At 32.1% G+C, this 62105-nt stretch overlaps 1 long non-coding RNA gene and 1 pseudogene across 1 annotated transcript in view; one reads left to right on the top strand and one right to left on the bottom strand.

Annotated features, from left to right (window-relative positions):
• Positions 1 to 22328: 22328 nt before the first annotated feature.
• LOC145269931 (U2 spliceosomal RNA) lies at positions 22329 to 22462 on the top strand (annotated as a pseudogene).
• Positions 22463 to 43115: 20653 nt separating this feature from the next.
• The window catches only part of LOC145269360 (uncharacterized), a 96752-nt gene continuing 77762 nt past the window's right edge, over positions 43116 to 62105 (bottom strand). Inside the window, exon 3 of the long non-coding RNA XR_013865006.1 lies at positions 43116 to 48474. This is a non-coding gene — a long non-coding RNA (uncharacterized LOC145269360). The remainder of the gene's footprint in view (positions 48475 to 62105) is intronic.

The raw sequence follows: 62105 nt of genomic DNA, 5'->3' as shown, positions 1-62105 counted from the left end.
TTCAGGGGTAAATACCATGCAAATGGTAAATTTGCCCCAAGTTTGACTATCAGATTCGTTGTCAGCGACCTCAATTACCTATTAAAAACAAATTAGAGTGGTCGGTGTTCTGTAGTAGCGTATCTGGATATTTACCAAATTTGCCACCGTTTTTTCTCCTTTTTTGTTCATGTATTTTGGGCCGTTATTAGAGTGTGTAATAACATGTTAGGTAATTGCGACGTTTTCAATATGAAAGGATCTCGAAAAAAATGTAAAACCAAAACGAAACAATAAACCCCTATTAGAGAGATTTCGGCAAATGTGTAGGTAGTTTAGCAGTGTAAATTATTTGATAAACAACAATTTATAAAAACTATTTATTTTTATATAAAACACATTTTTAGACCCTAAGGCTGAAATAAAACCCGAAAAATTTTATTATTTTTTTCAACATTTTTTATTAGACTAAATGCACGACAATCGAGGCCGCCATATTGTTCTTTTTTTAAATTTTGCCTTAAAAAGAGGCCAATAATCTTTTAAACCTTAGAAAGGCAAATTTTTAACAGCAATATGGCGGCATTGATTGTCGTATATTTAGTCTAATAAAAAATTATGAAAAAATAATAAAAATGCATTTTTATATTTCCCCCACTAAATATTTTAGGTTTGTTTTACTGTACACACAGATTCCAAAGAGTTGTCAAAAACAAATATATAACAAACAAATGCTCTCAAAAGCAAGATAAGTTACTTTTCTACCTAACTGGATATTTTTTAGCGTTTTTATTTAATGTAAAATGTTTATTCGGCTCGAAAAAACATAGTGTTCACCGATGTATTTGAAAAAGACAAATAGCGGCGGATTGTATGGAACACAGTAAGTTTGGGAAAATGAGTTCAAACAAAAAAATTATACAAAATACTGTTAAAAACCCATCGAATATACATCCGCCTATGTCACGGTAACATATATTGAGTGAGTTTCTAACAGTTGGTACTTTTACAGTTTACCGCCGAAAATGGAGACGCCATTTTATTTCGAGCACCTGTCGATTAGAATCAAAGGAAGATATCAGTATTTTAAAATTATTAGGAAATAAATACCCCAAAAAATTAAACTAGATATTAATTACTTCCGGAAACAACTATGGAAAAAAGTAAATAAAGAAAGTGAAAGAGAACATATATCCGTAATTGTTTAATTGGAAATGTTTCGATTTAATTAATGAAAACGGGAAAGATTTTCATGAAACGTGTGTGTGTGTGTGTGTATATATATATATATATATATATATATATATATATATATATATATATATATATATATAGTACCGTATTTTGTGTAGTTTTTTTTTAGTTTGAACTCATTTTCCCAAACTTACCGTGTTCAACTAAGAGTTCGCCGGCATTTGTCTTTTTTTTTTTTTCAAATATATTGATAACACGGTATGATTTTCGAACCAATTAAACGTTTTAAAGTGAGTGAAATCACTAAAACAAAATTCTAGATAGGTAGAAGACTAACTAATCTTGCGTTTGATAACATTTATTTCCTATATTTTTTATTTTTAACCATTTTTTCCAAACTATGTGTATAGTAATACAAACACTGTATAAAAAATGTATCAAAATATAATTTTAATCTATCTATCTCTCTCTCTCTCTCTCTCTCTCTCTCTCTCTATATATATATATATATATATATATATATATATATATATATATATATATATATATATAAACGTAAGTGTGTCTGTATATATTTCCCTGCACAATAACACTGTCAATTTTTAGTCTACAGGCTCGAAGTTTGATATACAGGGTACTGAGATTTGGGAAAATCGATGTGATCGGTTTTTGGCCAGAAATTTGGCGATTAAGGGGTCAAAGTTCAACGATTTGACCTTTTAGAACTCTACCAAACTCCTCCGACAATTTTGGGTCTACGCACTTGAAATTTTAAGTGGTCATAATAGGAGTCAAAGTTTTTAAAAAATTGACCTCTGCGGTCTCTTTCAAATTACTCAGACAATTTCTGGTCTAAATATTTGAAATTTTACATAAAGGGTATTCAGAGATAGGGCAAGCTTTTTAATCAGTTTGGGTCGAAAATTTTTAGTTACCAATATATAAATGTATGTATGTATGTATGTGTGTTTGCATGTCTGCCTTAAACTTTTAATAGAGGCGGCAGATTTTACCAAGATCAGAATCGTTTTAAAATTCGATCTTTCATACGACCAATATCGAAAAATTGGCTAAAAACATTAATATTTTCCCCTTTAACTAGGCACTTTTCTACGGGGGGGGGGGGCACTTTTTTTGCCGATATTTTTTAAAGTTGTCCTCTCCTTTAGATTGTCTAGCCTTAATTTAAAAAAATGTCACTTCCAGTTTGGCGGAGGTCGTAACAGCATAAACGTTAGGTTTTACCCTGTTCTTTTCCTCCTTTGCGGTATGGGTTTGAGCCTGCCTTCCTACTACCACTTTTTTTTTTTTTGCTCAACATATACATCCAAACACCCGGGCAACGCCGGGCTGAAATGCTAGTATATCTATAAAAGTTAACGTGTCTGTGTATCTGTCTGTCTGTGTGTGTACATTTCCCTACGCAATAACTCTGTCAATTTAAAGTCTACAGACTCGAAATTTGATATACAGGGTATTAAGATTTGGTAAAAAACTATGTGATCGGTTTTCGGCCAGAAATTTGGCTGTTAAGGGGTCAAAGTTTAACGAGTTGACTTCTGACAAGTCTACCAAACTCCTCCGACAATTTTGGGTCTAAACACTTGAAATTTTAGATATAGGTTTCTTGGACATGGCTCTAACTTAATGATATGATTTGAGGCCAAAACAATAAATTTTAAGGTGTCATAAATGGGAGGTCAAAGTTTTAAAAGATTTGACCTCTGCCGTCTCTACCAAATTATTCAGACAATTTCTGGTCTAAACATTTGAAATTTTACATAAAGGGTATTCCGAGCTAGGGCGAGCTTTTTCATCGGTTTTGGTCGAAAATTTTTAGTTACCAACATATAAATGTATGTATGTATGTTTGCATGTCTGCCCAACACTTTCGACAGTGGCGACGGATTTTCTCAAGATCAGTATCGTTTTGAAGTTCGACCTTTTAAACGACAAATGTCGAAAAATTGGCTAAAAACCTCAAAACTTAAACTGAGCACTTTTCTACGGGGGGAGGGGTCGCTTTTTTCGCTGATATTTTTGAAAGTCATCCTCTCCTTTTGATTGTCTAACCTTAATTTTAAAAAAATGTCACTTCCGGTTTGGCGGTGGTCGTAAGAGTATAGATGTCAGGTTTTACCCTGTTCTTTTCCTCCTTTGTGGTACGGGTTTGAGCCTGCCTTCCTACTACCATTTTTTTTTTTTTTTGCTCAAAATGCACATCCAAACACCCGGGCAACGCCGGGCTGAAATGCTAGTATATCTATAAAAGTTAACGTGTCTGTGTGTTATGTCAGGTTTCTATTAATAATAACAGGACAAGGATATGTGATCGTTCAGACCAACATGGCCGACTGACCAAGTCTCGTTTATTCACGTTTACGTCCGAGAGTTTACATTATAAACATTGAACAAAGGGGGACAACTCCCACCGATCCAAGGGACATAACATCTCCCTTTTTTATTTTATTTAATAATGTTTAATGTTCTTTTACTATATGGTCTCTCTCTCTCTCTCACACACACACACACACACACACACACACACACACACACACACACACACACTTGATATATCTATTAAAAGAAAAGAGTTCATTTATTTACTTTTATATATATATATATTTGTATATACATATATTATAGGTCTAGTTTAATAGGTGGTCTTGACTGACACCCAGATCTGGTTGTTGTATACTCTTGAGAGGTGAGAGTGGGGCATGCTGTTTTGACTGTTTCTTTCCTAGGTAGATGACTGTCTTCATGGGTCTCCGATGTGTGAGCCTCGACCATTTCTGGTGGTTTGGGTACAATGTGTCGTCGATTGCGTCGGATTATTGTCCCTTCTTCTTTGGTCCGTAGAATGTAGGAACGTGGTGTATTTGCCATTCCAACAACGATGCCTTCTTGGTTTGGGGGGTTGGAGCTTCTGACCCATACCAGTGTGCCATTTTCGAGTGGTTGTAGCTCTTTAGCTTTTTTTGATAGGCGGTGTGTGAGTTGCTGTTGAGCCTTCTGATTCCTTTCCCTCTGTCTAAAATTCTCAAGATCGGGCCAACTGGGTTTTAGTAGATCCAGGTGAGTCGGGACGTTTGTCCTCAGACGTCGGCCCATTAACAGGTCGCTGGGGCTAAACCCATAGTCCATTGGTGTCGCTCTGTGTGCAAGCAAAGAAAGATATGGGTCTTTTGCCTTCTTTTACATTCTCTTCATTGTTTTCACACAGGCTTCTGCAGCTCTGTTGCTTTGGGAATAGCGGGGACTGTTTGTAACGTGCTGGAAACCTCAGTCATTTGCAAACTTGGCAAAGTCCTTCGAAGTGTACTGGCTTCCTGGGTCTGTTCTTAGGATGACAGGTACCCCATGTCTGGCAAAAATAGCTTTAAAACTCTGTATCATTGCGCTGGAAGTCATTGATGTAAGCATGGCGATTTCTGCATATCGAGAGATGTAGTCGACAAGTATGACATAGCTGCTGCTTTTCAACTCAAACAGATCAGAGGCTACAGTGTGCCATGGTCTTGTTGGAAGCTCAGTTGTCATGAGGGGTTCAGGCGGTTGGTGTCTTAGCTCGGCGCATCTTGGACAGTTTTCTACAGTTCTTTTGATTTGTTTAGATAGTCCTGGCCACCATACGGACTGACAAGCTCTTTGTCTGCACCTGGTAATTCCCTGATGACCAGAGTGGATTTTGGCAATAATAGTCGGTCTCAGTAGCGATGGGATTATGATCCGTGTGCCATACATCAGTAATCCATACTCACACGTGATGCTGCCACGGTAGGCCCAATAGGGTTTAATTGATGCTGGGACATGATCCTTTGATGGCCAGCCATTTCTTACATATTGTAATATGCAGTTGCTGATTTCATCAGTTTTAGTGGCTTCCTCCAGCTCTTTCAGACGTTTTTCTGTGGCAGGTAAAGATTCCATCATGGTGTGGACGAACGCTGTTGCTAACTCTTCGAGGTCCTTGTCTTGTTTGGTGGGTCCGTTGTCAGATACCGCTTTTGACAGAGCATCAGCTGTGTATAGTTCCTTACCAGGGACATAGCGAATTATGTATGCATACCTCATTAAACGTATTCGAAACCTCTGTATCCTTGCTTATGACCCCCAGTTTCTCCATTCCCTGGAGCTCAGCCCGTGTTTTCTCCATCAAGGGTAGTGGTACGCGTCGTGGTGTGGGTACTGAGTATGGACTCGCATCCGGATGTAAGAGTATGGTACATTCTTCTCCAAATGTGCCTAGGCCTGTGAATAAGTCTGGCATTTCTATTTTTGGGTCGAATGGGCGTTTCTGGCTGCTGATGGTATGTAAGTTTGACTGGACAGTTACGAGCTTAAGTGCTTCGATGGCTGGCCTTCCTAACAGTGGCTCCTCGAGATTGGGGATAATAAATATCCTCTATTCTGCTGAAAGATCTTCATGCGAGACAGTTGCAGTGACCACTCCAGTCACTTTGAGTGGAATACGTCTTGGACCATGAAGAATTTTGTGGGTATCTGAGAGGTCTGGTAGGTCTCTCCGTAACTTATATATGTGCTCTTGAATCGCGGTCACATCCGCCCCAGAGTCCAGCTTGAATTTCAGTGGCACTCCATTGATGGCGATATTGGTTCGCCAAGGCTTACTTATGCTGATCTCTGATATCGTCAGAACACTAAGGTACGCATTCTGATCGCTTTCACAGTCATCTGAGCTAGGTTTAATTTCATGCAGCCTTCGTGTGCGGCAGCACTGAGCATAGTGGCCAACTGTGTATCTCTGTGTGTGTGTGTGTGTGTGTGTGCGCGCGTGTGTGCGTGTGTACATTTCCCTACGCAATAATTCTGTCAATTTTAAGTCTACAGATTCGAAATTTGATATACAGAGTACTGAGATTTGGGAAAATATTTGCGATCGGTTATCGACCAGAAATTTGGCTGTTAAGGGGTCAAAGTTGTACGATTTGACCTCTGACAAGTCTACCAAACTCCTCCGACAATTTTGGGTCTAAACACTTGAAATTTTAGATATAGGTTCCTTGGACATGGATCTTACTTAATAACTTGATTTGAGCCCAAAACAATAAATGTTAAGGGGTCATAATATGGATCAAAGTTAAAACAATTGATCACTTTTTTTTTTCTCAACATACACCTCCAAACACCCGGGCAACGCCGGACTGAAATGCTCGTGTATTAATATAATTTCTTTTCAATGAGTGATTCACTCAGATTCATAACTGAAAATAAAATATGATATAAAAAACGAAACATTTATAGATTGTTTTTAGAATTATTATTTTCTTAAGGTAGTGTTGTAGCAAAATATAATTTTAAAATATGATACATTAATAGAAGTTTAATTTCTTTTTTTTTTTTTTTTTTTTTTTGTACAGAAAGGTTGTATTAAAATGTAGCAAAATATAATTTTAGTTTGTACGTACTTTTAGAAAAGGAAGAGTTATCGACCCCTGGCCTAGAAATGACATCCGATGGCGGTTATTCGCCTCATATTACTGAGATACGGAAGTGCTTAATTACACGCTCGATTGAAAAAAGAAAAAAAGTGTATGAGAAATATACCAAAAAAGTGAAAGAAAACCTCGGGAGCAACCATTAAATTAAACCCCGTTTACGCAAGCCCCACGTTCCCCGTGAAGTGGCCATGATTTTTATACCAAAACATATGCAACAATAAGGGTTTGTATTACTGTACACATAGATTCGAAAAAGTTGTTAAAAAAGAAATTTATAACAAATAAATGTTATCAAAGGCAAGATAAATTACTTTTCTACCAAACTGGATATAATTTTCGTGTTTTTATTCAATTTAACATGTTTATTCAGCTCGAAAAGCATAGTGTTTATCGATGTATTGGAAAATTCAAAATGGCGGCCGACTCTCTCTTTAACATAGTAAGTTCGGAAAAAGGTGTAATAAATAATAAACTAGACAAAATACTGTTAGAAATTCGCTCAATATATGTTACCGTGACATAACTTGACATATATTCGGTGGTTTTTAAATAGTATTTTGTCTAGTTTATTATTTATAACACCTTTTTCCGAACTTACCGTGTTAAAGAGAGAGTCGGCCGCCATTTTGAATTTTCCAATACATCGGTAAACACTGTATGCTTTTCGAGCTGAATAAACATGTTAAATTAAATAAAAACACGAAAATTATATCCAGTTTGGTAGAAAAGTAATTTATCTTGCCTTTGATAACATTTATTTGTTATATATATATATAGCTTGAGGTAGTTGCCTGTCTAGCCGCACTGATGAGCTGTGAAACAGCGAAACAGTACTGTATGTGGATGACTATATATATATATATATATATATATATATATATATATATATAATTATTTTTTTACTATAATAATTAAATACCTACAGACACTAGTGTTTCATCCTTTCGGGATTCTTCAGTGCAGGGTCACGATTACTACCAGTCGAACGATTCGAACCCCGCGACACGAGACATCTCTGGCTCGATTAGCGGAGGCCGTATCCATTCGGCTACCATTAATCGTGTGAAATAGCGTTGAATTTTTTTAAAACATTTTAATTTAAATGTTCATTACGTCAGACAGACAGTGATCAAATCGTTATACGATGATCTACGCATAAGAGCTAAATTGACCGACTTTTAATTCAACAGAAAGTGCTCAACGATAAGAAACGTATTTCTTAAAGGGGCTGTCATAATTATTTTTTTACTATAATAATTAAATACCTACAGACACTAGTGTTTCATCCTTTCGGGATTCTTCAGTGCAGGGTGTCACGATTACTACCAGTCGAACGATTCGAACCCCGCGACACGAGACATCTCTGGCTCGATTAGCGGAGGCCGTATCCATTCGGCTACCATTAATCGTGTGAAATAGCGTTGAATTTTTTTTAAACATTTTAATTTAAATGTTCATTACGTCAGACAGACAGTGATCAAATCGTTATACGATGATCTACGCATAAGAGCTAAATTGACCGACTTTTAATTCAACAGAAAGTGCTCAACGATAAGAAACGTATTTCTTAAAGGGGCTTTTTTTTTTTTTTTTAACAACTTTTTTCGAATCTATGTGTACAGTAATACAAACCCAACAATAAATAAAAACTATACTTAAAACAACAATAAATGAAAATAATTATTTTTTCATTTTAGAATGGACTTAAAAAAATATTTCCGGCATATCAATTTAGTTTACTTTCGTTGTTCATTGAAAAAATAATAATTTTAAATGATTCGGGAATAATAACACCAGCAACTTACACGTGATGATAGAGAGATATATAAATGAGGAGACAGAGAGAGAGAGAGAGAGAGAGAGAGAGAGAGAGAGAGAGAGAGAGAGAGAGAGAGAGGATGAGGAGAGGAGGGTAACATAAAAGAGAGAGGAGGGTAACATAAAAGAAAGACCCATTTTGTTGATGACGCATGCGCAGATTATCCCAATCTGAAAACAAACCCTTTGTCCTGCTCAGTAACATGTATCGCATGAGGTCACCAATCACCATCGATTTAAATTTAACAACGATAACGATAAATAAATAATCAATAGAATAATAAATAAAAATAAAATGTAACAATTGCGTTTACAATAAATAATAATAAACTTGTTAGGGAGAAGAAAACCTCAGTTTTGATGATGACGCGAATGCGTTATTTGATCTTGACGAGATTCACTTAATTCTGCCCTTTAAAGCAAAACACACGAAACCCTTAAAACATCAACGAATGTTTCCTTCAAACAAGTCAAGCGAAAGAAAATTCAATAAATGTAAGTAAAATAATACTTGAATTATTTCTACTTTTTTGTAAATATGTTTTTATTAATTTCAAAAACTCACATCGAAGTGGAGAGCAATTTTGGGGTTTGTATTACTGTACAGTGTACACATAGATTCGAAAAAGTTGTCAAAAAAACAAATATATAATAAATAAATGTTATCAAAGGCAAGATAAGTTACTTTTCTATCTAACTGGATCTGTTTTCGGTGTTTTTATTTAATGTAACATGTTTATTCAACTCGAAAAATATACTGTGTTTACCGATGTATTGGAAAGTTAAAAATGGCGGGCGACTCTCTCTTTCACACGGTAAGTTTGGAAAAAGGAGTTAAAAATAAAAACTAGACAAAATACTGTTAGAAACTCACGCTATATATGTTTGTGACATAAGCTGACATTCGTGTATAAAACACTTTTCCGGCACTGACACCTCTTTTGTACCCGGGTTAATTTTAATTGATAAATTTCGGTTATTATTTTGAAAGCCATGTTAGCGGAGAATGTTTTGTAAGTAATCCATGTTTGTAAGATATTCGTGTTGACCTTTAAGTAAAGATTTGTTATTATTTTTATTATTATTGTTATTATTTGTTATTATTATTTATATTTTTTGTTATTATTTTTGATATTATTTGTTATTATTATTGTTATTATTTGTTATTATTTTTGATATTATTTGTTATTATTGTTTGTTATTATTTGTTATTATTTTTTATATTATTTGATATTATTTGTTATTATTATTGTTATTATTTGTTATTATTGTTATTATTTATTATTATTGTTATTATTTGTTATTATTGTTAATATTTGTTCTTCTTGTTATTATTTGTTATTGTTATTGTTATTATTTGTTATTATTGTTATTCTTTGTTATTATTTGTTATTATTGTTATTATTTGTTATTGGTATTGTTATTATCTGTTATTATTGTTATTCTTTCTTAATATTTGTTATTATTGTTATTATTTGTTAATATTTGTTATTATTGTTATTATTTGTTGATATTTGTTATTATTATTATTATTATTATTATTTCTTAATATTTGTTAATATTTGTTATTATTTGTTATTATCGTTATTATTTATTAATATTTGTTATTATTGTTATTATTTTTTAATATTTGTTAATATTTGTTATTATTGTTAATATTTGTTATTATTTGTTATTATTGTTATTATTTGTTAATATTTGTTATTATTGTTATTATTTGTTATTATTTCGAAAGCCATTCTGAACATGTTAGCGGATAATGTTTTGTAAGTAATCCATGTTTGTAAGATATCCGTGTTGACCTTTAATATACCCTTTAATTATAGGATATGCATCAGTCAAAAAAAAAAAAACCTGCCAAAAAAGAAAGGAAAGGGAACATTGGTTGATTACATTGCACGAAAATATTAGTTTTTTTATAATGCTAACAAATACGTATGCAAGGCAAAATTTTTTTTAGTTTATTAGTTTCTATAAAATAACTTTTTTCTTAATCACCTTAATTTAACCCAACCGGATTTTTATTCTAACAGTAAAAAATAAAGTTATATTAATATTCTAAAAACTACCTAATCGCATACAATGATAATGTGATTTTTTTTTATGTAAACGCAAATAGTTCACAAATAATGTAGATAATCTATAATGATTTTTTTTTAATTAAAAAAACTACTAATTTGTGGACAATGTAAACATGATCTTTGTTCGTGTGACTCTTTTGCCTTCCAATTTTAGTCTGGTAAAATTTTAATCACATGATTATGGGGTAGCTACAATAATAGAAACCATTTGATCAAGTGCCGCTTGTTATGGATTTAGCTGAATGCAATATTAAAAATTTTCTTTTTTTTTGTACTTATGCACTTATGTGACCAAGCTGGCGGGTGTTATGTAATTATTCTGTACTTTCACCTAACAATTAAATAAAAAAAATGATAGCCTAAAACTTGAATTTATGTAATCATTTTATTATATATATTTTTGAGGGTTGGGATGGTCCTTAGGAAATGAAATATGCAAAATGATATGCATAAAAATTAATCTTGGTCGCAAAAATCCGAACAAGTTAGTTTATATTTGCTTCTACCATTGTTTGGTTATAATAAATTTATTTTAATATTTTTTAAATTATGTATTTTTTAATTGACATCATCCAAAATTCTCAGTTATAGCGTTATAATTTATTTATGTGGAATTATTTTACAACCTGCCCCAGCATAGTATAAACACCCCAACCACCACATGTTAAGAACGGCTTTCAGAATAAATACCCCTTCCCCTAACCCACCCATGTTAAGAACGGCTTTTGAGTTGGGGTTTTTATTCTGAAAGCTGTTCTTAACATAGGGAGGTTGGGGTGTTTATGCTGGGGTATGTCGTCAAAATTTACCATTCATTTATTTATTTATTTATACAATTATTATTATCAGTAGTTTTATTAAAAAGTTTTGTAAATATATTAAAAAAACGCACTCAGAAAGACACCCATTTATTTAAATATATTTTGTTAAATTACATTCGCTTTGTTACTTACATTAAAAAGTTTTGTGTAAATAGAAAAAGTTTTTTTTTAATCCTTAAAAGTTTTGTAAATATTTAATATTAAAAAAACATTTTTTGTAGATATATATTTTTTTCTTTTAAATCTTAAAAAGTTTTGTAAATATATTTTTTAAAAATCTTGCTCTCGAACATTCAACCATTTGACGTGTTTACAAACAACCAACGGTAATGTCAAGGTCGAACAACTGGTGTCACTTGAAATGTGCGCTAGTATTTTTATTCTGCTATGGGGTATCTAATCTTTACTTGATCCCTTGGCTTATTATTTGTTTTGTTTATTTCTTGTGTTAAAATTATTTTGCTTACATATTTACTTCAATTTTTATTTTTATTTAAAAAATCTTTTTTGCGCAGCATATGTTACGCTTTTATAATCAGCAGATTGTGTTCTGAGCAATGCTGATCAGATGTTTTTACATCTGGTTTAAATTATTCACAAGTCCCTGAATTTACTATGTAAAATGAAGTTATTATCAAGGTTTACACTATCTTTGTTTTTTATTAAGTTTTGTAAATATATTAAAAAACTCAGAAAGACACCAATTTATTCCTGCAATATTAACATAGAATTTCGTCGGTTTTATGGCTTGTAAACTAAATACTATTTCAATGCAATTTAAACAATGATTATTCTTCTTCAATATAAAAATTACGATGAATTAATTTCAGTTTTCTAGTTTTTACTTGAACTTTTTGTTATGGATGTCGAAAATAGTGTCATACCTACTATCTTCCCGTAATGAAACTTTATTTTCAAATAAGTGAATACAAGAAATTCAATTGACCAGCAAGTTTATTTTTTATAATTGAGTTTATCTCCTATAATTTCACAATAAAAAAGTGTATATGAAAAAATATTTGATTACAATAGTTTATAGAAATTGTCTTGTATTTACTAATCATCAAAATATCCCCATACCATTCGGCATAAAGATGATGGACAAAGATGTCCGCAATTTTCTGTTTCTATTTCTATCCTTGTGGCCATGTCACTGATAAGGGTGCTGGAGGTGAACGTTTTAACTGGGCTGATGTTATCTCTGTCCTGCTCTAACCAAGTCTGTCAAACTATTCCACAAATTTCATAACTCTGTCATAAAACATCTCAAGAAAGTATATATGATTAAACCCAGTACTCCAACTTTAAACATTGACCCCCCCAGTACCGGGTGTCCTTGTCCATCCTCAGAAGTACTTTTCAACCTTCCAGATGTTGAAATCCAATAACAGTAGATCAAACCAGACCTATTAATATTTCTTAGTGAAACTGGCATTGGATCGACTATTTTCCTAGATGAGTTCATGATTAAGGGATACTCAAACATCCACATCTGACCTCTGAGATCACCATAGCCATGCAATATGTGCCTACATTAGAGATGGCTTTTCATGTGGTAAGGACATCTCTAGAGAATGAATTGCTCTATATGTGATTTTGGATTGCACTTTCCCAAATCACTGTGCTCATATTTACAAGAACGGATTACTATCGTAAATATTAATATCTGAAAAAAAAAATTGACAACATCCTATCTGCTCATCTATCGACTAACATTTTCATATGTAGAGACTTCAATGTTTATAATGTGACAAACAAGACAAATGATAAGGGGAGGTTCTGTCATTATTTCTCAATTGCTTATGACCTAACTCAGGTTGTTCACAAACCCACTCATGTGCCCGACACTGACAGTCAGTATGCAACTCTTCTAGATCTATTTCTCACAACTTGCCTTGGGCTATGTTTATCCTCCATTCTGTCTCCACTGCAACCTTTCAACCACTCAGCTGCCTCAGTTTAGATGAAAACAAAATGTAATAAGTCCTCAGACATATCTCTCCATTTTACAGTATATTGATACTCTATGGCTGACCGGAATAGCTTCTATACATTTATATCAGATATACCTTTGGATTACATGCTTAAAAGAAATGGTAAAATGTAGGTATAGACCACTTTATACCCTCCAAAAATTCCAGTATAAACTTAACAGCCGACAGTGGTTCTCCCCAGAATGTGCCGATGCCATTGAGCATAGAAATTACTTTTTCCATTGCTTCCAACCTAATAGATGTACTGAAACTTAAACCGCCTTAAGGACTGTCAGCAACAACTGTGAAAGAGTCATAAAGAATGGGAGAAAGTTATATGCTCAGTCCGTCAAGTCCAAAGTAGCTGAGCAGTGGCTTAGTTCCCACTAGTTTTGGCAAATTACAAACAGGGTCCTGAACAGAAGCGTGTGCTCTACCCCAACCATTATCGACAGACCTGGGGTAATCTCATCAGCATCACACAAAGCCAACTTCTTTGCCCAGAAGTTTGCAGCTAATTCTATCCTATGCGGTCAGCCTCCCCCATATTTCTTCCTGTCTCTAATAATACTCTACCATACTAATCAAAAACCTTGATTCCAGTAAAACAACTGACAGTGATGGCATTTCCAATTATAATGCTGAAAAAGCTTCAGTCCGAACTAGCTCCAATACTTACAAAGCTGTTTAAACGTTGTCTTAAGGACAATTGCTTCCCAAACCCTAGAAAACTTCACTATATTAAAATCACTTCACTAGAAAACTTCACTGTATTAAAAATTCAGATGATCAGTCATCTCTCTCTCAATAAAGACCAATAAGTCTCCTGTGTATTATGAGTAAGTTGCTGAAAGCTGTATTACACTGAGAAGTAGTCAACCACCTCAGAAAAAATAACCTCTCCAGTGACATGCAATATGGTTTCCGTTCTGCTAGATCTACAGCAGATGTGCTAAGTTATATCTCATAGGATTAGCAAATCTCTCTGTGGAGGCTTCCTTTCTAAGGAAATTGCTCTTAACATATCAAAGGTATGACTGGAAATGTGTTCTCAATTATTAAATCATTTATATTTGATAGTTTCATAAGAGTAGTGGTTCATGGGCAGAACCAAGAAGCGCACAGTATTAATGCTGGAGTCCTTCAGTGGTTCATCCTAGGCCCAACTCTCTTCCTGATCTACATCAATGATCTCACAAATGACACCTTAAGATCATTCGTAGACATTTATGCTGACAAGACTTCCATTTATGACAATACTTTAAAGGCCGTAAATGACCAAATTCTCTGATTCTCTCTCCTCTGATCTTTTATTTTTTATGTGGTGCAATGGGGAAATAGGTGGCTGTTTAATTTTAATGCAGCTTAAACCAAGCTTCTATCTTTACATCAATACTCTGACCCCATCTGGGTTTGAGGTGGTCCAATGTTTTGACAAACTATTGAGTCTGACCTTTACTCCTAATCTGAAAAGGAACATTTTCAAAAAGTACATTTTCAAAATTGTTGAAAAAGAATGCCGTCATGATCGATTTGTAAATTTTAAAAATATATTTTTCAATCATAATTTAAGAAAAATGAATTCAATAACACTTAAAATTCTGTTCATAATTGAAAATACTCATTGCTTTTAAACAGATCTCGAATATTGATATTAGATTTCTAAATAAAATATTTTTAATAAACTTTCTGTTTTATTAAACAGATAGTCATAAATGATGAAATTTATAATCATCGTTTTAACAACAAATGTATATAATAAAATAAATCCTTTTTCAAAAGATCAGTGCATGCTCATATTTTACGAATATAAATTCATGTATACAATGACATTTTGTAAGAAAATCACTATTCAACAAAAATATTTTGTCAAAAATGTCAAAGCTGCCCACATTATAAAAAATCCTCAGTAATATATACTTACTCATCCCGCTTTTGGTCATGGAAAACAGGAGGCAAGTTACAAAAATTTTTTTAACTTAAATCATATTTTTTAAGTTAACTTTTTTTTTCTTTGTAATTACTATATTTAAGAAACCGCCTTTTACTTTATTGGCTTTCTACTTATGTACATAAGAAATAATCATAAACAAAGACGTCAGCAGACAGATCCTTGAAAACAAAAAACAATTTCGAGTCTCCTATTTCTGTTCACTGAACACCTAATCAGCGACAGTATTTTCCTGAAGATAACTGTGCACAGACATTCAATAGACAAAGATGTAGCTCAAAGCCTTATCCTTTGCTCATTTGAACGTTGTCCAACTTTATTAAACTTATTTCAAACGGTATACGTCTAATGATTGCTCCCTCAAAATGCTTTCTTTCACTTTCTTCATATATATCCAAGAACTTTTAATCACGCATTAATTTAATTTAAAAAAAACATTTCCTTTGGGTAAATTTGATTCATACTTTTATTCCGTGCTTGTTTTTATTCTATTTTTATTTTATTAAAAAAACTTTTTTTATTATTTTCTCCATTTTATTAAATTATTTTTTCATACATATTCAAACAATGCTTTTGCCCCCCCCACCTACCTATTTTTGACCTCAAATAGTACTTTCAAAAGGTTTTCATGGTTAAATAAACTAAAGAAAATCGCTTGTGCATGTGCCTTAAGGGAGCAATCATTAAATAAAAACACCATTCACACAGTGTCCACATTCCCCCTGAAGTACCAAATTTTCCAAATAATTTGATAATACAAGAAGTGTTTTCTTTGTTTTTTGTTTGTTTCATAATATCACAAAAAATATTAAAAACTAAAGTAATTTTTTTATAGATATACTAGCAGGGCTACCCGGCGTTGCTCGGGACCGTATAAACAATGAAAAAACAAAAACAGATATTGAACATATGTTTTATTCTTAGGGGAGAGGAATCTTTCATCTCAAGTTTTAGCGTTACAAACAAACATTTGTCTTTTATATATATATAAATAATGACAGGTTTTTTTGGGCCCCCCCCCTCGAAGATAACTGATCAGTTGACCAACTTCTAGTGGTCCGTTTGACATGAAATTTCGATATTTGTCATCCGGGTGATGGGGCTTCGATATGATACCAAATTTGTCAAGTTTGGTTCCGTCTTTCAAAAGTTTTAGCGTTACAAACAAACATACATACACACAGACGTTTGGCTTTTATATATATAGACTAGCAGGGCTACCCGGCGTTGCTCGGGACCGTATAAACAATGAAAAAACAAAAGCAGATATTGAATATATGTTTGATTCTTAGGGGAGAGGAATCTTTCATCTCTATGTATTATTTGTTTTATCTACCCTAGGACTGATATTGTTCATGTTTTATCCCTAGCATAGGTAATTTACAGCATGTATATGAAATTGTTTTACCTTAGGGAGAAGAGAACAGGTAATATACAACATAATGTGTCTATATTACATCCCTGGCAACGCCTAGAAACCAGCTAGAACATGTATTTCAGTCAATCTTTATTATATCCTGGGCTATGCCGGGAAACCAGCTAATCTCTTTTTAGTGACTTGACCACCAAAATACCTCCCTAAGTGTGTCCTTTCTTTTGAACTTATTAGATATAGGTATCTAGAAATGTGTGTGAAATTTTGTTGAATGCATTGTTCACTATGATTTTCTTATTGTTCTACACAATATCAACTGTAGCGAAATAACACAGTAAACTTAGTGTAGTGTTAGAATAAAGAGCAAAGGAAAAAATTAGAATCATATTTTGTAATTGCAAATCTAAATTTGCTAGCATGTACCAGTATTTGCCAGGTTGTGGAAATTTGGAACTTATAACATATGTAGTGGCCTTTTCCTAGATACCTATTGCTAAAAATTATACTTTCATTTTGTTAGAAAAATCTCTCTTCAGATGCCCTGCATCATTCAAAATAAAAACAAATATTTTTATAATTGTTTCAGTATATTGCTACACAATGTGAAAGTTTTTAACGTTTGTAAAAAAAATCATGAATGTGCTTATATTGCAAAAAAGAAAATATCAGTGCACAGTATTGAAAGTGTTTGAGATTCAAAAGTCTGTAACATTTCTACTAACTTCATAAGATGTCATGTGAGAAACTGAATTGAATATCAAGACATTATCTGAAGCGTTTTTATTTTGGTGTAACATATGTGTTTACAGTGAACCTTAACTTTTAATAAACAGATTGGTATGCAATGACATAGGCTAAGAATCTTTAAAATATATATAAATTGGAAAAATGTGTGAACAAATGAAAAAAAAATGATCCGCTCCACTTGATGACATCAAGCACAGTAATATTTTAGTGAAGAAAATATGAAATTGATGTTCAGTGATTAGTTTGGATGAATGAGAAAATGTAATTGTTTGATGCATAAAAATAACTCAGTTGCTGTATTTGATATTAAGCAGCAAAATATAGTGATTTGAATATTTGGGAAAACATCAAACCAGATTATGTAAAAAGAAAAAAAAAAGATGAAATTAGAAAATATATATTTTATGTTTATGAGTTCTGCCAATCAAAATTTTGTGGCAGAAATTGGGTGATTACCATGCAATTTTATTTTGGTAAAATTCTTAAATTATTAGAATGTTTATTATAATTTCTAATTAGTGACTTGTTATAATCAAAATCCGCCCTAAAGAGTGTCCTTTCTTTTATTAGGTATCAGAGTAGGTATCAAGATTTCTACTTCTATACAAATGTGATATTTCAGATCTGTACATAAAAAATTTGTTGAATATATAGGTTGAGAATTGTTCTGTGTCGCTCTCTCTCACACACACACGCATTCTCACTTTTATAGATATAATAGATAGATTACTCTAGATATATTTCCATATGTCTGAATACCCTATATACAAATTTTCAAATCTGTAGATAAAAAAATTTGTTGAGTATATAGGTTGAAAATTGTTCTCTCTCTCTCTCTCTCACACACACATTCTCAATTTTAGAGATATAATAGATAGATTATGCTAGATATATTTCCATATGTCTGAATACCCTATATACAAATTTTCTAATCTGTAGATCCAATATTTGTTGAATATATAGGTTGAAAATTGTTCTTACTCTCTCTCTCTCTCTCTCTGGCTACCTCACACACACATTCTAACTTTTATAGATATAATAGATAGATTATGCTAGATATATTTCCATATGTGTGAATACCCTATATACAAATTTTCTAATTTGTAGATAAAAAATTTGTAGAGTGCATAGGTTGAGAATTGTTCTCTCTATCTCTCACACACACACATTCTAACTTTTAATGATATAATAGATTATGCTAGATATATTTCGATATTTCTGAATACCCTATATATAAAAATTTGTTGAATGTATAGGTTGAGAACTGTTCTCTCTCTCTCTCTCTCTCTCTCTCTCTCGCTCACACACACACACATTCTCACTTTTATAGATATAATAGAAAGATTATCCTAGATATATTTCTATTTGTATGAATACTCTATATACAAATTTTAAAATCTGTAGATAAAGAATTTGTTGAGTATATGGGTTGAGAATTGTTCTCTCTCTCTCTCTCTCTCTCTCTCTCACACACACACACACATTCTCACTTTTATAGATATAATAGATTATGCTAGATATATTTCCATATGTCTGAATACCCTATATACAAATTTTCAAATCTGTAGATAAAAAATTTGTTGAGTATATAGGTTGAGAATTGTTCTCTCTCTCTCTATCACACACATTCTCACTTTTATAGATATAATAGACAGATTATGCCAGATATATTGAAATATGTCTGAATGCCCAATATACAAATTTTGAAATCTGTAGATAAAAAATTTGTTGTATACATAGGTTGACAATTGTCCTCTCTCTCACACACACACACATTCTCACTTTTATACATATAATAGATAGATTATGCTAGATATATTTCTATATGTCTGAACACCCTATATACAAATGTTCAAATCTGTGGATAAAAAATTTGTTGAATGTATAGGTTGAGAATTTTTATCTCTCTCTTTTTCTCTCTCTCTCTCTCTCGCTATCTCACACACACGCATTCTCACTTTTATAGATAAAATAGATAGATTATGCTAGATATATTTCCATATGTCTGAATACCCTATATACAAAGTTTCAAATCTGTAGATAAAAAATTTGTTGAATATATAGGTTTAGAATTGTTCTCTCTCTCTCTCTCTCTCACACACACATTCTAACTTTTGTAGTTATAATAGATAGATTATGCTAGATATATTTCCATATGTCTGAATACCCTATATACAAATTTTCTAAACTGTAGGTAAAAAATTTGTTGAGTATGTAGGTTAAGAATTGTTCTCTCTCTCTCTCACACACACACACACACACAAGTTCTCACTTTTATAGATATAATAGATAGATTATGCTAGATATATTTCTATATGTCTGCCTACCCTATATACAAATTTCCAAATCTGTGCCCAAAAATGTGTGGAATATATAGGTTGAGAATTGTTCTCTCTCTCTCTCTCTCTCACACATATTCTCACTTTTATAGGTTATATAGGTTGAGAATTTTTTGCTCTTTCCATCACTCACATTCACACTTTTATAGATATAATACATAGATTATGCCAGATATATTTACATATGTCTGAATACCCAATATACACATTTTCAAATCTGTAGATAAAAAATTAGTTGAATATATAGGTTGAGAATTGTTCTCTCTCTCTCTCTTTCTCTCTCTCTCACACACACATTCTCACTTTTATAGATATAATAGATAGATTATGCTAGATATATTTCCATACGTCTGAATACCCTATATCCAAATTTTCTAATATGTAGATAAAAAATTTGTTGAATATATAGGGTGAGAATTTTCCTTCCTCTCTTTCTCTCTCTCTCTTTCTCACACACACACAAGCTGAAAATTGTTCTCTCTCTCTCTCTGACTCTCTCTCTCTCTCACACACACACACACATGGTCATTTTATAGATATAATAGATAGGTTATGCTAGATATATTTCTATATGTCTGAATACCCTATATACAAATTTTTAAATCTGTAGATAAAAAATTTGTTGAGTATATAGGTTGAGAATTGTTCTTTCTCTCTCTCTCACACACACATTCTCACTTTTATAGATATAATAGATTATGCTAGATATATTTCCAAATGTCTGAATACCCTATATACAAATTTTCAAATCTGTAAAGATAGAATTTGTTGAATATATAGGTTGAGAATTGTTCTCTCTCTCTCTCTTTCACACACATTCTCACTTTTATAGATATAATAGATAGATTATGCTAGATATATTTCCTTATGTCTGAATACCCTATATACAAATTATCAAATCTGTAGATACAAAATTTGTTGAGTATATAGGTTGAGAATTGTTCTCTCTCTCTCTCTCTCTCACTCACTCACTCACTCACTCACTCACAAACACACACACACATTCTACCTTTTATAGATATAATAGATTATGCTAGATATATTTCCATATGTCTGAATACCCTGTATACAAATTTTCAGATCTGTACATAAAAATTAGTTGAATATATAGGTTGAGAATTGTTCTCTCTCTCTCTCTTCTCTCTCTCTCTTTCACACACATTCTCACTTTTCTAGATATAATAGATAGATTATGCTAGATATATTTCCATATGTCTGAATACCCTATATACAAATTTTATAATCGGTAGATAAAAAATTTGTTGAATATATAGGGTGAGAATTGTACTTACTCTCTCTCTCTCTCTCTCTCTCTCTCACGCACACATTCTCACTTTTATGGATATAATAGATAGATTATGCTGGATATATTTCCATATGTCTGAATACCCTATATACAAATGGTCAAATCTGTAGATAACAAATTTATTGAATAGATAGGTTGAGAATTGTTCTCTCTCTCTCTCTCGCAACCTTACACACACAACCACACGCAAACATTCTGACTTTTATAGATATAATAGATCGATTATGCTAGATATATTTCCATATGTCTGAATACCCAATATACAAATTTTCAAATCTGTAGGTAAAAAATTTGTTGAATATATAGGTTGAGAATTGTTCTCTCTCTCTCACACACTCACATTCTCACTTTTATAGATATAATGTATAGATTATGCTAGATATATTTCTATATGTCTGAATACCCTATATACAAAGTTTAAAATCCGTAGATAAAAATACGTTGAGTATATAGGTTGAGAATTGTTCTCTCTCTCTCTTACGCACACACACACACACACACACATTTTCACTTTTATAGATATAATAGATAGATTATGCTAGATATATTTCCATATGTCTGAATACCCTATATACAAATTTTCAAATCTGTAGATAAAAAATGTATTGAATATATAGGTTGAGAATTGTTGTCTCTCTCTCTCTCTCTCTCTCTCTCTCTCTCTCTCTCTCTCTCTCTCTCTCTGGCTACCTCACACACACACACATTTTCACTTTTATAGATATAATAGATAGATTATGCTAGATATATTTCCATATGTCTGAATACCCTATATACAAACTTTCAAATCTGTAGATAAAAAATTTGTTGAGTATATAGGTTGAGAATTGTTCTCTCTCTCTCACACGAAACTGTGCGCTCGGCTTCTTCCCCCCCTTCCCACCCCAAATGCTTGGGAAACTGTGCACTGTTTTTGTTGGTTTTCAAGCTGCCTCTTCCCCCCCCCACACACACACAGTTTAACAGTAGTAGGAGGTCAAGAGAAAGAGGGTGAGAGAGAGAGAAGAGTAAGTTGGTGAGAGAGAGAGAAAAGAGAAAGAGGGTGTTGTTTTATATTTTTATTATCGTCTAATATTTTGAAAGCTGAATTTCTAATAAAATGTGCATCTATAGGAGATAATGCCTGGGAATGTGTTCCCCCCCCACAGTTTAACAGTGGTGTGACGTCAAGAGAAAGAGGGTGAGAGAGAGGGAAGAGTAAGTGGGTGAGAGAGAGAAAGAGAGAGAAAAAAAAGAAAGACGGTGTTGGTTTTGTGAAAAAAGTTGTTATTTACAATTGTTCGCATTCTTGGCCTTTTGGTCAAGATCAAAGTGTAGTATCTGTTCTTCAGATGCTGCACTTCTATTTCTTGTTCTCTTTCGGTGGAGGAGAAATCCTCCACGAATGAGACAATTTTTATTTTTGTACCTTTTCTCCACGTTAAAAAACGACCCTGGTGTCTAACTCTGTCCCGTGGGGAGGCATAGTAAATAGGTACAATTGTTCGCCATTAGTGGATGTTGACGTCACGTCACGTGACATGACTAAGCGTTTTTTTTTTTTAGTATGAATAACATTTTTTGTTTTAATTATAAAGTCTACACTTAATTTTATAGAAAATGATGTATATATAATAGAAAAAAAAAATTACTGGTTTTGTTGGATTCAAGTGGATCCCCCCCCTCCAGTTTAAGAGATAGCAGGTCACGTGGTAATATACAAAATGGCTAGCGTAAATATAAAGATCGGTTTTTTTATCGACGAATATTTTGAAAGCTGAATTTTTTTTTATTCCTGTACATTTTTTCCTGATATTTTTCGTTAAAACTCTTGTATAAATACTATTTTTAACCAGTTAAATACGTTGGAGACATTGTCATGGAGTTTAATAATCTCTAGAACAAAGCAGAAGAGAAATTACAAAAGTATCGGTAAAACAAAGTGTTTGTTTACATTTGTTCGCCATTACTGGATGTTGACGTCACGTCACGTGACATGACTAAGCGTTTTTGGATTATGTAATATTAACATTAAAATGACAGGTTTTTTTTGGGGCCCCCCCTAGGAGAGAAATGATCAGTTCACCCCCTTTTAATGGTCCGTTTGGTGTGGAATTTCGATATTTGTCATGCGGGTGATCAAGGTTCAATATGATACATAATTTGTCAACTTTGGTTGTGTCTGTCAAAAGTTTGAGCTGACGTCACGTCACGTGACACGTATTGAATAACGTTAAAATGACAGGTTTTTTGGGGGGCCCCCCTAGGAGAAAAACGATCAGTTGACCCCTTTCTACTGGTCCGTTTGACGTGAAATTTCGATATTTGTCATCCGGGTGATCAAGGTGCAATATGATACCAAATTTGTCAACTCTGGTTCCGTCTTTCAAAAGTTTTAGCGTTACAAACAAACATACATACATACATACATACATACACACCGATTTTTGCCTTTTATATATATAGATGGTTTCGTTTTTCGTGTCTTCCATTCGGTTTCATTACATAATCAACTGTATCCACTTCTAGTAGCTTGATTTATTTCCGAGCAGTGATCTTGGACATTAGCTAAAGAAATACAAATTTATTTTCTTTTGAAGAGGGGCTCGTTTTAAAACCGTATTTACCTCAGTATTTTCTTTAGTTTTCTATTTTTGAGCGATTATCAAGACTCCTAAGACGTGTCGGACATTTTTTGTTCAAAAGTAGCACTCGACATTACTTGTTTTTTTTTTTACTAAATAAACTCTTTTAAATAAGTTGAACCACCAAAACTTTCAAAGCTAGGTAGAAAATGAAAATTTAGAAAAATCAATTTAATTTTTTTTAAAACAACAGTAAACAAGTAAAAATATTTTTTTTAAATATGGGATGTGTATTCTCCTTTAAAGACAATATTTTCAAGAACGGTCATAAAATGTATTTTCAATCGATATTTATTCACTAAAGGACCAGTTTCCCTTCCTAGCAAAAAAAGACGAGTTTTCCGGGTACAAGTTTACCTGGACGAGTTTTCTTAAATTTGTTTCAAATACTTGAATTTTTGAAATGAAATAGTAAATATTTTTTTAATGATTGCAATATCTAAATGTAAAATTACATGCATAAACAATGTTTTACCAAACAAACTTGAGATTCTTGGACTTTTCTTTTAATATTTTGTTTATATATTTTATTTCATTGAGAACATGAAATATCGCAATGAAAATTATAAAAAAATGAATGTGGTTAAAATAGAAAAAATATAAATAAAGAAATTGTAAAAATTAAATTCAACTAAAAAAGTATAAAACTAAAAATAAGGGAGAATAAAATTTAAAAATGAAATAACAAAAATACCTAAATTTGTACAAACATGGAGGTCTTATTAAACTGGGAAAATTAAAATGAGTAGACTGAAAGAAAAACTAAAGCCAGTGGATTTTTAGAAAAAAATACAATAGAAATTGGAATTAAATTACTAAGAAAATTTAAATAATAAAAACATAAGGTTTTCTTGCACTGACGATTTTGAACCTTCCACCTCCAGAAGTATGTAACTTATATCACTGAATTTTAACCAGTAATCTACTGAAAGTAAAATACAAAACTAAACTACAACTGATACACCAATTTAGTGCCTAATTAAGAAAATGGACTCCTATTAACATTATCAGTGACACATTGATCTAATGTAGAATAATCAGTATAAAAGCAATTAATATTTTTAATTCTTAATAAAATTGTAAGTGCTATGAATTGATTTTTCATTAATTATGATTGAATAATATAATTTAGGATTTATTAATTAATCATGACGTCATTCTTTTTCAACTTTGGAAATAAACGTATGGAGCTGGAGCTGATATAAAAAAATAACATAAAAATAAATATTTTGTTCAAAATATTTAATTTAATTCATGAGAAAGCAAGAAAGTATTTTATGATATATGCCCATTTTTTAAAATTAATTTACATATACTATGTATGCTCCAATGAAATTTATAGGTTTTGATATTATTACAAATTTAATAAAAAAAAAACTAAATATTTAATCGAAAACATCACCTGATATTTAAAGAACGGAGGATTATATGGTTTTTCATTTAAATTTTTGCATTTATTAAATGTCAGGAGTTTTGGGGTTATTACATGTTATGGATTCATTATAAAATTATAGATATATATTAAAGTTGGTCCAGTCTATTCTTCTGATTCAAAATAAAATTCTAGAAATGTTTATCTATGATTGATAATTTTATACTACTTGGTATATTTTTACTTTTTTTATACTAGCTTTTCGGCTCGGCATTGCCCGAGTGTTTGGATGTGTATGTTGAGTAAAACAAAGTGGTAGTAGGAATGATAACCCATACCATGAATAAAGAAAAGATCAGGAAAAAAACGTGACGTCTTTGCTGTTATGACCACTGCCAAACCAGAAGTGACAGATTTAAATTAAGGCTAGACAATCGAAAGGAGAGGATGACTTTAAAAAATATCGACAAAAAAGTGATCCCCCTGTAGAAAAGTGCCTAATTCAAGGTGAAGATATTAATGTTTTTAGCCAATTTTTCGATATTTGTCGTCTGAAACGTCGGACTTGAAAATGATACTGATCTTGTAAAAATCCGTCACCTCTGTCGAAAGTTTTAGGCAGACATGCAAACATACACACATACATACATACATACATATATTGGTAACTAAAAATATTCGACTGAATTGATTAAAAAGCTTGCCCTGTCTCGGAATACCCTTTATGTAAAATTTTAAATGTTTAAACCAGAAATTGTCTGAGTAATTTGTTAGAGACCGCAGTGGTCAATTTTTTTAAAACTTGGCCCCTATTATGACCCTTTAACATTTATTGTTTTGGGCTCAAATCAAGTTATTAAGTTAGATCCATGGCCAAGGAACCTATATCTAAAATTTCAAGTGTTTAGACCCAAAATTTTCGGAGGAGTTTGGTAGAGTTCTCAAAGGTAAAATCTTTGAACTTTGACCCTTTAACCGCCAAATTTCTGGCCGAAAACCGATCACAAAGATTTTCCCAAATTTCAGTACCCTGTATATCAAATTTCGAGTCTATAGACTTAAAATTGCCAGAGTTATTGCGTAGGGAAATGTACACATACACAGACACACAGGTACGTTCACTTTTATAAGGAAAGGACCATATAATATAGATTATGTTGATAATTTAAGTATAATTTTTTACTAATATTTCCTATATCCTGTTCATTTTTTGTATTCTTAAACTCGTTTTTGTTTTGGTGTAATTCAGTAGTTTTTTTCCTTTATGTAGTATAGATAATTTAATATTGACTTCAACTTTTGGATTTTAAATCATTATTTTACTTTCAAATTTATATTAAAATTATAGTAAAAATTCGGATTAAATTTATGATTAAAATATATAAAGAAAATTCGAATTTTGAATTAATTTTTGGCAATGAAAATTTAAACCCCTTATGTTTTTTTTATTAAAGAAAACTAAAATTAATGTTTCATATTTTAAACAGATTTGTTCCAGATAATCTGAACTGCATATATCTGTAGCAAAAAACATCAACTATACCTTAAAATAACAGACTGTTTAAATAAGAAATAATGTTCTAATAACAGATAATTATCCCAATTTGTAAAATTTTTAGTGTTTATTATTTTTTATCATTATTATATTGACATAAGATTATTTTATTTAAAAATGAGATAAGTTAATTTTTACAACAAAATTTTATGCTTGTTCTCAGAAATATAAAAAGTTTGTGGCATTTTAAAAATAATATGAAAAACTAAGAATGTTAATAAAATAAATTTAAAAAATTGTCGATACGTCTTTGAAAAGTATTAACCAAAATAGGAAAATTAAAATGGGTTAAAAATGAGATTTGAATTAATTTTATTTAAAAGAACATTCACTTTAAAATCATATATTCTGAATTAATATGTTTGTGCTTTAAATGATTGATCTCAAATTTTTTAAATAAATAGTTTTCATAAAAAAATTAATTTACATGTCACCATAGAATTACATGGATAAATAATATTTTACTTAATAAACACAAAGTTTAACATGAAATAATCTTTGATTTTTATTTTAATATTTTATGCTAAAGACAAAATATCGCAAATGAAAACTGAATGTAATTTTGATTAAAGTTTATTTAAAATCATGTAATATGTATGTCCTAAAGTTTTGAAATGTGTAAATATTTTTCATAAACAACATATTAACAGTACATGGATAAACAATATTTTGCTAAATAAACATGAGATTTAACATGATACATTCTATGATTTTTCTTTTAATATTTAATTTATTTTATATTAAAGACACAAAATATTGCAACTAAAGTTATGAAAAATGAGTGTAATAAAACAAAAACATTAAAATAAAAAAAATAAAAAGTAACATGAACAAAAGACATAAAACTCTAAAAATGAAAGGAAATTAAATTTAACAACAAAAATAACTAAACTAATTCGTACAAAGGAGTAATAAAATAGGAAACTAAAACTAAACTTGACAAAAAACGATAACTATAAGAATTTTAGAGAGGAAACTTACATTACTAAAAATAAGTAAATTAAAAGTACAACTAAAGTCGTGGAAGTTTGAGAAAATAATACAATAGAAATGTTCCTTAAACGAATTAAAAAGAAAATAAATTAATAAAAATAAAATTTGAGTAAACATATAAGGAAAGGACCATTTGTTATAAAAATAGGAAACATTTTTAAACATTTACAAGCTTTAGAAAAGAAATATAAAAGATAACAAAGATAATAAGAGGAGTGACAATTGTTAAATATCAATAGCAATTTATTGACAAATAATATGCCTTTTATATTATTTGGATTCCTTGGACTACTGGTCTCTTCTTGAGTGTTATTTGCAGAACAATTGCTCTTCTTGATGCCTACTGCTCTTATAAACCAAACAATGATCTTATAGATCCAATGTGACTATTAGATCAGCACATTAAAAAACATGACTGGTGCTTCCATCATTTTCTAGCTAGATGAAATCTGCATGAGAATAAGACTCTTGGACTACTATGGCCCATACAGTCACACATACAGAAATAGGTTCTTTACAATTTTGACTTTATTGATTTAGAAGTAGATGCTCTTTTAGGAGCTTTCATTGCGTCTATTTTTATTAGTGACCAAAACCCAATCGAGTCTTTCACCATTATCAGGATCTCTGCATTTCTCCACGAAAAGTAAATTTTAACTTTTCCAAGACTCATTCACATAGCAGGAGAATAAATATGCAAGAACTGATTTTCTTTATTCCAGCGAATGGCATTTATACACACATATATCCACTCAATACAAATAATCAAAAACGCAACAAGTTAAGAAATATATTGGGTTTAATCTACACTACAATTCGCTGTTTTTTTTTTAATTAAAATTACAATCATGCCGGTTATATTGTTTGTAATATTCATGGGGAAAACTCTTTCTAACTTTACTCTCTTCACATCTTTCCACAACCACATAATTGTTTTCAAGTTTTCTTTAAACTGTAATTGCTTTTTCCGTCAAGCCTCATTGCAGTCCAGACCTTCTGCATTTTAGTCTTATTTCAATTTTAATTGCGTTTAAGTCTTTCTTCAACTGTAAATAATACAACTAGTCTCATTTAATTAATGAATTTTCCCTTACATAAAAATATTTTAATAAAGAAAGTAATTAAATTATAAGTATTATATTATAATTTTGTTATGCTTTTAAAATACTATACACAAACATGTATTTATAATATATTACATTGTTTTAATTTTGCAGAATAAAATAATATATCTTCCTAGAATTTATTTATTTATTGTCTCCATTTTTCAGGATATCATTCATTCCTTCTTGAGAAGAGCAAGTATCCTTGGACTTGAAGGGCTTTACATTCTCCTGGTAACTTATGAAAATATATTACGAAACATGAAAAATATTGAAATATTGAAATATTGAAAAAGTGACTGATTCATAATTTATTCAGTTTTTCACATAAACTTCAGTGTATCAAATCATATTAAATAACAAAAATGATATGAACTAAAAAAACATTGTTTTAAAGTACGCAGGTATTTAAAATGAAACAAATATGTTGCAACATGTGAATGCATACTAGACGGAAACCATATTCTTGTGAAGAATGTAGCTTTACTTTAAAACATAGACAAAATATGTTTCAACATACCATATTTGCATGAAGTATGTGACTGTATTTTTCAACAAAACAAACTATGTGGCAACATATACGAATGCATACTGGAGTAAAATACTACTCTTATAAAGTATGTGTCTCTTCTATAACAAAAGAAAATGTGTTGCGACATATGCAAACAAACACTGGAGAAAAAAAACATATTCTTGTGAAGTAAGTGGCTTTTTACAACAAAACAAAGTATGTCACGGGTGTGAGATAAAAAAACCAAGTATGTTGCAACACAGGAGAACACATACTGGCGAGAAACCATATCCGTATGGAATATCTGGCTCTTTCGGTACAACAAAACTAAGTATGTAGCGACACATGAGAACATATACTGGAGAAGTATGTGGCTCTTCTTTTACACAACAACACATGTTAGTACATATTCGGATATATACTGGAGAAAAATGATAAGAAAAATGAAAAAATAGAGAGAAAAACCATATTCTTGTGAAATATCTGGCTTTTCTTTTACAGTAAAACAAACTATGGTTCGACACATGCGAACACATACTGGAGAGAAACCATATTCTTGTGAAGTATGTTTCTCTTCTTTTAAAACCAGGCAAACTAAGTGGCAACACATGCGAATACATACGGGAGAAAAACCATATTCTTGTGAAGTATGTGGCTCTTCGTTTACACAGAAACAACAAAAGTTGCAACACATGAGAACACATACTGGAGAGAAACCATATTCTTGTGAAGTATGTGGTTCTTCTTTTGCAAAGAAACAAAACATGTTGGATCACATGCGAACACATACTGGAGAGAAACCATATTCTTGTGAATTATGTGGTTCTTCGTTTACACAGAAACAACATAAGTTGCAACACATGCGAACACATACTGGAGAGAAACCATATTCTTGTGAAGTATGTGGCTCTTCGTTTACACATAAACAACATAAGTTGCAACATATGCGAACACATACTGGAGAGAAACCATATTCTTGTGAAGTATGTGGCTCTTCGTTTACACAGAAACAACATAAGTTGGAACACATGCGAACACATACTGGAGAGAAACCATATTCTTGTGAAATATGTGGTTCTTCTTTTGCACAGAAACAAAACAAATTGCAACACATGCGAACACATACTGGAGAGAAACCATATTCTTGTGAACTATGTGGTTGTTCTTTTACACAAAAACCACACATGTTACTACATATGCGGATACATACTGGAGAAAAACCATATTCTTGTGACATATGTGGCTCTACCTTTTCACGGAAAGATTATATGTTGAAACATATACAAAAGCATACTTGAAAGAAACTATTGTCTCAGAATTTCTATCTTTCTTTTCATTAGTAATATATATTATATATATATATACGTAAACACCTACTTTAAATAATATATATTATATATATGTGAACACATACTCTAAATACTTTGTCTTCTGTTTCTATAGAAATCAAATAAGTTGCATGCGAACACATAGATACATTTCTCGATGGTAAAGACTTATTGTCACAGATGCTGAATTCCAGAAATGCAATCTGGACGTGAGACTTAATCACCACTGCGATATGGGTCCAGAACTGGGAGCATGCCTTTTAAGCAAACTCGAATACATACTGCAGAGAAAATACATTCATTTAGAATATAGCGCCTGATACCTTCAAACAAAATTAATATGCTGATGCCTTAAATACAATATTTTCGTAAAGTATTTCTTTCCTGTTGCAAGAAAGGTAAACAAATTCATATTTATTTTACAGTCACACACATTTGCCACATGTGGTACGATGTATGCTTATGCATAGTGAATTGAAACTATATTGCTGAGAAAGTATTTGACTCTTTATCTCAATTTGACTGAATTGCAAAGAATTATTCTTGTACATAACGTTTCATTTTCTTGTATGAGAAGTTCTCATTTTCAAAGAATAATCTGGTAGAGCTCATATTGTGACTTGTGCCATTTGAAAATTAGTAATTTATAAGAACTATATATATTTTTTTTTTTAAATATAAAATAAAAATAATATATATGTCGCTCCCCATTAAAAGTGGGTACCAGATTGGTCAATGGGAAAAGTATTCCCAACAAGCATTTAGGTAAAAATGCACTTTCGTATAAATACTTGAATTCATTCAAGAAAGTATCGCTAACAAAAACAAATAAAACATCTATATATATATATACCATCATTATCATCATTATGTAGTCTGTCAGTCTTGATGATGACTAGTGCGGGCCTCAGTGCTTTATCTCTTGGTAGTGGGGTAGTCTCACTCCATCGCCACAGGATTTTCCACCTTGGCTCAAAACTTGCTTGTGCAGTTTAGGTGCAGTACATCAGATAGACATTCTCTGAATCTCCAATGCTCATGTCCAGTGGAGCGAACCTGCAGTCGTCCTATCATGTGCGCTACTATGCCTTTTCTTTCTGGATGAGGTTCTATAGTCTTTTAAGGCAAGGCAGCAGTAGGATTTGAAGTCAAAGTTCCCATCTCTTAGCCTTTTGCAGTGATAAGGCCCATAAGACAGTGGTATTTGATTTTGGGGTTGGTTCCCCTAGTCTTCGCCCAACTAAGGGCCCCTACAAGACAGTGGTGTAGGGGTTGGTGGTTTGCCAGGGCATGTCCACACATCGGTGGGCCATAATGCACTACCTCTGGGGTCTCCTACTACTCTGAGATCTATAAGTTTAGCCTGGGGCTGCAAAACATCCAGTTACTGTATGTGACCAACGTGGAGGCACTGTAGGAGTCTTGTGTTTGCATATTTGATTTCTTATATATATATATATATATATATATACTTTCGAAGTGGCAAATGGGACTTGTTCAGCCGAAAACAATTTTAAGGTTGCTCCTTGTGGAGCACCCTTATGTAAAACTTGTAATATTCTTATAACATCGAAAGAATATAAGTCAAATGTGACTAATAAAATTTATTCTGTTATAAATCATTCTAAAGAAGATTTGTCATGTAGGTCCCCAAAATTTAGTCTACCTGTTGTCCTGTGAAAACTGTAATTTACAATACGTAAGGGAAACTGTAATGCCTCTAAATAAACGTATGAATTTGCATAGGACTAGCACTAAGGGATCTATTCATGTTGTTAAACATTTTAAAGAAACCTGTAGTCAGTCGTCTTTTTCCATACAAATAATTGAAAAATTTAAAAATAATGGATATAATAGTTTAGGTAATGTAGATAACGATATCCTAAGGATGCGTCAGGATAAGGAAGACAACATAATTAAAAAAAATGCTAGTAATTTACCCATATGGTTTGCATATTAAAGTTAAAAAAATAACCTACAAGATTCTGAAATTATAGGTAGATTATATCCAGCTTTGCCTCGCTACGGTATTAGAGATAGAACTTATCTTAATAGAAATAATAGAGAATCAGTTATTTCATGCAGGGATTGTTTTTAGTAAAATTAAAGATATTATTATTAATAAAATTTTTGAGTCATTCAATTATATAAGAAAATTGCTTAATCAAACAAAAAAGAAAGTTTTGAAGGAAATAGCATCGAAAATATTATTACAACCGGATACGATATATAGGAAGGACTATTTCATTCAATTGTATGACTATATTTTGGATACAATCGACACTAAATTATATAAGTCACCAGTGGACGGTATAAAAAAGAAACCTAAAAATGTTTTTGTAGTTTTGCATTAAAATAAAGGTTTTGATGATGTAAATTTACCTAAAATATTTAATAAACAAAAAACTATACAATTACTACCAAATGAGTTACAAATAAAAGATAAAACAAACAATAGTTACATATAAACTAGGGCCAACAATACGCAATAAGATTTTTAATTATAAAAAAACGGTAGAACATATAAATATAAATGATAATATTATAAATATTCCAGAATGTGAATGTAATTCCTCTCCTTTCTGTAATAATGAGATAAAACATGTAATTATAGGAGATTTAAAGATAGTAAATAATCCTAAATTAAGAAAACTACTTAGTAAGGGTCCAAATTATAGAGAGCCTAAATGCCTAAATTACACTAAATGCGTTAAAGAAGTAACTAAAGCACTAGGTTTTATTATGTCTATGGTAAAGAAATATAAATTAGCACAGTCTACGTTTGATGCATGGAGAAATAGTATACGTAAATGAAAAGGTTAAACATATAAAACAATTTAAACACCCTAGAAAAACCAATCCTCTTTTAAAAAATTCAGAAATACTGGAGGAACTTTAAATACTTCAAGACAAGTTTGTAATAGTTCCGATTGATAAAGCAGCAAACTATAGCTTTTATATGGAAAAAAATATTATATGCAACGTTTATTGATAGAAGTAGGAATCATAGGTAACGTTTGGGATACCTATAAAGTAAGTAATATTAATTTAGATAGCATTATTCTGAATAATAGTATTATTAGTGAAAAAGTAGGATTAAAGTTAGAAGATAAACACAAAAATCTTTCATGTATGTATTGGATACCTAAAATGCATAAAAATCCAGTTGGTGTGAGATTTATTGTGGGCTCAAAGACGTGCATCACTACACCTTTAAGTAAAGCTTATCTAAAATATTTAAATTAATTATAAATCAAATAATTTTCACCTGAAAAGTAAATTCTATAGTAATATAAATCTATTTTGGGTAGTAAATAATTCCCAACCAGTGAAAGAAAAATTAGATAAAATAAATTCCAGAATAAAAGCAAAATCTATAGCTACTTATGATTTTAGTACGCTATATACTAAAATTCCGCACGAAAAACTTATAAAAAAATTAAATGATACTGTAGATTTAGCTTTTGAAGGTGGAAAAGGTAAATATATAGACTTTTCAAATTCTAAAGCTTTCTGGTGTAAAAATAAAAATATCAAAATGAGTGTTTCTAAAGGTATTTTAAAAATACTTGTAAATCATCTTATTAAAGGATGCTATTTTCAAATAGGAAATAAAATATTACTCCAAACGATAGGTATCCCAATAAGATTGGATCCTGCACAATTTTGGGCAAATTTGTATTTACATAGACTCGAGTATATATATATATATATATATATATATATATATGTGTGTGTGTGTGTGTGTCATCACTATAAAAAACTGATATATCTAAAACATCACTTTCATGGGTGTAGGAGATTTATAGACGATCTTATATGTATAAACGATAATGATGAATTCGAAAAAAATAAACATCTTATATATCCAAACGAATTTAAATTGAATTGTGAACATAGAGGACAACAGGCTACATTTTTGGATTTAGATATAAAAATTGAGTATGGGATTTTTCTTTATAAAATGTTTGATAAAAGAAACGCCTTACCCTTTATAATAGTATGTATGCCGCATAAAGATAGCACCTGCCCTGTTTTTATGTTTTATGGAACCATTATGTCAGAGTTTTTAAGAATAGCTCGCGTTACTTTAAAATTAACAGATTTTATACCACCAGTTTCTAACTTAGTAATAAGGGTGCTAAAACAAGGTGGGGATAAAAATAAAATATTTAAACAGTTAAATAAAGCATTTGTTTGATATCCGGATGCTTTTGAATCGTTTAAGATTAACCAGACTATATTAATAAAGGAAATCCAAAACTATATTACCAATGTATAAAATGTCTTTATAATTACATATAATAAAATTATAATTAAAAAAAATGTATATATGTAAGAATATTTTAACCTTTATAGATCTAATTTTAAATAAATTAGAATGTAAATATACTAAATACTAATCATAGTGGGAGTGATAAGTAGTTAAATGGATTAATCCGTAATCTTATAAATACAAGACTGATAAATTAAAAAATATATCCATTTTCAATGTGAAAGTTGATGAATCACACAGGTAAGAAATTCATTTTTATAGTATGAAAAGATTAGTAACTGCAATTAAGAATAGGAAATTGCATCAAATCTTTGTAACATGTCTTCTTCCTAAGATTAAAGGTGGTGGTGTTTGATCAACACTGTTGGGGAGCCATGATGTAATATACTGTTTTGTTTTTAAATCCCCGAAACAGTGTTTCATGGTAAACAACTGATGATCCCTTGAAAAGTAAATTATTGGTACTATAGAAAATTCGAGAGCGAGTTGATGCAGTGATTTGCAGGTGATTAAATAACTTACTGACTAGATGGTTTTCTAACGAATGATAAAAAATATTTTTGTATAGTTTTAAAGGTTGAAAACTTCAAAGATTTTATATATATATATATATATATATATATATATATATATATATATATATATATGTTTATTGATTTTGTTTTAGCGATATGTTTTCAATGGATGCAATTATTTATGAAAGTGCATTTTTACCTAAATCTGGTACCCCCACATGAGGAGTGGTATATATATATATATATATATATATATATATATATATATATATATATACATATTACTTTTTTAAAATATAATTATTCACTGACTCATCAGAATGGCTGAATCTAGCAAGATTCATAATCGGGACCCCATGGTAATGAGCCTAAACCCCTTACTGCTCACCCATCTTGCATGACTGTCTGGATATATCGCAATTTACTTAGATGTTGTTTCGTTTTGTTTTAGCAATATGTTTTGAATTAATTCAACTATTTACGAAAGTGCATTTTTACCTAAATGCGAGTTCGGAATAATTTTCCCTTTAACCAATTTGGTACCTCCACATGAGGAACAGTATATATATTATTTTTTTTAAATATAATTATCCACTGACACGTGTTTTGTCTACGAATATATATATGCATATATATATATGTATGTGTATATATATATATATATATATATATATATATATATATATATATATATATATATATATATAAATCAAATATGCTGCATGCGAACACAGAGAAAATTATGTATATCTCCATGGTAATATCACATACATTTTACAGGAGTACAATATGTTAAAGCAAACTTGAATATATACTGCATAGAAACTAGATATCTGTAGGCTATGTCGCCCTATACTTTCAAACAAACTTTATAAAATGGTGCTTAAACAAACCATATTCTCATAGACTATTTCAATCATATGTTTACATAAATGTAAACAAATTGATATTCATTATAATTTATTATTTTCCAGTCTTACACATAAGCCACATGTTGTACCATATATGCTTAGTGAATTGAAACTGTATTGCTGAAAAGTATTTGACTCTTTATCTCAATTTGACTGAATTATATTATGTGCAAACAATTATTCTTATATGTAACATTTCATTTTCAAAGAAATCCAATATGTAGCAAAATAATGAGACTAAAATTCCAGTTGAATATACTTTTTTCACATGTTGAATATCATACGAAAGCATGTGTGATAGAAACTAACATCCTGTAAAGTTCTCTGTTGCAATTAAATTTGTCAAGTGTGTGCGTTGTCTCTTACAACTAAGTCATATTGCAATGCATATTGGAGTTAAATTCCAGTACTCATACATGCTAATTAAATAATCATGTAATTAAAAAAAATATGAAAAAATACCTGACTAATTTACATGATGAACTAATACAAGAAAGGCAAAAATTATAATTAAATAATAATTTTTAATTTTAAATTGATATCTTAGGTTTTTCTATTTGTATACGATTAACAGAAAACAGTTTAGTTGTATGTTTCACACACACACACACACACACACACACATATAATATAAAAACTCCAAGCAAACACAAATCCTTATCGTAGTTTTACAACATGAGATCAATGCAAAAATGAAAACTATTTTGGAATAAAGTATAAATGGGGAAATATTTTAGCAAAACTTTTTGCTATTATAAATGTTTTTCTAGGATAAAATGTTATCTAAAAACGGCGTATTTGTAGAATTTTTACTTTTTTCAGTTTTTCTAAAATATATCTTATTAATTTGCAATTTTTTTGCATATTTTGTTTATATTTGTTTTGTTTCAGAGCAGGTAAATAATGACTGTTAACCACTTTTTGAATACAGAAATTAATTCCTATTAATGAAAGGAAAGGATGATTTGTAAAAACATTTTTTACATTTTACTTTTATACGTTGACACAAAAATAATCTCTCCAAAAATGTAGAGAAAATGTGCAGCCTATTTGTAAATTAATTTTTCTGTTTTTCCTTGTCATACATTTTTACTTTTATCAAAATTTAACGCAATATTTTTAAGTAACAATATTTGTACAAAATACTTGAAAAGTAAATGATTAGTTGTAAACCTTTTAGCATGTTTTTGATTGTGGATGGAAAATGAATATTTTTAATCCGTTTTATTTCATTTGTATAAGAAATGATCATTTGATTGCTGTAATTTGATGAAATTGTTTATTTTTTATTAAACAAAATCGATTTAAAAAAGACTCTAATGTAAAACCTGGTCTCTAATTATCCTTGTAGAACACTATAGCTAAGACTTGTCATTAATTGGTTTATGAAATATGAATTTCAAATTTCATTTGTGTTTTTATAAAAAATCATCATCGTTGAAAATATTTTTCTATTATAATTTTTTTCTGAAATAAAATGTTATCTAGAAACACAATATTTTAGAATTTTGACTTTTTATATGAGTTTCGTTTTGTAAAGTATAGGGTATATGCCTTTTGATTCATTTTTTTTTTTTGTTAATATTTATGCTAAAAGTATCGTTGTTTTCCTATACCAGTTTTTTGTAATATACTGCCAAACAAAATGAAACTGTAAAATCATTTTAACGAAAATATTATTACGTCGAGCTCATGCGATAATGGTGAAGATAAAGCATGAGACAAGTGGGAAATGTATTTGCTTAAATAAAATAAGAAATGCCTTGTTGGAATTTATTTCAAAGTTTTTTTCAATCTAAAATCTACTTGAATTGGATTCTTAATGAAAGTGGTGAAAGAAAATGATTTAAAAGAACGAGAGAGAATGAAGAAAATCAGGAATGTATAATTCGTTTTATTCACATGTCAACGACAAGTTAGTCGTGTTGTAGTGAGAGATATGTTATTTTCTTTCACAAAATTTTAGATTTAATTCTAAAGCATTTCCACTTTTAAAGAAAGTAATGATAGTTGCAACATTCGAATATTGACAACTGACGTTGACATTGACATTCAAAAATTGACATTGACATTCAAAAATTCCCATCACGTCACACAGCAGCGCATGGCAATTACCCTACCATATGTGATGTTATTGAGATATGACAATAGAATTAAAAGTATAAAACTTGCATTAATACTTCATAAAACTTGCATTAATACTTCATAAAACTTGCATTAATACTTCATAAAACTTGCATTAATACTTCATAAAACTTGCATTAATACTTCATAAAATAGCTTATTAGTTTATGAGATCGGATATTTTGCGGGAGTATTAGTTTTGCCGATTCTCTTGTAAATAAAATATTTTCTTTTATAAAAGACTTTGAACAAAATCTGAAAGATATTGACTTCACTTTTCTGCTCTTAATAAAGAACATCTCGAAGCATTCTTGTGAGGAAAGTGAGCGGCACAAATGTGTGATTTCTTGAGATGAGTTCAGGACTGCACTCGTAGAGTCAAGTCTATAATGAGTGTCTATTAAGGTCCATTGTAAGTTAATCTGCAATAAGCCGGGCCGAAAAATAGATTTGTTTCTAATTCAATATAATGACAATAAGCGAAGATCTAAGGGGTAGGCTACAAGTTATATAACAGATTACTGCCGACCTATGATTAATTCAGTGTAAAAATTACGAAGAACTTAATGTTTTAACACAATCTATGATAAATCGGCTTTCAAAACTAGGTCCCCCTATTTTTGCCCGTACCTAATTTAAGAGCAACTTTTATGGTTTTATAATAACGTTCCTGTGTTCGTTACAACTCTACTTTCAACCGAGTCGTTGTTTGTTTCGTTCACCACACTCTTTTCTTCTACCTCTTCTTTTACACAAGTCCGTTCGTTTTCGTGACTCAAAATCATCTCTCTTCCCGCTTTTCTCTCTTCGTTATTTATGGAATCAGGGTATGAGATTCTCCGAGATTCCACAAGACTTTTTTCCACATAAACGCATGCGGGCGCCATCTTGATTCTTAGTTTGTGCTCTGCAGGCACAAACGCGCCATCTCTTTAACGCTAAGCCACTTTCTCCACACTCCCCGCTCTGATCTCATGATCACAGAGACGACAGGGAGGTGGTGATCGCCGCCGTCAGGTGCTTCTACGAAGGGGGACAGTGCTGCTCTCGTCTTTGCGTGCGCTCTCATCCACCGCCTGATGGTCGGGGAAGGCTTCATCTCCGTGGAGGGTACTGATATCAGAGTCACTGCTTGATAGGGATGGTTCAAAGCAAAGCGATGGCCCACTCGTCTCAGAGTCAGAATCACTCTCATCGTCCACTGGAGGTGGTACATGTGTCGCCGGCCGTAGGTCACTAATGTGACGGGGTACGCCATCAACCTGGACACACTGCTAAGTCACCACATCGGTCACTGTGCCTCGTTTATACTTGTCAGTACATCGGTTTCCTGGCGGCTTCACCTAGACAGCATCCCCTTTGGCATATCGATTCCGTTCTATCTCAGTGGCCACAGTTGTATCGGGGTGGATTCCTTTTTCTCGGACACGGTACTGATAGATTGCGTTTGCAGGCGCCGTTCCTGGAGAGACGCCATCCTTTGGCATGAGATTATACCAGTACACAGCTTCTGCGATGGTGCACTGCTTCCTGGCTGCAATTGTTTTGATGCTGCGATGGCTTCTCTCAGCTATACCATTGCCAGAAGGCACATAAGCGCATCTAAGCCGCAGCCGCACACCCCATTATTGTAAGAACTGCCTCATCTGATGGCTGCAAAAGGCTGGGTCGTTGTCCGTCAGCACTTCATCGGGCGCACCTCTTTCACAGAACATGGATGACAGCTGGCGAATAATGTTGCAAGAGTCCTAGCGCCCGAGGAGTCTCCAGACTACGAAACGTGTAGGCCCACAATCGATGAGGGTAAGGAAGTTGTTACCACCGTAGTGTGTGATGTCAATGCCCACTCTCTGCCACTTACCACTCACTCCTAACTCCCCTTTCTTCCATCGTGCTGGAGCTGGGTCGATGGATTGGCAGGCCTCGCAACTTTCCACCACTCTTCGGATATCTTTTTTTCCTACTCCTGGATCAATCATCTTGACAAAGTACAGTGTCCGCTTGATGCCAGGATGTCCACACTGTCAATGAATGTCCATGATGCGCGCTGCATCCACATTACACACAACTGCTGCACATGTGTTTTGCAGATTATCAGCATCTCTCCGAGCATCAGCCAGCAGCCATCGTTGAGGGACTCTTGTCAAAGCATCTGCTCTGTTGAGCGCAGACCTGATCAACACTACGTCCACGGTCAGGTCGTACTCTGTGATGATGTCGACCAAGATGGCAAGCCGTCTTCGAATTAACATCCCACTTGATCCTCGTGTCGTCAGCCGTGCTCTTCCACTTAATGCATCGGTTATCCACCGATGAGTGCATGCCGAGTCAGTCATGATATGTAGAAGCTTGGCGTGCCATTAAAGCGCCATGTTAACGCCCTTCAATGTGGCATCAAGTTCGGCCAGGTTTATGTGCCTCGAATCATTCTCTGGCCAAAGCCAACAGGCATCTTCAATAATGGAATCATTAACTGCAAGGGCAAGTCCAAGGGCCAGTGAACTAGCATCCACCCAGACCGTGAACTCATTCCCGCTGACGCACCACTTTCCCTGAACGGGGTCATCACTGGTCACTCTGGACACAGTCTCTGTCAACATGCTCCTTAGGGTGACATCGTGTACTGCATCGTCCCATCCCGACGACACGGCTGTTGCACGTCTCTTTATGGCTGCCACGGCCACCCTGAGCCAACCGCACAGACGGAAATGGCCTACCATTTTTTCACAAAGCGAAAACACTGTTCGTCGAGTGATGTCTGCTGGGACCTTGGGAACGTGACTTCCTCTTCTCCAGCAAAGTCCCTCCTTGCTATTGTGCACATGCAGGCCGAGAACTTTTGCTCCATCACACAGACGCTCTGGTTCCTTACATGTCAGTCCAAAGCTTTCAAAGTGCATTCTAACCGATTGCGCTGACATAAGGTTCTCATTGACGAATATATCATCGATGTATGAGGATGTTTACCGATGTATTGGAAAATTCAAAATGGCGGTCGACTCTCTCTCGGAGAGGGTAAGTTTGGGAAAAGGTATTATAAATAATAAACTAGACAAAATACTGTTAGAAATCTGCTCAATATATGTTACCGTGACATAAGTTGTTTTTTAATTGTATTTTGTCTAGTTTATTATTTATAACATCTTTTCCCAAACTTACTGTGTTAAAGAGACAATCGGGCGCCATTTTCAATTTTCCAATACATCGGTAAACACTGCATGTTTATCGAGCTGAATAAACATGTTACACTGAATAAAAACACAAAAAATATATCCAGTTAGGTAGAAAAGTAACTTATCTTGCTTTTGATAACATTTATTTGTTATATATTTGTTTTTTGACAACTTTTTCGAATCTATGTGTACAGTAATACAAACCCAAAAAAACCTGTTTAAATGAAGCGTCAAGTGAAGCAAGCATGCCGGTTAAGAAGGATATTCAATTAGTTGCTTAATTAACTGTTAACGCGCCGATATTGACTGTGCATTTCTTCATAGAAGCTACTTGTTTCATGGTATGTTAAGCAATAAGCATTAATAGTATTTTCTGTTAAATTGTATTCATTCTACGTTGCTTCCCCATGTGGCCATAAAGTGTGTGCTCATTTTACGTTAAATTATTATAGAAAAGTGACCCCCCACTTTTTGACCACTAAAATTTCTTCATAACTTGGAAACCACTCGTTTGCCCTAATTTAAAAGGCTATTTCCGCTTTCAGCGACGTGACAGGAGTAAAATTATATCAAATGAATATATATATATATATATATATATATATATATATATATATATATATATATTTTATTGGTTGAAGAGAGCTTGATAAGGATACCTTAAACGGGCCTTATTATCGGGCTTGAAACCGACGGTACCAATGACCTGTCTCAACTAACAACTTTCTGTACACAAAATATAAGTATGCTCTTAAAATTTTGATTTTCCTTTTAATTGAGCACTCTGCTGGAATTCTTTTTCCAAAAAAAACTAATCAATTATATATATATATATATATATATATATATATATATATATATAAAAGCAAATGATCTTATTTCAACGACAGATTTTGTTTGCGTGAACATAACGTTGTGACTTGACTCGCGCTTATACTTTGCAGCAGTGGGTAAGATTCGATTCTTTCCCTTTGTACATTACATTCAACATTTAATTCCCCCCTTTTTTTGTAATATTTCATTTCCACTTTAACTGGGTAGAATGTACTCCTAACAAGCTATCGACGATAAGGTGCTACCATACATACAAAATACACACATTTCATTCATGGATTTTGACCACTCACAGCTCCATGGATCAACAACTTTTCCATTTTTTTTAAATCTCTTAAAGAAATACATGAATTCTTGATTTAATATATGGACATTTTTATTTAGCGACTGGAATTTTTTTTTAATATCGAAAAAAAAAAACATTGGATAAAATATGAAAAAATGTTGTCATCAGCCAATATTAAGTGAATTATGTAAACATAAAATAAGTTTCCACACACAAAAAAAAACGTGGTTTTTGAAATAAAAAAGTTTTAAAATTTGAACTTTACAGGTAAATTTCTAAAAAAACACATTTTTTGTTTTAAATTTGAATATTTTATTTATTGATCTTTTATATTCAATTTGTGATGTATAAAATTTTGGTGAGTCAATTAATTATATGAATTTTAATAGACATTTCAAAATGGATGGTGGTGAATTTGACAAAAAACGTTTGTCTAAAGTATTAAATTTGGTTTATTGGAAAGAGCACAAAATTTTACATTGACCCTTAAAATATCGTAAAAATTGAACCATTAGAAAAATTTTGATAGATTGTTAAAGTTTAAAAATTGAGAAAAATTTAACTTGTAAATTTCAATTGATCTCATTACGTAAAAAAATGGCGTCATTGAAAGCGCGCGTCGCCCGCGCCTGTAATTTGTAAACACTGTTTTATAAATAATAAAAATAATATTTTTATTATTTTTAAAACAACTCTAATAGTTTATTTGGGAAGTATATTCCATAAAGAAAAAAAAAAAACACTTTAATAAGAGAAATTACGAGTATTTTATATTTTGTTCGCAGTTTCGTGTTAGGGATGTCAAAAATTCCCAAAAAATTCTGGTACACCTAACGATTCTCTCTTTGTAAATTAATAGGTGATACTGGTTGGCTTCTGTTATGTCTGAAGTGCTACTTACATATACAAGATTTACATCATTGTTTCCCTCTTCCTATCTTGTGGTTAATTCCTCTTCCTGTCTAGCGGTTTATCCATATTTTTATGTGTTCTTCATTGTTTACAGTTTTTTTATTTTGATTAAAAGCTGCTGTCTCTTAATAGTGAGGTGCTCCGGCCCCATAACCAGCAGACGTAATTGACAACTTAAAAAAAACAGTACAAAATATTTAACTATTTTGTCACAGTTTAGTTCAAACGTCAGAATGTTTATAAAAATCAAAGATACTCAAGTTCCTTGAGTAATCATTCAAGTTCAAGTTTTATCCCTTCTGGAAAATGCTGACTCACATACTTCAAACAATAAGTGTGGCGTGACCACCTCAGGGAGCGATACAGCTCCCCATTTGAGTAGATTGAGACCCCCCTAAACACTGAGTAAGGCCGGGTAATTATGCTGATATTGCCTGTTAAGCATTATTGAGTGGCCGGTCAGCAGCAGGTAACCTAGTTGAAAGGATGAATTTAATGTTTTTGTAAAGCAGATATATAATTTTATTGTTTGAGAAAAAATGACGAGAGATATTTGAATAACCCCAGCTCAAGGATGTCTAGCTTTTTTAGAACATGAGGTTTGAGTTGTGGTCCCAGATCTGCAGCACTATGAAGGTTTGCACACACACAAGGAACCGGGAATTCCCTGGTTCGACTTTTATCTGGGGAACAGCCTCTCTTACCCCATCACCTTCCAATATAAGCAAATGCACCAAAATTAGCAGATTGAAGCAGAATCACAAGGAAAGAACACTCACCCAAGAGAATGCTACCCACCCACTTCCGTCATCACCACCATCGTGGAGAATAAGATTTCAGATGTTTTCTGGTGTAATCGAACTGAACAATTGTATATATGTAAAACACTTATAATTTTGTGAATTAACTTTTTGTAGACTAGAAACCAGCTGCGTTTGTTTTGTTTTTTTGTCCTGCATGAGAAGCTAATTAATTTTCAGCAGATGCCGGCATCAGGAATCGACAACGTGGTCTGAGACACAGAAGAATCTTGTAAAGAGCTCCCGGGAGAGGACGATCAAGACCATTGCAGTTTTGACGGGGTCAGAGGCCACATCTGCTGATCTGCGATGGGGGACTTTACATAAGGTTCTTCACCAACATTCACATATAACTTGCAGTTTACAACAAAAAAGTTTTACTTGAGTATTAAAACAACAAAACTCCTAAAAAATAAAGATTTTCTCCAATCTGTTTCTTATTTTGATGAATATGAAAATACGAGCTGCACATTTAACAAATAGTCTATGTGTTGTGTCTGTTTGCCATTTTTATCTGCAATTTACTTTCTATTCTCTTTTAAAGTAACTTTCCATTTTGTATATATATTTACAATTATATGCAGAATAGACAGTTGTTTTCTAACTTAAAATATGAAAAATATGTGGCCAAATATTTTGCACTTTTGTCCACAAAGTGTGTTCAAATCTCAATGATTTTATTAATATGAACCTGATTATGTCACGAGAAAATGATTGTTGTTTTATAACAAATTTTCTGTTGGATTTGATCTATTTTATATATAAACAAATTAATCTAAAATGTTACATTTATGTATTTTGGACATAAACGAATATATAAGTGACATAAATACAGAACTTAGTTATTTAACAAGATTACAACATACAATACTAGATAGAATATTACATAATTTAATTTTTAAATAAAATGAAAGTTTTTATAAACTTCATCTATAACTACTGTAACTGTTTGCCAGGGAACAATAACCAAGAATCTTGTGAAATTATTTAATATACAAATTGCAAATAAAATTACATATTATGTTTCTGAATCTTTGAATTGAGAATAAACATAACCCTTTATTTAATTCACAATGCATGTTTTCCATCACATATGGTAAGATTCTTCAGTAATTCACTATTATATTCTGACATGACAAACCAGAATATAAAAGTGACATAAATACTACTAATAATAATTTAACAAGATTACAAAATCGCATGATATTTTCAATCTTAGATAAATATTATGTTATGTATGATCGTGAAATTCATCAAATATACAAATTAAAAAGAAAATGATTTATTATGTTTCTTCATTTGTGAAATGATAGTTGATAATGTTATTTCTTGAACTTGGGAATCTGTACAAAATTTCAAACTAAATCCTTTAATTCATGAGAATAGCATTCTTTTATTCCATGTGTGTAATTTTCAGTTAACTCATGAAAATGAATCAGTAAAAACGAAAAGTGATTGTCATTTTATTTTGTTTCCTTTTTTGTCTCTCACTACTAAGATATTTTCCTCAAATCATATATTACAAATATATAACAGGAAGATATTATTTCAATTTATGATCGTTTCTTTCTCCATGAATAAATTTTACGAATTTAATTCATGAATTAGTCCAGTATGTTTTTTAATACAAATAACCATAACAAATTTCAGTTTCGCTTTTCTTCCATCAATGCACATTCGTTTTATGTTCAGAAGTTCATAAATGGTTAATCAACTGCACTAAAGAGATGCTTAAATGTATCATCAAAGATATTGTTTCTTCGTAAAGGAAGGACGATTTACTTCACAATAAAACAGTTTCTTTTGTTTTTAACTTTTATTATCAGTACAGAATTTCAAACATAACCCTTTATTTAATTCACGAGAGTAGCATGCTTGTTTTCAATCCCAAATGATCAGGTAAGATTCTTCAGTAATTCACTATTATATTCTTAGTATTTCTTGCTCTAAATATTTAACTTCCAATTTCCAGAAAACTTAAAACAGAATTTTACTTAGTACTTTGTCCGTTACACTAGTGGTTCTTGCATCAAATCCTAGTAAGCATTTTTGACATTGTTAACATTATAAAGAATCATTTGTGGAAGTAAATTGAAAATAAAAACAAACAAAAATGATATCCGTGTCATATAATAAAAATACATAACAAGAATATATTCATTCATTATATGATCGCTTATTTAAATTATGTTCTGCTTAAATCAAACATGACTGCCAAATAATATAATCACAAGCAAAATATCGTATGAAATACTTCAAAGGCTGAATCAAATTTTCACCACGCATAAATTTTATCAACATAATTTATTAGTCAACTAATTTTTAAAGTGTGAAAACACCTTTAGAGAAGACTTCAATTCTTTTTTTATTGCATTGTTTATATCTATTATATTTCAGTGAGTATAACATGTCACACATACATTTCAGTTTCCAAATTTAATGAAGAATCTGACTGTTTAATCACCTGCAATAAAGATGTGTTTAAATGTGATGGAAAAGATATTTTTGCATCATAAGAGCTACAAAATTTACAATAATGCACTCTCTCTTTTTTAAATATCATCAGTTTCTTTCTCTCTTTTATGTGTCCGTTTATGTTGCAACATATTTTGTTTCTGTGTAAAAGAATGGTCACACACATTGCAAGAATATGGTTTCTCTCCAGTATGTGTTAGCATGTGTCGTAGCATATGATGTTTCCTTGTAAAAGAAGAGCCACACACTTCACAAATATATGGTTTCTCTCCAGTATGTGTTTTCATGTGTTGTTTTCTACTATTTTTCCGTGAAAAAGAAAAGCCACATATGTCACAAGCATATGGTTTCTCTCCAGTATGCCTTCGCATATGTTGCAACATGCTTTGTTTCTGTGTAAAAGAAGAGCCACATATTTCACAAGAATATGGTTTTTCTCCTGTATGTGTTCGCCCATGTTCCACCAAGCATTTTTTCCATGTAAAAGAAGAACCACATATATCACAAGAATATGGTTTCTCTCTAGTATGTGTTCGCATATGTTGCAGCATGTTTTGTTTCGTTGTAAAAGAAGAGTTGCAAACTTCACAGGAATATGGTTTATCTCCAGAATGAATCCGCATATGTTGCAACATACTTTGCTTCTCTCTAAAAGAAGAACCACATATTTCACAAGAATATGGTTTCTCTCCCGTATGCCTTCGCATATGTTGTATCATATGTTGTTTCTGTGTAAAAGAAGAGCCACATATTTTGCAGGAATATGGTTTCTCTCCAGTATGAGTTCGCACATGTGTCAACATACCTTGTTTCCGTGTAAAAGAAGAACCACATACTTCACAAGAATATGGTTTCTCTCCTGTATGCATTCGCATATGTTGCAACATACTTTGTTTCTGTGTAAAAGACAAGTCACAAATTTCACACGAATATGGTTTTTCTCCTGTATGCGTTCGCACATGTTCCACCATACTTTGTTTCCGTGTAAACAAAGAGCCACACACTTCACAAGAATAAGGTTTCTCCCCAGTATGTGTTCGCATATGTGTCAACATGTTTTGTTTCGTCGTAAAAGAAGAACCACATACTTCACAAGAATATGGTTTCTCTCCAGTATGTGTCCGCATATGAATAGCCAAATAATGTTTATTCGTATAAAAAGAACCACACACTTCACAAGAATAGGAATCCCTTCCAGCATTAAACTTCGAATTTATTTTCATTGCCAAATATAGATATTTTATATTACATCAGTAGTTTGTGAAATTATGCACATTTTTCTCTAATTTATAATAGATTAGAAACTAAATGAAAAAGTTATGAGTTCATTAAACATATGTAAACTTACTGCATTGAGTGCATGCATTTGTGAAAATAATTTTAGCTAGTGTTCTATCAAATAAGACTAATATAGGAACTAATTTATAGTTGAAAAAAAGATATTTTGTATAACATATTTTCATAAAATCGGCGAAAAATAAACATTTATACTGTTCACAATAGTAGACAATTTTCATAAAAATTACAAATTGAAAAATAGATTTTGTAAGACATTCCAAATTTAAAGTCACCATGAAAATGTACATCCATTCAAATCCAATGATACTCCTTTTGCCCATGAATGAATGATATCCTGCAAAATTAAAAATAATGAATTTCAAGAAAATATATTAATTTTATACATATTTTTGCAAAATTAAAACAATGAAAAATATTCTTAAGTGCACTGTCATATTTCATAAATATATATTTATGTATAGTCGTTTAAAAAAGATCAAAGTTTTAATTTAATTAGGCAATTCTCTATTAAATAAGTTTTTGTGTAAAAACATTCAGTACTTCAATTGGACTCGTTGTCTCATCTTATTTAAGATTGAAGGAGTATTTAAATGCAATCATAAAGTTGAAATACTTTTCCTGACGAATATTACAAACTATTTCAGTGACTCTAGAAGTGTAAGCCATTTTTAGTTTCAGAACAGTTTCAGATGGTTCGCTGTTACACACAAGTCCTGGGAGGTGACTTGTTTGTAGTAGACAGTTCCACAGAACAAAATATTCTTACCGTGTCAAGACGGAAAAGAACATGTGAAATTGCTCCAGAAAAGGTTTAATATTTATGAAGCAATTCTGGTTTCTGATTGGTTGGTAGCAGAACGTGAATTAATTTGATTCGTCAGTTCTTAGCAGCATCGTTTATAAATGGAATCGTCCGACTGTGTGGGATCATACCCCATTATAACACCAGAATATTGCAACATCCTCCCTATTTCTTTATAATGGGGAAGTCCTTTGTGTTTGTTCTGCTCAAAAATAAATATATATTTTTATATTCACTTAGACATAACAAAAATTAGAAATCATTTGGATCTTAGAATTTTAGCATTTAAAAAGACACCATTTTTAATTGTGTTCAAATGTCAAAAAGGAAAATTACAAAGAGTTTTTTTTTTAAGCAAAAGTATTAGTTACGCATTAGTAGGTTAAAGTGTTAATACAAATTAAATGGATACAGTTTAACGTGTTGTCCGGGACTAATTTTTTTTTTGATATATAGAAATCTATATACATACAGGGCAGTGAAAAAAAATTATTCAGTCGAATTCCCCAACAAGTTTTGAGAAAAAACGTTGTAACTTTATCCTTGTTGCAGGTTTCGTAAATACATCAGCGATATTTTGTTCTGATGATATGTAATTCAAAATAATGGATTTCTTTTTTATCTCGTTTTTTTATGAAATGGTATTTTATATCTATATGCTTAGATCTTTGGTTGATTATCGTGTTCTGTGCTAAGACTATACTGGCTTGATTATCACAATTAATTACTATGGGGCTTTTAATTAATTCTGGCTCTAAAATAGTTTCTAGGATATTTTTAAAGTAGAGTGCTTCCTGGGTCGTGTATGTGATCGCGATAAATTCTGCTTCACACGTAGAGAGAGATACAATCTGTTGCTTTTTAGATTTCCATGAAATAATAGGCCCATTTTCTGAGAGTCTGAAACAATATCCAGATACACTCTTGCGATCTTCGTTATTTGCCCAGTCTGAATCCGAAAACCTTTCTAATTTTAGGGGATTTCTTGATTTTCTAAATACTTACTTCTGTTCTTTAGTTCCTTTTAAATAACGCAGGACTTGTTTAGCTCTGTTTACATCCTTCATTGTCGATCGTGATAATTTTTGTGACAGTTTTGTTACTGTATAGCATATGTCGAGCCTGGTTGCAGTCATTAAATATATAAGACTACCTATAATTTCGCGATATTGTGTGTCATTTATTATTTCAAATTCTGTGTGTATATTTTTATTAATATCATTTTTGACCGGTGTAGAGCATTTCTTGCACTCTCCCATTCCAAATTTTAATAGTATTTTGTCGATGTATCTCGATTGAGTCATCGTAACAAGTCCTTTACTTTGACTAAATTCTATCCTCAGAAACCAGGATATTTTGCCAAGATCGGTCATTTTGAATCTTTTACTTAATTTGTTCTTAACATCAGTTAACATTATGTCACAATTTGATGCGATTAAAATATCATCGACCCACAAAACCAAAATCAGTAGTTTATCGTCTTTGTGTTGGGTATATAAACAGGGGTCTACAGCGCATTGTCTAAATTGTTGTTTAATAATATAATCATGAAATACTGTTCCAACACTGAGCACTGCGTTAGACCATATAATGACTTGTTAAGTCGCCACACGCTATTTTTATTTTTCATTATAAGTCCCTCTGGAGGGGGTAATATAAATTTCATAATCTATTGGGGCATTCAAATAAGCATTTTTTACGTCCATTTGATGGATGTTTAGGTCATATTGTGATGCGACTTGCAGTAAAATTCTGATTATCATTAGGTTTGTTGTCGGTGAAAATGTAGAAAAGTATTCTATACCGTAAATCTGAGAGTACCCTTTAGCAACAAATCTAGCTTTGTACTGTTCTACGCCTGATGCGGCACTCTTTTTTGTAAAGACCCATCTGGTAGAAATAACATGTTTATCTCTTGGGAGAGGCATGACCATATAGGTATCATTTTCGGTTAAGGCATCTATTTCTTTTTTCATGGCAATTTTCCATTCTTCACAATGTTCTGAATTAATTGCTTCGTTGAAGCTTTTTGGCGCATTTTCCATTGAATAGCAATAGTTGATTTGATAATCGATTCATCGACCACAAAAAAATCGTATCCAATAAATATACCTCTGTCGGCTTTAATATTCAATTTACTCTTTTTCTCCATATATGCGAAGCAAGTTGAACCAAATATATGCATTCTGCTTAAATTTGTTTTTTTACCGCAGAAAGATTCATATGGAGTTTTAGATAGTGTTTTGTTAAAACACTTGTTGCGTATATAGGCTGCCGCCATAAGTGCATATGTCCAGAGGTTTTTAGGGAGTTTTGATTCAATGAGTAGGCATCTTGCCATTTCAAAAAGTGTCCGCCACGCACGTTCAGCAGTCCCGTTTTGGTGTGGCAATCTGGGAGCTGATGTTTCATGCCTGATATAATGGTTTATTAGTAAAATTTCATAATCTTTATTGGTGAATTCTGTACCGTTATCAGAGCGAATACACTTAATTTCACCGTAGGGGGCTATGTCGGCTAGATATTTCTAAGTTGCTAGCAGGGTATCAGATTTGTTCTTTAAAAAGTAAACCATTATTAAACCTGAATGGTCATCTACAAAATTCAACACATATCTATAATGTTCTCTGGCCATCGGTTCTACGAGACCATTCAAGTCACAATGCACCATTGATAGGATTTTTTTTGCCTTTTTGTCTGGTATCTTGTTTTGATAGTTTGTCATTTTCCCTTGCGTACAGACGTCACAGTTGAAGTTTTTTGATGTTTGTATTTGCATTACATCAACTACAGTCGCCAACTTTTTGATATCAGGAATATTGCAGTGTCCAAGAATTTTATGCCATGTCTGTAGATCATGGCAGGCAGTTTTTGATGGGACTATGCTATTTAAATAATATAGTCTTCCATTTTCTTTAATGTCGAATACAGTTCCATTCGGGTATACCAGTTTTGATTTATTGGGGCTAAAGTTTATATTTGCACCTTGTTTTGTGGCAGCTTGTACAGAAAATATATTTTGTTTAAATTTTGGGATTAGAAGAGCGTTTTCTAGAATACAGAAACACAGTTCACCTTTATTGTTCTTTAGTGAGATTTTCGCATTGCCTCTTTTTAAAACGATATCATTGACTCCCATCAGCTAGTTCAAAATGATTTTGTGGCTTAAAGTTGGGATCAAAATTGATAAAATCAGATTCCTTTGTAATCACAAGTGCCGTGGCCGCACAATCAACAAGAAAATTATTATTGTTTGTTGAAGCATTAAATGTACACGAAAATAAAAATGTATGTTCGCTAACAGAGCTCTCTATATTTTTAATGTAGTCGCCATTTTGAGTCCTGTATCTACATTGGAAACTCTTGTGATTATGTCGTCCACAATTATAGCAAATAATTTTTGTACTTTTCTTAGGAAAAAACTTGCGTTTTTTATTCCTGGCATGGGTATAATTCGATTTTGGTGCTTTTATGTGTGTATTTTTAAATTTCATGATATTTGTGGATTCGTTTTTTTCTGTGATCACTTTTTTCAGTTTCTTCATAACTTCTGAGTGCTACCTTGAATTGGCTAAATGTCATGGGTTTTTCTTTTGGGTTATCACGGTGGTAAATGGCTTGAAATCACTCGGTAATCCCTTAAGGACCATGGAAATTAACAGACTGTCACTTATAACTTTACCAGACATTTTTAAAGAATTTGCAGTTGTCTCGGCTCTTATAATATAATCAGTAATAGTTTCGGCTTCCATTCGTTTTAGAGAGGCCAGTTCAGTGTATTAAAAAATAATTTTGGGTTTTCCTTTCGATAAATAATGCTCTCTCAATATGTTTAATGCTTTGCAGCCGTCGTTCAGGGCTTCTCTCATTACCAGTGATAGACTTCGGTCATCTAAACACTGTATTAATTCCGCAAAGACAGTTGCGTTCTTTTCAATGAAGTCGAGGTCGTTTCTATTTTCAGGTTGTGTTTGTAGTACTTTGTGTAGCTTTTGGATTCGTAGATATCCTAGAAATTTAACTTGCCACAATTCGAATTTTGATTCGGATCCATCGAAATAAAGACGCACGCTGGGCCCATAATCTCTAGAAGTGTAAGCCATTTTTTAGTTTCAGAACAGTTTCAGACGGTTCGCTATTACACATAAGTCCTGGGAGGTGACTTGTTTGTAGTAGACAGTTCCACAGAGCAAAATATTCTTACCGTGTCGAGATGGAAAAGAACATGTGAAATTGCTCCAGAAAAGGTTTAATATTTATGAAGCAATTCTGGTTTCTGATTGGTTGGTAGCAGAACGTGAATTAATTTGATTTGTCAGTTCTTAGCAGCATCCTTTATAAATAGAAAACTTATAAAAACGATTAGTAGTGTAGAACCAAGCTAATTTAATATTGGATGACTTTAGAAAACTGAGTTCATGTGTCAGTTAAGCTTGATGAAGAGTTTCGAATATCTGATACTCATGCATTTGGTGTCTTCATGATTTGACTGTAGTTAAGTGAGAAAAAGAGGCGGAGATCTATTCACAATATTCATTTTTTGCCACATACTGAGTAAGAGTATATACTGGATTTAGAAAACTGAACACTTCAGGTCATAACTCTTGATGGTGAAATGCAGACGTGTATAGTTGGGATATGAAAGGATGTATTCATTAAGGCTCTAATAATGGTGGAATATGCGAGTTGATTTTGGTCCTGAATAAAAATAAATGCAAAGAAATCTCCTAAGAGAGTAGCTACCTCTGACTCAGAAGCATCTAATTTCCTGATGATCCAGTAATAAAGTAGAACCAAATGTTTTCTGTGTTATCATGTACTAGAACCACAACCTGCATGTTGATGCATATAATGTTGGCATTGAATTTTGCATCAGAAAAATAAAGTGCAAGATATTGACGAGGATCAACTTCTACACTGCTAGATCTATGATCTGCTTCTATTTAAGTGGTTAGATTAAAGGTTCACTTTGGATCTATTAAACCATTGTTTAGAATATCAGTCAATTGGTTCAAGAAATCCATTCCCAAACTAATCTTTGGAAACGTCTTTACTTATGAACATAAAGAATAATGTAGATTTGAATGATGAGGTCTATTATGGATGTTGCCTCATATCCAGACAACCAAATCAGGAAGACAAACTCATCATATGTCAGCACGAGATATGAAAGTGTCATATATATTCTCTAGTAGTTTTTATCATCATATTTTTTATATGTCAATGGAAACGATCAACAGAGTATCACAAGAGAGTAAGTAGATTCATGCAGAGGTTGTTAGAGGCAATTAGGAGTGATGCAGAATTTGTGTTATAGATACATGTCACTGGATGAGGGGATTTTGTTAACTATTCTGCACTTTCACCTAAGAAGTTAATAAAAAAGATATCATGAAACTTGAATATAACTTGAAAATACTCCTTGAAAAAATAGCATGATAACATAATTGCATAAGCACCCAAATAAATGTTACCAAAGGCAAGATAAGTTACTCTTCTACCTAGTTATGTTTTTATTTAAAGTAAGTATCGTTGAGCATTACACAAGCACAAGAAAACTAGCGACATGATATTTCCTGTCTTCTAAATCCAAACAATGACTTAAATATAAAAAATACTGATTAAAGAATAATCCAGATTTGAATGTGATTTTGCAAATGATGAGGTCTATTATGGATGTTGCCTCATATCCAGACAACCAAATCAGCAAGACAAACTCATCATATGTCAGCACGATATATGAAAGTGTCATATATATTCTCTAGTTGATGCAGAATCTCTGTTATAGATACATGTCACTGGAGGAGGGCATTTTGTTAACTATTCACATACATACAACATACCATGCCTTCATGGTTTGCCCACAGTTAAGTGAGAAAAAGTGATGAAGATTATTCACAACATTTCTATATTCATACTTAATTCATTCTTAGTGCTCCTGCCACAATTTGAGTAAGTGAATAAATAAACCAACTCTACAGGTCATAACTCATAACTCTTGATGGTGAAATGCAGACATGTATAGTTGGGATATGAAAGGGATGTAGTCATTCAAGCTCTAATAATGCTGGCATATGCGATTTAGTTTGGGTCCTGAATAAAAAGAAATGCAAAGAAAGCTCCTGAGAGAGAACATACCTCTGTGTCAGAAGCATCTAATTTCCTGATGATCCAGTAATAATGTAGAACCAATAAACTATTTTAGTTACAAATATTACTTCACAAATATATAAAATAGATTAGTAGTGCAGATCCCAGCCAATTTAATATTGAATTGATTTAGAAAGCTGAGTTCATGTGTCAGTGAAGCTTGATGAAATGTTTTCACTATCTGATACGCATGCATATAGCATATAATACATTCATAGTTTGCCCACAATTAAGTATGGAAAAAGTGATGTTGACTTATTCACAACATTTCTATATTCATAGTTAATTCATTCTTAGTGCTCCTGCCACAGAGTAAGTAAGAGAATATGTTGGACTTAGTATAAACCAACTCTTCAGGTCATAATGAGAGTATCTACCTTATTTTTGCGTCAGAAAATACAGTGCAAGACAATGAACTACTACACTGCTAGATTTTTGATGTGTCTATATTTAAGTGGTTGGATTAAAGAGTCATCTTTGGATCTATGAATCCATTGCTTACCACATCAGTATGTATCAAGGGTGGCATTTGGTTTAAAAAATCTACTTCAAAACTAATTTATAGACACTTCTTTATATATGAAGACAAAGAATAATCGAGGTTTGTTTATTGTATAAATACATGCAGGTCGATGGTAAAAAAATAGCAATAGGTATTTATAGTGGTATTTGATCTGAATGTGAGTTTGCAAATGATGAGGCTTCTTATTGATGTTGCCTCATAGCCAGACAACCAAATTAAGAATGCAACCTCTGCATATGTCCGCAACATTTATCACATTTTTTTTATTATTTGCCTGTATTGAGAATCTTTGAATTTGACTATTTCTTATTTGCAAGCAAGTTTCTTTTATGTTTTATTAAGCAAAGAAAGGTGTTCTCCATGAAAATTCAATATCCCTCTGTCTCTGTAATCCTACTAATGGAGACGATCAGCAGAGTATCACGAGAGAATAGCAAAGAGATTCATGCAGATGTTGCAGGCAATTAGGAGTGAGGCAGAATGTGTTATAGATATGTGTCATTGCCATTTAAACAGCAACCACTTTGAAATTACATTGAAGGCATTGCCAGGGCCGCTGCACGAAAGGTGGGCTCTCTCTACCATGCTAGACAACTACTCACACCCGAAAGTATCCTGTACCTCTATAGGGCCACCATTCGCCCATGTATGGAGTATTGCTGTCACATTTGGGCTGGTGCATCTGCGTCTTTCGCTCCTTAACAAGGTTCAAAAGAGAGTTGCCAATCTGATAGGCCCTGAACTGGCATCTAAGCTTCAGCCTCTGTCCCCTCGACGAAATGTTGCATCCCTCTGCCTGTTCTACAAGTATTTTAGTGGTAAATGCTCTGACGAACTGCAATCACTTGTGCCCCCATGACGTGAGCACCCTTGACAAACCCGACAGGCTGCTAAATCCCACCCCCACACTGTAGAGATCCCTAGATGTAAAAGATCTTTCTACTCCAATAGTTTCTTCCCCAGAACCGCTAGACTTTGGAATTCCATTCCATGTCCCTGCTTCCCCAACAGTACTGACGTGCAGAAGTTCAAGTGTAACGTGAACCGACATCTTGCTGCTCGAATCCCTACATAGTACCCCAGTAGTTGTTGCCCCTGATACACCAAAGTGGCAATGTGCCTTGTTTGGGGTGAAAATGTAATAAAAAAATTTTTTTAAATGTTATGGACAAAGGACTTCTAAAAGTTTGCTGCAACTATCAGAAACATGGATTTGAAATCTACAATTGCATTCTGTTTATAGTGTGTTTCCATTAATCCTGTGCAGAATAGATGAAAAAATTAGAAAACTAGAATTCTAAAATTAGTGGCAAAGTTTGGTATATGTGTTCAGCAATATTGGAGTGTTCACTACCTTACCAATGTCGATTAAGAATTTGGTTTTATGTGTACCTAAATAATAATATAATAGAGAGCCATTCCCTCTCAAGAATCCTAACCAACAAACGCACAAGAATTTAACATGAGTTATCCAGAGATCAATAAAAAGAATTATCTAACATGAGACATGTCCTCACTAGCTTATCTATTTTAAATAATTATTTTATTTACTTATCATATTTGTGGATAAAAACTTCTCAGAAAATTTTTTAGATAAATAATAACATGCTTCATCTATAAATATAAAAGCGAAAATGTGTGTATGTATATATGTATGTTCGCTTTTTGTGTATGTCCGAGAAAGGCTTTTTTCCAAGAAGCGATCGGTTGACTCACTTCTCCAAACTTTTTATATCATGTCTAAATCATAATATCTATGACTTAACGGGGGTCGCCTGTCTATTTAATTTGCTCAACTTTGAAAAGATAAATATTCAACATTTTTCGATCGCCACATGTGCATTAAGCTTTTTTGTATAATAAAAGCAAAACTAATTCTGGCGGCATTTTTCCAGAAACGTCTGAAAGCAATCAGCTTGATCAATGTGGAGTTTCTCCTTATATCAGACAATTGCTATTCAATTTGGACAATCCCTTTTTATGGGGAGCTGGTTTTCCCCACAACATCTTTGGGATACAAAAAAAAATATAATAATTCTGCCCCGCAGGAAATAAAACACTGCTCCGCAGTTGACCTCATTAAGTACAGGCACCTGCCAAGTTTTAATACTTAAATAAATTCAAACATGTTTCCGTTACTATTTTGTGGTGGTGCAGTGGTTAATGTCGCACTTTTTTTCAATTTTTATTTCCAACTTCGACTCAAGGGTTTGTGTTCGATTCTTCATACTTACCTACCAAAACTTTTTTCTTATTGTAACGCCCCCCCATGACACAAACACCTGGGTGTTTTGATTTACTTAAAACCACACACACCTCCAAACACTCGGGCAACGCCGGGTACCCCCCGCTAGTATAATCTAACCCTACAATATTTTATTTAGAAATTTAAAATAGCAAGTTGGCTGAAAAAATAATAGAACTTTTTTAAGATATTTCCTTGCTGCAAAATCAAATTACTGTAATGTTAATTTTTGTTTGAGAAATACTAATGTAATTACCATCAGTAGCTGTCACCTGAATTCTCCAAAGCACAACAAATCTTTTGCTGAGTCTTCTACACTGGTCACAAAATAATTGCCTTTGTAGTACTAATGGAAAGAGCAGATTTGCGTGATCAGTAGCCATAAACTCTTCTCCCAGGCATTAGTAAAATCTTTGAATTGTAAATCAATCACCACTTTATTACTTCTAATGTTCTTTCTAAAGAAAAGTAGGCATTTAAGTAAACCTATTCTACTAGAGATGTCCTATTAGTTATATATTCATTTGGCAGGACAAGTGAAACTAGAATAACAGAGCTTGATATACCCACAGTTGTGATAAGTCTCACACACATGTAATCTCAATAAAATTAATTTGTACAGCATTATGTGAGAATTATTTATTATATTTAGATCCTTCTTAGACAAAAAAGATCCAGGTTGTGTTTTCTTGCAATACATCTAAACAAAATTAAATCAATTTCTACAAACACAAAACTCCTTTCCTTTAATATTTATGGAAACAATTTTAACCAACACTTACAATGTTTACATAATACTCTGTTATTAAAACTCCTCGGGCTGACATTCAGAGGTAACGTGAAGGTATTGCCATGTTTGTGTCAAGAAAGGTGAGCTTTTTCTACAATGTTAGAAAACTTTTCACACCAGCCAGTATCCTATATGTTCAAAGCCACTGTTTGCCATGCATGAACAAATGTTATAACTTATGGGCCAGTGTATCAACCACTCTTCTCTTTCTCTCTTTGACAGTATCCTAAAAAGAACCCTTAATCTAATCGATTTGAAGCCTTTCAGTTACAATGGTGAAAGGTTTCTAAATTTTTATGAGATTTAAGATTTACTATAAGGCTTGAAATTAAACAAGAAAAGATACTGAAGAAAACAGAAGACTTAGCACAAAACTGAAATTTAAAATAATGAATCACCAACAACTAAAATTATTTTCAATCACCAAATTATTTATATGCTTTAACTTAAAAAAATTGGGTTCTTTCTTTGCACACAATTATGCTTTGAAAAAGACAATTAGTTAGAAATAAAAAAGGGACAATCAAAGTTATTGCCTCTTTTAAGACAACCTTCCCTTTCAAAACCTTGTTATGGGAGGGGGGTTCTCGTTATGGTTAATTCTAATATCTAACCAAATTCAATATCATTTTTGAAAATTTATTATATAAAAGCGAAAATGTGTGTGTGTGTGTGTGTGTGATTGCTTTTTGTGTGCTTTTTTTGTATGTCTGGCAAATGCTTTTTTCGGGGTTGTACTGGGGGGGGCTCATCAATTCTTACAACTTTTTATATACTCCCTAGATTATAATATCTCTGATTTACAAAACGAGATTGTGTCTATCTTTTATTTGAGGGACTGTTATACGCTATTTTCGTGCTATTTCCTGCTCTCCACATGTTTGTTTGTCTTTTCTGTATAAAAAACGAAACTAAATCTGGAGCAAATGCGCCTGGCACTCATGTCAGGGACATCCAGAAAGCTAGGAGTGTTGATCAATGCGGGGAAAACCCGTCATATCAGACAATTGTTATTCATTTGGACAATCACCTTTTTATGGGGAGCTAGTTTTCCCCCATCATCTTGGGAAAACAAATATGCCGAAACTGGTTTGCAGCCAAAGTTAAGTGCGTGATTTCATTCCCCTACGGCGTGATGTTTGACCTCATTAAATTTATGCACCTGCGTGAACTCATTCACTTAACTTTTTAATCGTTTAATTTCAACCATTCTCATTTCTGCTGCCCTCGTAGCATTGCGGTAAGTTATCAGGCTATCACTTTCTTTTCTGCGTTCACTTCAAGGCTCTGGGTTTCAGCCTACCGGCCTACCAAAACTTTTTATTTTTTCCTTCTCCCTACACACACACACACACACACACACCGATAAACACCTGGGCAATACCGGGCATCCTCGCTCGTCTCCAAAAAATATGTTCTTGACAAAAAAAACGTATTTATGCAGCATATGAATCATCCTATTTTTCAGAGTTTCAAGTTCAACTCAATTTTTATGGTATCCTTTGGGTGCTTCGTTACTGTAGCAAAATTCAAAACTTGAAATATTGAATTTCAAATAAAACCAATATTATCTACAGTATGGTCATGTCACAGAATAGACATATCCAAAAATTATGAAAAACGATCAGATAAAAATTAATTATGAAAGAAAATGTTTTTTGAAGAAATTAGCAATTTTACCTTCAGGTTAATCAAAAAGCACTCATATTAGCATTGTAGGTAACATATTTTTGAATACTACAAAAAAAACAATATTATATATGTTATTTTCTTAATATGAAAAATTACAAAGAAAACATGCAAAATATGTTCATTTTGAATTATTTTTGAAAAGAAAAAAATGGTTTATGAGTTATACGTTATATTTATTTTGTTATTTGTTATTTGCATGGATTTTAATAAACCCTTCTTTAACAATAAAAGCTATGAGTTATTTCCCTTTGTTTACATCACATATAACAGGTGAAAAAAGAAACATGGCCGAAACCAGTTTTTTCATTGAATAATGGAAATTCCTATTTAATGTAATATTTCATAAATATTTAACTAATTGTAACATGACAACTAGGTATCTAACATTAATTATTGTTGAAATTGACAAAAAAAGTAAGTAGTTGCTTTTTAATGAAAACTAAATTCTTCGGCTGTCGAATTTCACTACAATAACAAAGACCTACCATCTTTTGTTTATTAAATCGTTAGATGAAAGTAGAAAATTAAAAAAACATCTATATTAAAACATTGGCTTCTAATTTATAACGTTAACATTTCAGTATGGTTCGTATTGTGCATAAGAAGCAATAAAAGTAAGTAAATGTTACCTTACACTACACTAGACACCGGCCACTCTAATTTGTTTTTTTATGTTCCGAGGCTGATGACAAAGAAATCTGATAATCCACCCCGTCGCAAATTTACTGTTTGAACCCCTGGTCCTTGGGACTATTTTACACCATTTCACTGCCTTCAGTAGTGTTTGCTTACATGTTTTCGCGTGCGAACGCTCACAGTGAAATTACTTATCACATTGCAGAGGAACCTTTAGCGGACATTTGAAATAAGAAGAAAGTTAAAAAAAAAAAATTGTATGTGTTATGCAATTTTTAATGCTTTTTAATTAATCTAAAAGATTATCTTTTCACATTTTTATGTTTTTCGTTCTTTTTTGGGGGTTATTCAATTATAGAACTTGTGTAGTTTAACAGGTGCTTCTACAGTTTAATTATTTAACCGTTTTTCCGTAAATAATGCGGCAACATTTACTGAGTAGATTACCATTTAACATTTCACAAAAATTCTGCTTACATTAGGGAGGGTGCAGGGTGGTAGTGTGGCGGCCGCAGCCCCCATGACAACACTACCTCTGCAGTTTTAAAAGCAATTGTAATTAATTAAAAAAAAGTACAAAAATAAATCAATCTTAACTATGTACGAGCAAAAATGGGCAGATAAAGATAGAGGGAGCTAGTTTTAAAAGCCGATTTATCATAATTTTTTTGTAGGTTTCCGACTACTTTCTGATTGTATTTGAAAGATTAGAAACTAAAGTTAATTTCGTAAAGGAAAAAAATATTTGTATACGTTAAAAAAAAATGAAAAATGTTTTCACGGTGAGCATGCAAATTCAGCTTAATTTTGAAGCTAAATAAATTCATTGTAAAAAAATCCTTTAAAAGATAAATAGTTTTCTGGGTCTATTTCAAAGATAATTAGTAAAGTAAAGCCCTACGTTATTGAATTAAATAAAAAAACAAACACCTTGTTTGTGCAAAAATAACTTAATTAGCTCTCAAAAAGCAAATAATTCTACGGTGCTCCAAAAACTGTAAAACACAATTATACGAAAGCCCAAAATTATAGCCAATCGATACCCTGTTTCAAAATGAAGTCATGATAGTAAAAGGAGGTAGGGGTGTCAGATTTCTTCCCCCTCCTCTAGACATGCATCCGTACAT

This window comes from Euprymna scolopes, chromosome 45, assembly GCF_053919585.1.
Source record: "Euprymna scolopes isolate OS-2025 chromosome 45, ASM5391958v1, whole genome shotgun sequence".
Classification (NCBI taxonomy): domain Eukaryota; kingdom Metazoa; phylum Mollusca; class Cephalopoda; order Sepiida; family Sepiolidae; genus Euprymna; species Euprymna scolopes.
This window is presented reverse-complemented; position numbering and strand designations above follow the sequence as displayed.